This window comes from Marmota monax, unplaced genomic scaffold (genome assembly GCF_021218885.2).
Source record: "Marmota monax isolate L192 unplaced genomic scaffold, Marmota_monax_Labrador192_F-V1.1 WCK01_AAM20220418_F8-fsc00316, whole genome shotgun sequence".
Lineage (NCBI taxonomy): Eukaryota > Metazoa > Chordata > Mammalia > Rodentia > Sciuridae > Marmota > Marmota monax.
This window is the reverse complement of record NW_026693064.1, coordinates 1,458-62,405: the sequence shown is the minus strand read 5'-3', so window position 1 is coordinate 62,405 and position 60,948 is coordinate 1,458. Positions and strand designations below refer to the sequence as shown.

Sequence of the window (60,948 nt, the reverse complement as noted above, 5' to 3'; positions counted from 1 at the left end):
TGGACACGCTGGAACATTTCCCTACAAACAGGGCAGGGGCTCTGCTGTCCCCGACTGTCGGAAGTCACTGGCGACACCTCCGTTCGGCGGCGCTCAGGTTGGACAGGCTCCTCGGGGAAGAGGAAGGACTTGGTTGACTTGTGGGCGCCCCGCCCAGAGCGCGCGAGGGGCCTGCTCCTCCGCCCAGGGACCAGCCGCAGGGGCGCGGGGGCTCCGCGCCAAAGCCGAGCCCCGCTCGCGAAGCTCTTAGGCGGCGGCCTCCAAAACAGACCTGCACTTCGCCGCCGTCCGCCAGGCTGCCATTGCTCACGGTCCCATTGACGCCCCTGCAGCGAGAAAAATCCCGCCCGGAAGAAGACCTCCCAGTCAACCGCAGCCCCCGAACCTCAGCGGCCCCTATGGCCGCAGCCGGAAGTTCCCGGACCCACGTACGCCGTCGCTCCCGCCCTTCCGGGCGGGGCCGGAAGTGGCTTTCCCAGAGTTGCCGTCCAAGATCCGTAAAGCAAGATGGCAGCGCACACTCTGCGGACACTTACGGGCCTCCTGTTTCTGGCCTTTCTCTATTCACAAGGGACCTTGGGTTTCCATTACCCACTCTATTTTCCTTTAGAAAAGCACGCTCACGTCTGGCTTCCACTCAGTCTTGGCGGAGAACGAGCTGGAAGCCGGGAGGCGAGGCTGAACCCTACGAGGCACCATGCTGTACGGAACCGAAGGCCGAGGAATTCGCGCTCGGCCGGGCAGGCGAAGGAGAGTGGGAGGGAGGGCGTTGTTACCTGCTGGCGCATTTCCGCTTCCGCCAGGCCCCGTCGTTTTGGTTGGACCGGCTTGTTGCGGGGAGGGAGGGGGAAGGTTGTTTGCTGCCTGGGAGCTCTGCGCAAGGGAAGGTAAACTGAGGTAAGGCTGTGCCTTAAGGGAAGCTTTTGTGCCTGGATATGAAGATGGCTGGAGCATGGTCCTCGGGGTTGCAGAACGATGTAGGGTTGGAGACGGGAGGCTCGTGTTCCGCAGGGTTGGAGAGAGGAGAGGAGGTGGGGCCAGGCTGGGGGTAACAGGGTGAATTGCACAGCTGGAGGAGTGGGGTGGGGCGGGCGGAGGAGAGGGTGGGGGCTCGGAGGGAAGCCCCGAGGGCGCTGGTTGAGCTGGGGTGGGAGCTGGGACAGGGGTCAGAGTCGGACCTCAGTTCCTGGAGAGCTGAGGAAAGAAGTTGAAACTGGGGGTCCAAGCGGAATACAAGAGCGTGGAGAGACGAGAACGCAGTTGTAGGGAGGCTGGGAGGTAGACAGGGGCTGGTGGCCGAGGCCCTGATGCTGACATGGCCATACACTTGGCCTTGTTTCTCCTGCAGCTCCCCAGAGACGCCTCGAAGCCTTTGCTCCAGCCTAGCCTTCTCTCTCCAGCTGGCACTACAGCCTGGAGGCGCCTTCCTCCACCCTCCCGAATGGTGCTCCTCTTCGCTGGCCTCGGCCCAGGATCCAGGCCCCCTTTGCCCCCTGCCTTGGAGCTGTTGCTCCAGTTCCGTGTTGGTGGACTCCTGGTGGAGGGGAGAGAAGAACTTTTGCCCGGACGGGGTTTTAGTTCTAGGAATTTCAGCCTCTGAGTTTGAGGTTCTTCCTTTGCCCACTTTATCAGCCTTTTGAGAAGACAAACACTTCTCTTTGCCATCTAGAGCCCAGGAACCCTCAAACTGGGGCCCTGGTCCCAGCATGTCAGTCCTCTCTTGTGCATAGGGCTCTGCCCTCTCCAGGTCAGCATGGCTGAGTTCAGACAGGTTCCAGGGGGGCGGGAGACCCCACAGGGGGAGCTGCGGCCAGAGGTTGTAGAGGATGAAATTCCTGGGAGCCCAGTGGCGGAGGAGCCTGGAGGAGGAGGTGGAAGCAACAGCAATGAGTCCAAATTGTCCCCAAGAGAGGAGGAAGAACTGGATCCTAGAATACAGGTGAGAAGACTGAGTCTGGGGAGAGAAAGGACATCCAACCGGCAGTCCTCCTGAAGAACTGTCAGATGAACAAGAGCTTAGGTTTCTCTCCCCAGTATCCTGGGGCAGGAAAGAAAACAAGTTTGTCAACACAGCATTGTAATTTAGTGTGGCAAGTGCCAAGAGAGGTGTGTGTGATTGTGCACGCGCGTGCAGGGAAGGCCCTGAGTGCCAGGGTGTGTTGCTGAAAGCTTCCCTGCAGGAAGCCCAGGGTCAGGTTGGCCTTGGAAGCCAGAGGCACACTTTAGGTCAGCCAGAGTAGAACTGTTATGAGCGGAGGGGCCATTAGGGAGTGAGGGATCTTTCCTTCTTTCTACCTTTTTCAGCAGTGTCTCCCAGGAACATTCCCTTCTGTAGGCTGTGAGACCTTTCAAGTGTTAGGAAGGAGGCCCTGGGTTTGGGCCTAGAAAGTAATCTTCTGTGTTCAAGGCTTTCCATCAGCCATGGGCAGTCCATAATAACACGTTGCCGGCTCTCAGGTTGGGGGGTTTACCAGAGGAATGGAAGAGCAGTTTATTGCCTTGGGTGTTTACAGTCCAGCTGAGAGCAGACAGTGGGTGAGGAAGACTGGCCCCATGTGGAAGAGCTCCCTGGCCTCGGTTCTAGTGCTGGGTTGTAATGTTCAGGGCATTGGCTATGAAGGTCTTTCTGGAGAGTGCTTGGACAGGTGACAACCATGATGCTCCTTGTATTTGGGGCCTGATCTGCCATTTGGTCAGGTTGCATCGCCAAAGTTCTGGTATCAGAAAGTGACTCACCCTTCTCTAGTTGAGCAAGAGTGTCCCAGGCTTGAGTTCTTGGGTTTCTCTGTGAGCAGACCTTTATTGGATCACTGTAGTGAGTTGCTAAGAAATAGAATCTGGTCCTGGCATCCTATGGCCATTGTGGTTTGAGTTCCCAGGTTATGTGCGTGTGGGTGGCTCTTAGACTGTGCCTGTGTTTATGATGGAGCAGGGTGAGCCATTCATTTCTGCTGTGAGTGGGTAATTTATTTCTGTTGTGCCTCATGGACACTGCATTGAAAACAGCTTGAGTGTTCTTTCTAATTCTACTGATAATTTGTCCACTAAGGAAATAAGTTGTATTAACAGTGTTGGGCTATACTATGAGCTGTGGTTTTTAGGAAAATTGAGGCTCAGTTTCTTCATGTGTGAGGCAAGGGCTTGGTCTGGCTGACCTGCATGGCTCATGTTGGCTGTGCTTGGACACAGATGTACAGTCCTTTTCTTTTACAAATTCTTTTGTTTGTCTTTTGGTGAGAATTCGCAGTGGTGCTTTGGGACAGAGGTCTCTGTTCTTGAGGAGGGCCTCTGTCAGGCACTCTTCCTCCTGCTTCAGAGGGGTCTCTAGGAAGAGAATCCAGTGCTGTGGCTTCTCTGCTCTCCTGCTTCTGTGCATTTTCCAGTCTCTGCACAGGCAAAGGCACAGAATGAAGAGTCACACTTGCACCAGGCTGTCTGAAAAGGCGGCCGCAGCTTCTGAACATGCTATGTAAAAAATATTAATTAAAATTAAATAAAATAAAAAGTGATTCTTCCGACAGTGCTGTGCTGAAGGTGCAGACGCAGAGCACGTCCATGGTCACAGGCAGCTCTGCGAGGGTGGAGTGTCCTGAGGACACTGTGGAGCTTGCAGGCTCCATGAGGAGAAAAGGCCCCTGGCAGCCTCCCTCGTTTGAGGCCATGAGTGTGGCAGGCCATCATGCCAGCCTCAACAGGGGTTGGTGTCTTCTCACCCTGTGGGAGAAGCAGCCTGGTGTGAGGGACATCCTTCCTGGAACAGGAAGTGTCTTTTCAGCAGTGTCTCCCAGGAACATTCCCTTCTGTAGGCTGTGAGACATTTCAGCAGTGTCTCCCAGGAACATTCCCTTCTGTAGGCTGTGACCCTCCAGTGTTTGGGTCCCTCTTCTGGACATGGAGGAGTTTCGGGCCTGTGTCTTTCGAGGTCCATTTTAGTGTTGACAGTGACCAAGACCACGTCGCCTACTGATGTGTTTGGGTGCTTTAAATGGCTGTCCGTTTTTCTGGATTCTCATTGCATTGGATGGGGCTCCATCAGAACACACAAGGGAGCTTTCAAAATCACCTTTCCCTGACTTGCCAGTCATTTGGATTCTCACATGTGGGGTACAAAGTGACTCTAATGCACAGCCTGGGTGGAGTCCACTGCCACATGGATATCCCAGAGGGCCCGGTTTTTGCATTTTCCAAAGTTCCCAGAAATGGTTGTCCATGGGGTGAAGCCCTCAAGTGGACTGGGGCCCCTTGGCCACACATGCCTGCTGTCTGTGGGACCACACTGGAGGGTGGAAGGAGACTGGGTTGGCAGCTACCTGTGGTGTGCTTTCTCGCTCAGGAAAGGTCAGTGCTGCGTCCCTGTGTTGGGACTTCAGTGGAAAGTTCTCCAGCTTCCAGAGAGAGTGTTGCAGTGGGAGGAAGGGGAGAGGAGGGTGGTGCTGGGTGGGTCTGGGTCTCCCCTACGTTTTCCTCCATCTCCTCTGTGGTGGGCACATTCTTCTTTTGCCCCCCCCCCCCAAGACTCCTTGGAGTGACTTCGCAACGTGTGTCCTCATCTGGAAGTGTTGGTCTAGCTGGGGGAGCCGTGCCCGGGTTGTTTGAGTGTTTTTGACGGCTTGCACTAGGTGGGGCAGGAGCCTCTGTCCTGAGTGCCCATGTCTTTGACTCAGTGGCTTGGCATCCTGAGAGTGCAGCCAGTGTGCCCGGGAAGGTCACCCTCCCTGCTGGCTGCTGCTCACTGATGGATGAGGCACACTGACTCAGACTGTCCTCCCTGCGTTCCGTTCCGTTGGAGCTGAGAGCCAGGAGTGCTGGTGGAGCCAGCCAATGGCCTGTTGCCGATGGGCCAGGATAGTGCCTGGAGTGCTCGATGGCTTCCCGCTCAGCTTTGCTGTGTGTTTGCACCCCCTTTTCTCTCTCTGCAGGCCTCTCTGCTGCCTCTCCTGTCTGCTGGACCCCACAGGGCAGAGCTGAGCAAGTGGTGTGTTAGTTGTAGGAAGTGCCTTTGGGGTGCTGGTTCCTATGTAATGAAATGATGTCTACTTCTGCCACGGGCCGGTAGCAAGAGCCCTTGTCAGTTTTCCACCAGGGACAACTTAACACTGAGCCCTTCTCCTCATTGTCTGGGAGTTGGGGGTGGGGAGCACTCTGGGTCATGGAACCAGGTGGGGATCTGATCCTGGATCTTGCTTGGCTCAGGTGGGCACTGCAGGGTGAGCTTGGCCCGCCTCCCTCTTCTCTCCCTTGGAATAAAGGCTTACTGCATTCCTGAGGCCTGTTCTTTGCCTACCCAGTGGTGATCACAGCAGTCCTGTCTTTTCTGAGCCATTCGTGGAAGGACAGCCTCAGTCCCAGAGGATGGCCACAGTGTCAGGACAGTGAGATCAGACCCGACTCGGTCACCATCCCCCCTCATACAGGATGAGCTGGGGAGGAGCCTCACGCTGCAGCTGTCGAGGGAACTGGCCCCTCTCTCTGCGAGGCAGTCAGGAACCTGCTGGCCCACTGGGAAGGACCCTCTCCCACCCTCAGGGGCGTCGCCTTTCTAGGGCCCTTTGGGTGATTCCGTCAGCTCAGGGTGAGGTCCCTGTTAGGGAGGTGCTCTGTAATTAGAGCTGATGTTGCTCCCTAGGTGTCCTCTGCCTCCTCAGCCTGTCTGTTGGCTGCCCGTCCCGAGTGGCTTGTTCTGACACTGGGTTGTGGTTTACTTCCCCCTGTTAGACTTACACTATCAAATACAAGAGCCACATGCTACTGTCTGAAGTTGGGATGTGCCCTCAGGATCAAATGCAGTGGATTTTGAAAAGCATTTTTTAAAAAATGGTTCATATTTTAGGTTGATTGCATGTTGACATAACATTTTAGTATTTGGGGTTAAAAGCAGTGTGTCACCAATGGAGACATCCCCGTGGGGCATGTATTAATCTTATCCCCAAAGCTTGATTTCCTCTTTTTGTGTGTGTGTGTGTATGGGGGGGATGACCAGGGATTGACCTCAGGGCACTCAACCACTGAGCCACACTCCCAGCCCTATTTTGTATTTTATTTAGGGACAGGGACTCAGTGAGTTGCTTAGTGCCTTGCTTTTGCTGAGGTGGGGCTTTGAACTCCTGTCTCAGCCAGCCCCCTGAGCCTCAGGATTATAGGCATGCACCACAGCGCCCAGTGATTTCCTCCTCTTTAACTTGGGGGTTTACCAGGCCCACAGGTGGAGTTTCAAGGGTCGTGTTAGATGGTACCCAGTAGATGTCTGACAGGGACATGTTGGGACAGTCCCTCCTCCATGTCTTTCCCCTTCCCCGGCATCTGGCCTGCCTCTCCTGGCCCACTGGGTACTGTCTCTCTTCCCCTGCTCTAACCATGCTCTCTGTGCAGGAGGAACTGGAGCATCTAAACCAGGCCAGTGAGGAGATCAACCAGGTGGAGCTACAGCTGGATGTGAGTCTCTTTCTTCACACCCTTGGGCTGGTCTTCAGGGATGTCTCCATTGGTGTCTTGCCCAGATGGAGACAGTGAGAGGAATGGGTGTGTCTGAGGAACCAGAGGCCTGGGAGCCATGTGCATGCTCTTCCTCCGCCCTGTCCCTTTGCCAGGAGGCCAGGACCACCTATCGGAGGATCCTGCAGGAATCTGCAAGGAAGCTCAACACGCAGGGCTCCCACTTGGGGAGCTGTATTGAGAAGGCTCGGCCCTACTATGAAGCTCGGCGGCTGGCTAAGGAGGTAGGACTGCGTGAGCCTGGCCTGGACTCTGTGTCTGCACCCAGAGGGCAGAGCACTGGGGCAGACCTGGCTCTGCTTCAGATCAGCTCTGGGCCAAGAAGGCTCCTTCACCACTGTGGGCTAAGACCTAGAAAATAGGGGTAGGTGGGTGCATTTTGCTCTAGAAGCTGTTCAGCCTTGCTGCTGTTGATTTTATTTTATGTTTTGCATAGCTGGGATAGAACCAGGGCCTGGCTCATGCCCTCCCACTTAGCTGCCCCTCGACCGCCACCTGCTGCTAAGTACCTTCTGTGCATGAGGGCTCAGGCCCTAGGTGCATCTGATAGGGCCAACATCTTCCACTTCCTCTCTCTCCTCTTCCCTTTGGTTCTTGTCTTTTCTGTGTCTTTGCTTGACCATCCTTCTTACCCCCATCCATCTTTTTTCTTTGCACAGATAATGTGGATTCATCATTGGAAGACTGTAATAGAAACAAGAAAAATCCAAAATCTCTCCCAATTCTGTCATGCACTTTATACTCAGGATTTGTTTAATCCAGTGTGGGAAGGTGCTAGGCAAGGGGACAGCTGCCTTGAAAGAGTTCATGCCTTAGGAGTTGAGGAGGGGACCTGCCATGCCATGCAGGGCCACATGGGGGAGCACCAGGGTCATTGAGGCAGAGGTGATTGGGGAAGCCGAGCCCAGAGCCTCTGTTGTGGTTTTGTGGGAAGCAGCCGCTACAGCAGGGCAGGTGAGTCTGAGTGGGTTTCGGATTGGATGGTCTGCGTAATTCTGTCGAGCTCTGGGCTCTGAGGGTGGTCTCTCGTTGTCTGTAGCTGACCCTGTAGTGATGTAGGGCAGGGGAAGTATTGGCCTGAGTAAGAATTTGATAAAGGAGATGTCTGGTTGGGATCCGGGCCTTGGATTAGCTGGTTTACCTGTGAAGGATGTACACACACAGCAGCTAATCAGGTCCAGGCATTTTTATAGCCCTGGGAGGAGCAGTCCCCTCTTGTCCATCAAGACACCCCAATGCCAGATGATGGAGAAATATAGAAAATAAAAGGTATGAGTAATGCAGCACAGATAGCCACATATAACCACATGGGCTTTCTTTGTAGTCACTTTGGTGTATTTTCTGCCAAAGTAGGTTACACAATGTGTGCTGTTTTTGTCCTTTGTTTTACTTAGCTTTATGATATGGGCATGTGCTAGGCAATGCTCCACCACAGAGCCACATCCCCAGCCCCCGTGCCATCATCCTTTAAAGACGTAGGAATATTTTTTTGTTTTACTTGTTTAGTATGTTTTCTCTGAGAACTTGAGTTAACATTGTTTCCAGTTTTTTTGCTTGGTTAGTATAGGTTGAGTGTTCTTTTCCTGAGATGTTTAGGACCAGAGTGTTTCAGGTTTGTTCAGATTTTTGGAGTATTTGCATAGACATAATGAGATATCTTAGAGTTGGGGCCCAAGTCTAAACATGACAGTTATATTGTGACATAAACACCTGTGGACATTGCCTAAAGGTACTGGGGATTGAATCCAGGGCCTCACACATGCTAGGAAAGCTCTCTACCCCTGAGCTGCATCCCCAGCCATTTTTGTTTTTTATTTTGAGACAGGGTCTTGCTAAGTGCCCGGGCCGGCCTCCTGAGTAGCTGAGCTTAGGTATGTACCACCTCACCTGGTGTACCCAGGTGCTTTGGCAGTTCTGTGCCTGGACAGACAGGTGGTGTAACATCTTTCACTTGTGGCATTGTGCTGTTGCTTAGAAAGCTTCAGATTTGGGAACGTGGTGGGGTCTTGGACTTGAGTCAGGGATACTCAACCCACGTGATTGTGATGAATGTCTTGGGAAATTACGTCATTTGCTTCAGCTTGCTCCCAGGATGTGGAGTTGATCCTAGAGAGTGACTTTCTGTAAGACTCAATCCATGTTGCTAACTACCTTCCAACTGAAATGGTGTGGGTTTTCCCAGGGCAAAAGGCCAGCAGACTTTGAGTGATGGATTTCACAAGCCACCATCTATGGGCAGCGTCATTCCTTCTGGAGTTTTGGGTTTTTTTCCCCAGTACTAGGGATTGAGCCCAGGGTGCTTTAACCACTGAGCTTTCTCCTTGGGCCATTTCATTTTATGTCAGAGACAGGGTCTTGCTAAGTTGCCGAGGCTGGCCTAGAACCTGGGATCCTCCTGCCTAAGCTTTCGGTCTCTGGGATCACAGGTGTGTGCCACCATGCCTGGCTAGTAGCATTCATTTTAATATTCATTTCTATGTTTATTTCTTTCCTCATCCATTTCCTTATGATATGTTCCCCCATAGAATGCCACTTCAGTAGCATTTAACCTAACATTGCAAGTTGGTCTTTCTCCATCTTTCATCCTCAAGCCTGAGGTGGGTCCTCCTGTTGGGGGCTCCCTGTCCTGATGTCCATCTCCCCCCAGGCCCAGCAGGAGACACAGAAGGCAGCGCTGCGGTATGAGCGGGCTGTGAGCATGCACAATGCCGCCCGGGAGATGGTGTTTGTAGCCGAGCAGGGGGTCATGGCTGACAAGAACCGACTGGACCCCACGTGGCAGGAGATGCTCAACCATGCCACCTGCAAGGTGGGTGGATGTTGCCAGCAGGTCTCTGCACTTTCTAGTCCTTCCTTCACTGTCCCTTCATCCCCTTACCTCCTCATTTCTCCCTCTCTCCACCACTCCATCCTTCTCCGTTGACCTCTGGGGCTTCCTGTATGCCCTTCCCTCTGACTTAGAATGGCAGTGTATCAAGCTGTTGCCTCTGGGTGTGGGCTGACCCCAAGGTCTCACCCAGTGGGTGTCCTGGTCCAGCACTCACATCTCGTGAGGCTGAGCTCTGTGATACTTTTCTTCTGTTGCACAATGTGCAGTTTTGTTGCCATGTACCTTGATTTTTTCAGTGTGATTTATGTATCATTTCCAAGCTGCTGAAAGTAGACTGGGGACAGGAGGATCTCTGGCTGGGCTCCTTCTGACCTTAGGCTTATACAGGGCAAGCGCCAGCTCCTGGGAGTGGCAGTGTCGTGGTTCTTTAGCTGCTCCTTGCACAGAGGGCACAAGCTTTTGCTGTGGAGCTCACGCAGATGCAGGCACAGGGCACTGTGGGAGGGGCCATTGAAACTGCACCATGGGACATTAAGGGATGGTGGGCACCTTGGAGTCTGTGCTTGCCTGGAATATGGTATGATAGCCCTGCTGGACACCGTGGCCAAAGCTCTCCCCTACTCCTTGCTCACCTGTAGCTCTGGACTGCGTACACCTTGGGTGTGGAAGCCTGGAGAACCCCATACATAGCTGTGATTCCCCACAGGCTCCTCCTGTCCCTGACCCCTTGCCACAACTGTGGTGGCCGCGGGTGGACATTGTGCCCAGGACAGACATTTCTTCTGTGTTCCTGACTGAGATGGCTGTAGCGCCTTTCTTGGCGTTAGCAAAGCTGAGTGGCAAGTAGTGCAGGGACAACAGGCGGGACAGTGGGGGAGAGGTGGCTGCAGGGGCATGTGCTTGAAACCTGGTCCTTGAAGACCAGGAGATCAGGCAACAAGTGCAGAAAAGATGGAAAAGACGCTGTCCTTAGGCCAGTGGACCCACATTCCCCTGCGGACGGCTCTGCAGATCGGGGGCTTGCTGAGGCCTTCCCATGCAGGTTCCCTTGAGCTTGGGCATGTGCCAGGGACTGAAGCGTGTTTTCCAGCTCAGTAACGCATGTCCCTTCCTCACACCGGCCAGGTGAACGAGGCAGAGGAGGAGCGGCTTCGAGGCGAGCGGGAGCATCAGCGAGTGACGCGGCTGTGCCAGCAGGCTGAGGCCCGCGTGCAGGCTCTGCAGAAGACCCTCCGGCGAGCCATCGGCAAGAGCCGCCCCTACTTCGAGCTCAAGGCGCAGTTCAGCCAGATCCTGGAGGTAGCTGGAGCGCAGGGGGGTATGGGCAGGTGGGAGTGTGGGAGGAGGAGGGGCTGCACAGAAAGTGAGGGCAGGTCAAGGGATGCCACCTGCCGGGTGAAGCACAAGTGCTAGAGTGACCCTATAGGAGAAGGGTGGATGGGGCTTGTCCTGGCAGAGAAACTGGTTGAAGAAGGGAGGTCAGTAGGAAGAAGAATTGGTGAAAGCCCTGGGATGGGGAAGAGGACCAGAGGGCAGGGGGCCTCTGGTGGGGACTGAGAGCTGGGAGGACAGCCCCAGAAGGCAGAGTGGGCCTGGAGCAGGGCAGGACCCCCGGGATGGAAGGACCAACCAGAGGAGGCACACAGGGATGGTGCTGCAGGTCTGCTCTGTACCCAGCACTGCCAGGCCTCCAGGATAGGAGGCCATGGCCTAGATGCAGAGTGCCAAGTGGGGCCGAGTGATGTCCCATGCTTACCTGTCTTGCCCTCACCTGTCTTGCCCTCTGCAGGAGCACAAGGCTAAGGTGACAGAACTGGAGCAGCAGGTAGCACAGGCGAAGACCCGCTACTCAGTCGCTCTGCGCAACCTGGAGCAGATCAGCGAGCAAATTCACGCGCGGCGCCGGGGCCTGCCTGCCCACCCCCCAGGTCCACGGCGCTCCTCCCCTGTGGGGGCTGAGGCTGGGCCTGAAAGCCTGGATGACGGGGACAGTGGCATTGAGGGTGCTGAAGGTGGGGGGCTGGAGGAGGGCGGCGGCCTAGGGCCTGGACCTGGCGCGGACACAGACACACTGAGCCTGCTGAGCCTGCGCACCGTGGCCTCCGACCTGCAGAAGTGCGACTCGGTGGAGCACCTGAGGGGCCTCTCGGACCATGCCAGTCTAGACGGCCAAGAGCTGGGACCCCGGAGTGGGGGACGCCGGGGCAGTGACGGTGGGGCCCGAGGGGGCCGCCACCAGCGCAGTGTCAGCCTGTAGCACGCTAGCTGGGGCTTTGGGCTTGTCTCCCACTGTAGTCTCATCAGGGCCCTTGGGCTTCTTCCTGCCCCTCAGATCCCATCTTTCCCCTGGAGGCCAGCTGTGTCAGCCCTCTGCCTGCCCTGCCTCCTTGGCCTCCCCTGCCCCTTCAGGAGGCAGTCCTGCAGGGCCTCTTCAGAAGGCTGCTCTCTGTACTCATCTCCTTCCCCTTACCCCTCTGAGACCCTTGACTTCCCACCTTCTGACTTCTTTCCTTCCTGGTCTAGCTTTGCCCCTCAGGGAACTTGGTCTAGAACACCTGGGAAGCTCATCAGAGGAAATGAGTACCCTAACCAGAGGGGTGCAAGGGGCTGCTGCTCCCCACCCACCCCAAGGCGGCTCCCAGGGTGCCCTAGCTATGCTGCTGAGTCCTGCCGGCCATGTGCCCCGCCCTTCTGTCCTAGCCTGCCTGTGTATGATTGGTGACCTTTCACCTCTGGAGACACCACCACCCTCAGTGTGCCCTTTTGTGAACTGAGCTGCTGTTATATGTGCCCTGTAGCAGAACTTGCCAGATGGAAGGGAGCCTGACCCCATTATCAGCATAGGGAATGTCATTCTGGACTGGCTCTGTATATGTGGTGTTTCTCCAGCTGGGCTGTCCTCAACCTTGCCCAGGTGCTAGTGGGTCCCTGAGGGGTCCATGTGGGAGGCTGATGCGGTCCCCACCCCTTGCTCTTGCAGTGGAGCTGGGCCAGTGTTTTGAGTGGGTGCTGCTGAACTGCATCTCAGCACCCTCCTGTGGGTGGCGTTAGGGAATTGGTGCTCAATTGCTCTCCCTTGCTTTCCCTACTGCACGGTCCCTGGGGAGTGCTTAGGCTAGCCTGTCAAGCCTTGCCTGCCATGATGGGGGGAGTCCCCTGGCTGAGGGTCCCAGCCTTCCTCGGGGAGTTGCTCCAGGGGTGGTGCTCCCAGTGTGTGTAGGGAAGCCAAACAGATCTGGGTGCCTTGGGAGAGCTGGTCCTGCCGTGTCACCCCAAAAGGACAGGGAGCTCTTTCCCAGCCTGGGTGCTGCTGCAGCACTTGGAGGAGGGGTGGGCCTTTCTGCACAGGCCTCTCCTGCGCTCAGGTTGGAGGAGGAAGGTCACAATGAGAACCTTGGGGTTTGAGGTGGCCACTGGTGGGAAGGAGAATCAGGGGACATGGGTGTGCAACGATGAGAACCTCAAGGTTTGAGCTGGCCACGGATGGGGAGGGGGAGGGGAGACACGGGTGTGTGTGAGTGCATGTGTCAGTGTGAGTGTGGGAAAGGGACTGCCTTGGTTTTATTTAAATAAAATAGTTTATGTAACAGTAACGTTTACTGTTGGTGTTAGAGGGAGGAAGAGAAAGGGGCATGGAGGACCAGGTAGAGCAAGCTAGGCTGTGGCAGGAGAGGAGGGAGGCCACACAGGCGAGTGGGGATGACCTGAGGAGCCAGTGTCCTGAGGCCATGCTGTGGGGACCAGGACACCAGGGAGGGGCTTGGTCAGAGAAACCTGCAGGGTGGAGTAGGCACTGTGGGAACCAAGAGGTGAATGGGCCAGTGGGTGGGATCCTTTATCCAAAGGAAGCTGGTTCTCCTCTCCTGCAGCATTCAGAGCTGGCTCACAGTGGGGGTTATCTGTGTGTATCTGAAGTCACAGTTTAGGTGGGAGGGTGGGAAGCGCCTGAGAAACTTCTAGTGGCCTCCAGTTGGGGAGGAATGTGAACTGAGTAGCCCCAGAGGCCCAAGCAAAAGGCTGGTCTGGCTGCAGCCAGCTGGCTTGTGACGCTTCAGACCTGGATAGAGGCTGGCAGCCAAGGGAAGGAGACAGCTCTTGCCAGGGAGGGTGGCAAGTGGGGCCAGGAGCAGGCAGGTGAAGGCCAGGAGCTGGAGGGACACAGAAGAGCAGTGGGTGCATCAGGAGCCTCTGTACTGGGAAGTCACTGTGCTCCTTGACAGGGACTGCTGCTGGGTCTTGGAGACCACCTTTGCTGGCCTGGCAGGCAGGTGGGAAATGTTGCCTTTATCAATAGCAGTGCCTGGCTGTCTGGGTGAGCCAGCTTGGTTTCATTTATTTACTTATTTTGTAGTGCTAGTGATGGAACCCAGGGCCTTGCTCATTCTAGGCAAGTGCACTACCATTGGCTACACCCCAGCCCATGTGGGCTTTTTAAAAAATTGTGCATATTAGAGGCATATAACATCATGTCTTGATAAGCAGTGAAACAGTTACTAGAATGAAGTCTATTAGTATTTTCATCATTTTTTATAGTCGTCTAACCTCCTGTGGCAAGAACAGCTAAAGCCTCAACAAGTTTTAGTATATAATAGTGTGGTTATCAGTCACGCATGGGTTTTCTGAGATGGCACTAAGCTGTCTTGGAATGGGTCCTGTAAGGCTCCTTGGGGGAGGAGCACCAGAGTACTGTGCATGCCCTGCAGTTTCTCCCTGCAAGATCATTTGCCAGACCAAGTGAAGCCAGAATCAGACAGGCAGTCAGCATAGATTGGTAAATCATCCTGTCAGGTCGTATCAAGGAGGCCAATTTTGAGTGAGTCTGGGAAGTGGGAGACTGCCCACTGAGGGATTGAAATGTTAATTCCTTCAGAGCCCTTCCTCCACCCTTACGGAGAACCTGCCCCTGCTCCAAACTGTTGCCAAGGTAACCTGTCCCAGGAATTGCCCCTCCTTCCCGGTTTTTAATGTGTCCTGGGCTGCTCCATCCTGCCCTTCCCCCTTCAGCCCACCTGTGTCCTACCTTTGGCCCTCCCATCCAGCATTCCTGGGCCTAGTCACTTAAGCAGGAAGGAGAAAGATAAGGGGAAGAGGGCAGGAGAACAGAGGAAGCCTAGGACATATAAAAAGGGCAGAACACCTCGCTTCTGGGGATACTAGGATACTAGCTATAGCCCCCTTCTCCCTCTGAGAGGAAGAAGTCTAGGTTACCCCTGCTTCATATGCTTGCCTGGGCTGCTTCTCTAATGTTCAGACTTCGTCATGCGGGGAAGCAGGACTCAGGCAGGGTGGAGCAAGGCCAGGAGGTCAGAGCTGATAGTGGAAGAGGACAAGCCACAACCAGCAGTCTCCTCTAGTGCTGATAGGTGCTCATCGGGTGCATCTCATTACAGGCGCATGCCTCGTCCCCATTGCTGTGTCCTTCCACCGAGGGGCTGGCACTTCAGTCTCCCCTGGCCCAGCACAGACCTTGTACTTCACAGATCATGAGGGGCTTTTGCTCTTTGTGCCTCCCGAAGACCTACAGCACGTCTCTGGTACAGCAGTTGGGAGGGTAGGACCTCTTCACATCTCCAGTGGATGTCCCCTGGCTTCTACTCTGGTTTTTTGTCCCTATCCAATGGGACAGTGTAGGTCCGCAGAGTGTCCATCAAGGGGTGTTTTCAGCCAATTCTGTCAGCGGTTCTCAGTGGCCTTGTCCTCATAAAAAAGTTGCACCTCCCTCATCTGACAGGCCCACAAATTGCTCTGCTGTCTGTGGTGGATCCATCTCACTAGGGGAGGTGGCTTCTCCCATGTCACTGTCACATGCTGCTGGCAGGGGGCAGCAGCCACCTTAAGTTGGGAGGAGCTCAATGAATCTTTGATGCAGGGGATGAGGCTTGTAGTGTTTGTCCTGCAGACACGGAGGTCCTCCCTGTGCACAATACAGAGGGGCCTGTGAGACTCGTAGAGGCGGGGGATTGTGGGCACCAGTGTAGAGGCCCCATGTCCTCCCAGACCCTGTGCATGTCCAGGAGACCTTGGAGTCACTGGCCCTGTGAGAGAGAGCAGGCAGTGTCTTGGGGTACTTGGTCCTTTGAGACAGGATATTTGGGAGCTGCTGACTTGCAGTGTGCTCAGAGGTCACCTCCTGCTGGTCTTCCCTCCTGTCCTGCCTCTCCCTTTCCTGCTTCCTTTCCTAATCCCCCACTGCAGCTGCCCTGGTTGGAGGGGACAACAAAATGGCATATGCGGTTCATTAAGGAATATTTACCCAGATATTTCAGTGTGCAAAAACGCCATGGTGGGAATTGATGAGGGTCTAAATGGGGACAGCTGGATTTGGGAGCGGGCAGGTGTAGCCCCTAGCTAACTCAGGTGATGTGTGGTCACTCTCGTTCCAGACACTCTGACACTGTGATTTGCAAGCTCAGGCATCAAAATTACTGAGCATGCTGTCCAAGAAAGATTGTCCTTGACTGGCCTTTGCCACAATGAGCTGTTTGCATGAGTCACGTGGCTCTTCTGGCCTCGGTATTCCTGTCTGCCCAAGGTGGCTACACCTGGGGCCTTTCAGGATAACTAAGCATTAAATTATCCAGGTGGCAGGGTTGATAGGACTGGGGTCCCGCATGAGATTGCCGAGCAAGTCCGGGTTGGTGAGGGACTTGCGCTCCTGCAGGCAGCGCAGGTACAAGGGGTAATGGCTGTGCATTGCAGTTGAGGAACTGAGCCCTGGGCAGTGGCTTTTACCAGGCAGGTGGCTGGTGGTCAGCACAATGTGAGTAAAACAGTTGATGATTCCAGCTCGGTTGGGAGGTAGGGGTGCCAAGAAAGAGGAACTTCCAAGAACCAGGATCGGGTGGAAGAGCCAGGCCCGGAGTTCAGAGGGCCATACCTCCTTCCTCAGCCTCATGCTTTGTCCCACCTTCTTCCCAGGTCAGCCACGGTCCTTTCCACTCTTCCTTTAAAAAATAATTCACTTTACAAAATCAAACATCTATTTTTTAAAAAGGTAATAAGACTTAGTCTACCAGAAAACTACTACTCGGAAATGTTTCTCCTCCTCAAAGCAGGAACACCAAGAAAAATATTCAAATTTCACATCACCGATCAAAAGTGCTGACTTCTTAGATTGGAAAAACTTAAGCTCAGCAAAAACTAGCTTTGAACATGACTGAGCTTTTGTGTATTTGATGGTGCTGGGGATTGAACCCCGGGCCTCACATTCTACCACTGAGCCCACCCCCACCCCACCTAAGCCTGGAAGTCAGTAAGATACTAAGAATTCTGATTACGAAAGTGACACATAAGAAATCCAAAGAGAACAAAATGAACTAAATGAAAGAGGAAGACCCTGGAAGCCCCCTCCGTGGCCCTCCCCCATCAAGAGAAACCCACTGGGTTAGGTACGCATCCCCTCCAGACCTTCTGTTCTACATAGATGCAAAGCAGGTTGATCTGGCCTGTCTTTCACCTGGGTTTTGGCGCTTGGTGTCACACTTACTATATACTTGATGCTTTACCATGTTAACACATGTCAGCTGCATGGTAGTCTTATTAAATAACTTTTTAAAAAACATCAATATCCCTTTTTAAAAATCATTCACACAAGTATGTGCTTATAATTCTAAAAAATGGACAGAATCTTAAAACACATTTAAAAATAATTTCTATTTTTTCACCACATGGGATGATAGTTCACTCCTTTTTCATACAAAACAAATGCTCTGTCAAGCCTATCTAAAAGAAAAAAAAAAGTCTGTGCTACACGTACACATTGTGATCAGATATAATAGGATGCTCTTAGTCTAGGATTTCAATTGGATAACAATAGAAAATTGGACAAATAATATACCTAGTACCCCTAAAATCCATAAATTCAGATTTTAATCCATAAATTCAGATCAAAACACTGCCATTTTTTGCTACTTGTTTAGCAAATGCTAATGGCATTCAATGCTGAGTACTTCACACTATGTATTCAGTGGATTGTGTGAACACAACATGCCCACCGTGGAGTTACATTAAGACAAAAATGTTTTACTTGAAAGGTAGGAGTTGTGTAGCATATAGGATATTTGTCCACTGCTTCAGCACATTGATTACAAAGTGACAAGATGCCTCTATCCATGCGGATTTTGCAAAGCTGCTCTTGCAGGGGAGCTTGCTGCCCTGTGGTTCTCATCTGTCTGCAGTGAAGTGTGATTTGACCCATCTTGGGTTCTGCCGTTCTGAGAACTCACTAGATCTGCAGACCCCAACCTCTGATGATTTATAGTTGCTCCCAGATATCTGAATTATTTTGTCCAGTTCTTTCTTAATGTCCTCAAACTGAATCCCAAACATATAACTTCTTTAACCATAGGATTTTGAAAGGCAGTAAGAATAATGGATTCTTTCAGTTAGTGATGGTATTTTTTTTTCAGCCGTTTTAACCATTAATCAATTGAATGGGTTAAATGAATATTATTTATATATATTTTCCCTTCTCTTCTAACAAACATTTATGCCCTGGCCCCCAGTTTGCATGCTGTTCCCAAGGGTCTTCAATGGGTTTGCGACCAGCAGCTCTCCTCCACAGTGAAGCACTTTTACTCCATCACCTTCAGTGAAGCATAAAAATCCAGCTCTTGGCGTCTGCTCCTTGACTCACATCCCAGAAAGAGACCGTGCTTCATTCTCTGCCACGGCTGGATTTGTTGGAGGATTTGTTGAATTTGTAAAATCCCTATCAGAATTCACACCAACTCACTTCCAGTGTTGTGGCCCAGAACAGAGCAGTAGTTAGGGCCAGCTAGCTCTCTGGGGCCATGGACATGGTCTGGCCAGTTCTGAAACGACTTTAGCTAGTCTTGGCTACCCATGGTGGAGTTCCTCAGGCACCCGTGTCTGATTTATCTACAAGCTGTCCACTTCTCAAGAGTGCAGGAGTCTCCAATCCCCCATTTAAAGCAAAACAATTTCAACTTCCAGGTACTTTTGGACTTTATACTGACCATTTGGGACAGCAGGATTTGTAGGTTAATGTGGCACTATTTTAAAAAAGATTTTTTTTTTTTTAAATCCGTCGATAGATCTGCAATTTGGGGACACTGCCTGAGTCTCCACCTGCCGAGCGAGGGCTCATACTGCCGTGGATCTCCTGCTTTCTGATGACCATAGCACTTCACGGCAGCTCTCCTTCACTAGTACACACAGAACCGCTCCTGCCCGTGCGGATGCTGGAACAGAACCACTTCTGGGGGAAATTGTCACACGTTTGCAATCATTTCACTTCTCCTTCAGATTCTTCGAGCTTACTGGTGTCTGCAGGTATACCCACTTAGGTCTCTCAAAACTGGTCATTTTCTCTTGAAAACAGGTTTTTTTCCACCTATTCCCTCCACGAGAGGCGGTCCACCCCAAGGAGCGGGCGGAAGCGGCGGCGCCCGGGTGGAGAGCGTCGAGCCCGTCCCCGCGCGGGGATCAGAGTGTACGCAGCGGCCACACCTGCCCCAGACCCGTGGCCGAGGGGACATCCGCAGGGCAGCAGGAAGGGCGCGGCTCCTGTTTGCTCTTCACTTAGCGGTTCTGAGCTGACATGCAGAAGGGCTGAGGCTCTCGGCTCCCAACAGCAGGCTTCCCCACTTGGCAGGGCTTCCCATTTCGGCCAGTGAAGCAGGATTTCTTTTCTTATTCTGCGGGTGGGGAAGGGACCGCGGCTTGCGCTTGCTGCACGCTGACCCCAAGCTCTTGGACCGGGAGAGTGGAGGTTGGGATTCCCTGCGGCTGCGCAGTTCCGGGACTGCTACTGATCCGTCAGGAGGTGCGGTGGTTCAAGGGTCCCCTCCCACCTCCTCCTGACCCAGCACTGCTGCCTTGGCATCAGCCTCCCTCTCCTTTGGGATAGAGCGGTTACAATCCTTTTCCCCCCCGCGCCCCAGAGCGGAAGAGCGACCTTCCTTCAGCGGCCTCCTTCTCTTGATCCCTCGTCTACTTAGGGCAGGATTTAGGAGCCTCTGCTCACTAACCGTTCCTTCTCCCTCAGTAGTTGCATTTGGATCCAGCGGTAGGACTACTCTGGCTACCCAGTTGGAAGGGACTTGCTAGAAGCAGCATGAAGCCTGAGGATGGTCTTCCTGAGAAGAAGGGGAGCTATGTTTTCATAGCAACAACAAAACAATTCAAGGTTTAAAAAATAAATCAGAATAAGGGCAACTTGGTATTTAGTTGACCTGCCACCTTGGATTTACTTTTTATTTGTTTCTAAATTGGTTTTCTTAAAAATCTATTTTCAAGACACAGAATGTGACAGAGAAAAGGCAGACCCAGAAAGATGGACAAATTGATCTGGAAGCAAAACACAGAGGGAGAGGGGATGAGATAAAACGTTCTGCAGGTAGAAAAACCAAAGAATCGGAGAGAGCAGCCAAGTGCTGAGGCTTGCTGCGTGCTCAGGAGGCTGAGGAAGGAGGATTGGAAGTTCAAAACCAGTCTGGGTGACTTTAGTGAGACCCTTTCTCAAAATAAAATGAAAACTGCTGGGGGTGTAGCTCAGTGGTAGAGCAACCACGGCTTCAATCTCCAGTGCTGAGAAGGAAGACAGGGAGGAAAGAAGGAGGGAAGGAAGCTTCAAGATTATATGCCCTGGGCTGGAGGAAGGGGCTTCAGAGATGAGAAGAAGCCACCATACGTGACTTCTAGTAGCACCAGTGGTGCTCAGAGGTGCTGGACTCTAGTTGAGCCCAGGGAGATTTATTGCCCTCCCTTAACTTCACCTGCTTCAAGATTCCTAGTGGCGGGGCTGTTCCTGGAGCCTCCTGAATTCTTCAGCTGTCTGCAGACAAAGGTTTATGGCTGTGGTGTCTGGGAAATCACTGATAAGTCTTGTTTTGGATGTGACCCGCCTCTCTTGTCTCCAGGAGGGTTTGACATCCAATACTGTGACAAGAAAACAGACTCTGTGAGTAAACTCAGGAGAGGTGAAGGGAAAGGGGTTACCTCCCTGGCTTAGAAAAAAATTTCTACAGAATGAAGTGTTCTAAATAACATAGCATGCATGAGATGACTATTAATTAACTACTGAATTCTAAAAATATGCTTTAAGTTTGAATTTTCTTTTGATATCTGGGAGGTATAAATTCAGGCGAGTTATCTTGAATTAGTGCCATAAAGAAGAAGCAAACTAGGGAGGCGGGGCCGCTAAGGGAGGAGGAAGATGGCGGCGGGGGCGAGGTGAAGTGTTGGCAGTGGAAAGGGGTTCGGGCGCGGGGGGTGGGGGGACGCGGAGTGATGGCCCGCGACGGCAGCAGGGGAGGATAAAAAGCCATCACGCCGCGGGTGTGGGTGGGAGGGAGGGGTGGGCGCCCGAGCGCCGCAAGAGTATGACGGGGCTGTAGGAGCTGGTGTGGCGGTTGCTACGCGCTGCTCTGCCTGCACCGCACGCTCACCTCCTGGCTCCGCATTCGGTTAGGCACCTGGAACTGGATCTGGAGGCGCTGCTACCGTACCGCCTCCGCCACGGTCCTAGCGCCGCTCGGCTTTGCGCTCCATAAGCCCCCGGCAGTAGGCAGTAACCGCCGTCACCACCGGCACCGCGCGCGGGGGGCGGGTCCGGCCGCCGCCCACCCCTGGCTGCGCTGGCGCTTGGACGGCCGTTCCCTGGAGAAGCTACCTGTACATATGGGCCTGGTGATCACCGCGGAGGAGCAGGAGCCCAGCTTCTCGGACATCGCGAGCATCGTGGTGTGGTGTATGGCTGTGGGGATCTCCTACATTAGCGTCTATGACCACCAAGGTATTTTCAAAAGAAATAATTCCAGATTGATGGATGAAATTTTAAAACAACAGCAGGAACTTCTGGGCCTAGATTGTTCCAAATACTCACCGGGGTTTGCAAATAGTAATGACAAAGATGATCAAGTTTTAAATTGCCATTTGGCAGTGAAGGTGCTGTCCCCAGAAGATGGAAAAGCAGATATTGTGAGAGCTGCTCAGGACTTTTGCCAGTTAGTAGCCCAGCAGCAAAAGAGATCTACAGATTTGGATGTAGATACGTTAGACAGTTTACTTAGTTCAAACGGTTACCCTGATCCTGATTTAGTATTGAAGTTTTGTCCTGTGGACAGCACATTAGGCTTTCATCCCTGGCAAATAAGATTGACTGAGATTGTCTCTTTGCCTTCCCACCTAAACATCAGTTATGAGGACTTTTTCTCTGCCCTTCGTCAATATGCAGCCTGTGAACAGCGTCTGGGAAAGTAGTGATCCCTGGTTGCATAATTTGATTTCAGGCTTTTGGAGAAAAGGACCCAAGTGACTCTGATGTTTACAAAGCACCTATGAAACCCTGTGCACACCTAGTTCATATTCCTCATAATTTATCAACAAACACAAAAAAGTGTCTTACTTGAGAGTGAGTGTATGGCTGTATGTGTGTGTGTGTGTATGTGTGTGTGTATGGAATTAAACTTATAAATGGGGGAAGTATTGGATAATGAAATATATAGATCTACAACTTTGAGCATATAGCAATGTTATAGGAGCCAAGATTTCAGATATAAAGCTTTGGGCCCCTACCACTTCCCTGTTTTTGTGGGGAGTAGAGGGAGAGAGTGACTAGAACTGTTTGGGTTGTTTGGGGAGAAGGGAATAATTTTTGTTCAGTCTTTCCTAGTGACCAAACTTTAATTTTTAAAAATAATATATTATTAAATCAAGGTATTCTCAGTTTGAGGGAGTTGCAGGGGAGTGGAGTTCTGTGTTGCTCACTTGTTAAAAGCTTGCTCCTCTTCAGAGGAGAGAGAATATCTATCTTGAGATATCCGTCCACTTTCATTTCTTACTTCATTGTAGTTAAACAATGTGACTTGAGAATGTTGCTCTGGTGTCTGTGTTCTGTGTTGTGAAGAACATTTGAAAAGAACTCTTGCTACACTGAAATGCAGAATTTAAAAAATTTAAATGTTGAATTAGGCAGTCAAAAGGGAAAAAAGTTGAATAAGTTGTAATCTTAAAAGTAAACATGGAAAATTTCCTAGAAAAGTTTTGATTTCCTATTTTGTGTAATGAGTAGTATGCTGCATACTATCCAAAGTTGGTTTAAAAAATATTTCCAGTAACTATTTTTATTTAAAATGAGCATTTGAGAGAAATTATTAGGGCAGCTCTTTTCCTTAGTAGTAACCTATTCATCTTTAAAATAACACCTGGGATTTTTTTTTTCTTTTCCAGTAAATTCCAGTGGTGACTTTGCATAAAAAATTAAGTAGGATTGAGACCTGTGTGTGGGGAAGAATATTACCAAAGTCTACAAAAATAATTTAGATTAATTTTATATGTTCTCTTTTATGACAGAGAACTCATTGGTTCTGTTTTTTTAAATGAATAAATGATTTCTTGAAAGGTGTTTAATATTTTCCCCTCACTGCTGATCCTTGGACAGAAACCATACTTTATATTTGATGGTCTGTTTTCAGAAAACTCTCTTACAACAAGTGTACAGTAGTTATCTAAAATTGTACTTTTAAAATGGAGTAGTGTAAATACTAGGTCTCAGAAGTCTGAAAAACAGCAAAGAAGACTGAATTTGGAAAGCATGGTCTGGAATTGCTTGTCAGATTCTAAAGTAATGAAGAATAAATGTTTCAACTTTGGATTATAAAACCCCATTTATGATTTTAAAAATACACTTGAAATAAAAATGATTAAACTAAAAAAAAAAAAAAAAGAAGAAGCAAACTAGTCAGGGAAATTTCATAAATATGAAAGTAGGAACCAGAATATTCTTCAAGCATCCTCTCATTATGAGCACAGATTTGGACTTAAGATGAACATTTGTTTCACACTCCTTGTTTATTTTTTTAAAATTATTTAATCCAAGACTCAATATTCTCTTGAAGAAAACTTCTCTTCATTGTATGTTCTTTGAGTCATCTCTGTCTCCATTCTTTGGTTATTTGGTTAATCTTTCCATTTAGTAACTGTGAGGTTTTCATTCAGTGCTATTGCCCCCACGAGGTTGTTTTTGTCATTCTTCTCTATCTTGGAAGGCTCAACATTTATATTAACATTTTTAGCTATTTAACACACAAGATGGACAGAACTCATACTGTTTGTGATTTCTATCAGTTTTATTTATAAGATACTCTTAAAGCTTAGGTCTCATATTTTCCCTCAAGAGATAATTTATGCCAATATAAGTCACAAAAACACATGAAAAATATCACACATAATTATTTTAAATTTCTAAATTTTTTTTTTTCAAAAGCACTATAAACTACGGATGGCTCCAATTACATCCTAGGTCATTTGGATTAATAAAATAATTTAATGGGTGTCAGTATTTGTGAAATTATTTTGGAGGTAAGGGGAATAACATTTTGGAGATCTCTCATCATCCTCACCCCATGAGCAGACATAGCTTAGTAAGTGGCAAGATTAAATTGAGTTTACATTGGAATGGCTCAGAAACATATTCTCCTTCTCTTATATCCTGCAGTAATGGAAAATATTAAGCTAATTTTTCAAATTTGGTGCTTATTACACCTAAATATTTTTTTCCTTCCTAGGATATCCCCAAAGAAAATGGAGAATTACCTCACACTAATGAATCGAAGAATGATGGTAAAATATTTGAACAGTATCTATTGCAAGCTGATTATTGATTTAAAATTATGGAGCTTTTACTGTACTCTCTATTTTGCTTTTATTTTTGTAGAAGAAATAAATGAAACTGAGGAACCCAAACTTGAAACATTACCTGGAAACTGTGATGTGGATATTAAAAAGAAATATGTGATTGAAACCACTCCTGTGGAGGAAATCAATATAAAGAACTATCACAATATTTTTTCTTCCTCAGTTGGCTCAAAGGTAAGATTTTAAAAAAATTATTTTTCTTATTGTTTTTGCATATCATCTCTCATATACACATAATGATACCAAACAACCTAGAAATAAATATAAGGCCATAGAGTCCTAATAACAAGGATAGCAACAGTTTTAACTATACCATTAACAATTATAGAATGTGGTGGGACTAATCGTCAGGATGGCCTTAGGCCTGAGCCTAAGCAACTCCATTTTAACTTCATTTTAAAAGACCTGCAGTTTCACCAGGCACATCCACAGATCCCTCCAGAATGGCCTCAAACAATTTACTTCCCCTCACCGTGATAAAAGAGAGTGAAGCCTCTGGCAGGCTGTCCTCGCCTGATAAGAGGGAAAGGCCGGAAGATCAGGGTGGAGACCACCAGACCAGATGTTTCTGATCCCAGGATAAATAATGTCACTGAGAAATCCAGTGGTAGCTCATAAGGATTAAAAAGGGGGGTCAAAAGCCCCCAAATTTATTATAAATGATAGAGCAAATGAACAGGGATTCAGCCAGCTGAAACAAGGATGCACTGGAGCTGGAGAGCCTTCTGAGGACCTGACATCCCATCACTTGTCATCATTCCTGAGCCTTTGTGTGATCCTCACCACTCTCAAACTCTACTGCCTCTTCTGGACCTTGGTGAGAGCCACAGATCCTCCCTACAACCCCTTCCTCAACCAGTCTTCTGCTCCACACCAGGAAAGCCTGCCTTGGTTCTCAACCTGATCACCGAGGTCTGAGTGAGTGTGCATCTGCTGGAAGCAAATCACATGTTAACTTGTAAAAAACCTTATTTAAAATGATTTCTAACTTTAATAACTGATAAGAAGTGATATGTGATAATGTGCAATGTACAAAAAATAGGCACTAGTGATTCCAAAATTAATATTAAAATATATAGGCAAAAAATGGACTGAGAATACTGGTGCATGCCTGTAATTCTAGCATCTTAGGAGGCTAAGGCAGAAGGATCATGAGTATAAAGCCAACCTCAGCAACTTAGTGAGGGGCTAAGCAATCCTTGAGGCTCTATTTCTAATTAAAATATAAAATGATTGGGGATGTGGCTCCGTGGATGAATACCCTGAGTTCAATCCCTGGTGCCAAAACAAACAAAAAAAAGTGGTGGAGGGGCAAAGGAAGGAGAACGAAGACAAAAATCACAAAATAAAAATTAAGAAGATACAGATGAGAGACAACAAAGCAAGTGCAAAGAAAACTAATAAAACAGTAAAAGATCATATGAATTGGAAAGATAAAAACTATAAAAACCACAAAAATACAAGAAAAGTATATAATTTCTTCATTCTGATGTAACTAAAATGTAGACACTTGTTTCCACAACTTCTAGTTGTATAATACACCAGTTTGGGGAGGTTTCTGTGGAGCAACTATATTTATGCTGTTTTTTTCTCAATTCTAGCCCAAACAGGCCAGAATTTTTTTTGGAGACATTAATGTGAAATCCTTTCATCCTTGCCTACCAGGGAGTGTTATGGAACCCTTTCTAGAACAAGAGGTGAATCACAAACTATATATATATTATATATAAATAATATATATAACCATAGAAGTGTAGTCATAATAGAAACTGTCAACAAAATTGTCACACAAGCAGCCTATGGGCCAGTTTGCACTGAAGACTCCCAATTCTAGAGTTTGACTGTCAGTGAGTTCAGGGATATGCAAGATTCTAGGCCCCTGTGGGGCTTGCTCCATCTCTAAGCATTGTAGAGGTGGACTGATTTCAGGATCCATGTTTGGTTTGTGAAAATCTAGACAACAAGTTCTCCATGAAACTCTTCCCAGCTCTCCCTGAATCTTCTACCTCACAAAACCACCCACAACATAACTCTGTTCCTGTCCCTAATCTCAAAACACCAATTTAAAAACAGAATTATCCCCACTGTCCATCATTTTACAGACTTGCCAAGCAGCAGACCACATTCCTTGTTGACCAGAGTTTTCAGCACATCCCTGTCAATCTATGCTCTGATCCTGGGCAAGTAGGGTGGAAATCCACAATTCCAGTATAGAGAGGTGGTCACTATGTCTTAGAGGTATAAAACATGAAGATGATTCTCTTACAGAGAGTCACAACAATGGAATCTTTCTAAATGGGGTGCCCCCTCAGTGCTATACTTGAATTACATAGGAAGTGACTAATATTGTTTCAGGGGAAGAAGTAAGGTTTATTCCTTCAAATGCCTCTGAGCACAGTAAGGTGGTCAGACATGAAAGATCAGCTCAACTCTGTGGAGAGTCTAGCAGCAACTTTTCTACTAGAACCAACCTATCAGATTTCCTACAGCAACATTTAAATGAAATTCACCTCAGCTTCTAAACCTTGTATAGACCATGTGACTATGAATGACTACAGCATCCCAGAGGTTCCAACAGAGCTTTGTCTCAGTTTCTCTTTTAGACATAGTCTGATTCTTGTTGTGGGTGCCTCCTGAACTAGTGAAATCATATCATAGTGGGGTATTATAAATAAAAGAAAGTAAAGACTGGGTTTTCTGATCTCCTGTGAAGAAAGCAGAGGAAAAGGACACTGAGTGGAAAAGATTCCTGGGCAAGCACTTTGATATTTCTGGGGAAAATCTGTAGTACACGTATCCTCCCTTGACATCTCAGGAATAAACAAACTTCCTCCTTTGTGGAAACTGTTTATTGGAATTTAGATGAACATGATTTTCTTGAAATTGCAGAGAGTCTTGGCTCACATGTGGGGAGCTTCCCCTCATTGAACCAGCCAGTTTTCACCTAACATTGCTGCAATCTATTTCTTATTTTATTATTCTATTATTATTATTATTATTATTTATTTTTAAAATATAATATTTATGTACTTCATTGGCCCTGCATTTGCACTCCAGTTTTTTTTTCCTACAGCCCTCTATCTCATTGCAAAGACATACACTAGTTGATTTGACTCAAATTCAGGGCATAGTCACTAAGCATACTATGATTTTAAACCACCATTTTTCTTCCATGGTATACCTTTTTGTAGTTTTTTCTTAAATGGAGACTCTATTTATTGTGTGCTCTCATATTAAGGTAAAATAAAGAAACTTTTTTTCTTACAACTTCATCATATTATAAAGCTAGTTTTCCATTCAATAAAAGTTTCCAAAAGAAATATAGATCTCTTTTCTTAAAGATATTTATATATATATATATATATATATATATATATATATATATATATATATATATATTCCCTGTGGTCCTTCTATTCTGGTTTATAAGCTCAGTAGCCAAAGGAAGGTAAAATTTTCCCTATTTGCAGAGAATATATGAGCTTATGGTATAAAATGTGTCAGTTTTCAATGTGTAATTCTCTATTTATTAAATCTAATTTATTTCAACCTGGGAAATTGGGTCTCACCTTAGTGATTAGCAAATCTTTAGGCAACTCATTATTTATATTCTTTTTGCCAGGATATGTCTCTGAGTCCTCCTCAGAAATACACTGGTCTTTTATCTGGTGATGCATATCAAGGAGCGGAATGGGGTATAACTAGACATATAGAAGGTAAGACCATGTACTCTAAAATAACATTGGGTATGATCTTCATTTAAAACATGGACACTAATAGATTCAATTAGTTGAATAAATGAACCTAATAAGTATGTAGTAAGAAAAAAAGTGAAATGGTAATACGTAGTATATCTTATTAAGTTTCAGCAACAGAGTAAATATAAAGTGTCTCTAGTGGAGTTGAATTCCATTTCAAGACATGTGTAGATCAGAGGAAAGTTTGGAAATAAAGAAGGGGTGGGGAGAAGAGAGAATGAAGAATAAGAATGTTAAAGATGACAGACAACAAAAAAAGAAAAGAAAAAGAAGTGCACATTGTGAAAGGAGGAAAATTCAGATTAAACATTAGAAAGTAGAAGAGCAGAGCATTAGAAAAATTTGTGAGTTTTTAGCACCAAAACTGTTTTGAGAGATATAGTAAAATTTTCCAACAGCTGTTTTCTTAATCAATATTGGAAAGTAATGAAGGAATGAATGCCAGATCATTAAGAGCTACATTTGGTTTGCCATAAGTAAAGGTATACCATAATTACTTCCTAGGAAAGTAATTATGGTAAAGAATAACATAATCTGGAAATAAAAAGGGTAGGATATATCATGAAATGATCAGCAAAGTATAACCTGATAAGATGTTCATTGGAAAGATTATGAATGCTAATATGCCTACAATTTGGGAACAAAATAGGAGGATTTTAAAGAGGCAAGTTAAGTTAGAGGAATTGGTAGAAGATGAATTATACCCAAGAATGCTCAAATTCTAGCAAATCATATGTTGGGGACCATATTCAAAATGCACATTCTCACTCAACAGCTCTTTGCTTACATTTCTAAAACATTTAAAGATGGTTCCAATGCTCTTTACCCACACACCAAATTCTGAGTTGCAAGGGAATGATGTACACTTTAGGAAGTCTAAAATGAAGAGCCATTGCATGTTAGTTCAGATATAACAAGATACAGTGAAAGCATAAATGTAGTTATAATTCCCAGCATGTCTCTGGGCAAAGGAAAAGGAAAAAAAGAGGAAGGTATAACAATTATATTTCCATCCAAGTATGGTGACACACCTATAATACCAATGAATCCAGAAGATGATGCAGGAGGATTGCAAGTTGAAGGCCAGCTTCAGGAAATTAGTGAAGCCATAGCAATTTAGCAAGAACTTGTCTCAAAAATAAATAAATAAATAAATAGTGCTAAGGATGAGGCTTAGTCATATAGCACTGCTGGGTTAAATCTCTCGATATTTATATTTTAACATACAGTTGCTGTATGGGGAAGAAATAGTAGTAAGAATAATCCAAACCACGAATGTAAAAGGAAATGACTCAAGACCAAACTCTAGAAAATTCTTTTTGAAAATCTAAAGGGAAGGGGAAATAAGCTAGGTAACTTTGACTGTAATGAAAAGGAAACTGAGAGGATGCATTTCAGCTGCCCCAGCTTTTTAAATTTTGTTCATTTTATTAAACTTCTTTCTACATAGGATATCGAAACTTTTCTATTGTCTGTATTTTTGGAAACATTCCCTCCATTCTTGCCTGCATGAACTTCACACTACACTGTTGCCTTCTCATTAATTTAATTTCACATTACCAGTCATTAACGCTAAGGTTAAAGCTTCCATTATCCCTTGAAATCATCTATATTCATGCACAGGCCCTTCATGTCTACCTGCCCACAGCATTGAGATTGGTCTAGTTAGATATATGACCATCGGCCTTCTTTAGAATGTGGATGTCCAACCATCCTAAATTTCTTGGGAATCTACTATGATAAAAATTCTGCCCAACTGTGTTTCTTTATCCCTTCCCCTGCCTGTGCTGTCCTCTGTCATTACTCCTCACCCATCCCCATTAGGTCATACAAATACTGACCCATTTAAACCTTCTATATTCTTACCATTTCCTGCCTCTGGTTGATAATCTCACTCCTTAAGTCTCTCTTCAACCCAACCTCCAGAAAAGCCACCTTTTTCTCCTAAACCCAACCTCCAGAAAAGCCACCTTTTTCTCCCACTACCTCTTACCAAGAACTTATTAGTTATGAGTTCAAATAGATAAGACTGTTGACACCAAAGTGATATAAAAAACATCCCCAACAATCTAGGAACAAATGGATTAGATTTATATAGGTAATTTCACAGGTCAATTTGTATGTCCTAAGTAGAATAGTTGTTGGATTACTAAGGTAGCCCCAAGGCAGGGGAAAACACTTTGTACCAGGAAGAATATCCATAGTCCTAAAGGACTGAACAAATAGATTAACTTCTAAAAGAAGAAAATCCAATTTGTCAGAATAGTGGAAAAAAAAACATTTTAGATATAAAGGTATTCATTGACAAAGGTGTGAAAAGTATCAGTCATTAAGAAAACAATATTGATGAAGAGTGGTTGTTGAAAAGTTATTATTATGAGGAGAAAATAGCAAACTGTGAATTTTGATATTTTGCTGTTTTTTTAAGTATTTCTGGGAACTTTTAATTTATCTGGAGTTGATAATTCTTTGAGTTATTTTTATGCATTAAACCTGTTGACATCTAGTTTTTCCCGGATGAGTTTTGAAGTTTTGGTTTAGTAAAAGCATTCCAAAAAGTGGTAAATATTTGTTGGATACAGTTTGTTTCCCCTAAATACAGCTTCTTGGGAGGCTGAGTTGGGTGAATGGCATGATTCAGGACACCCTGAACACTTTAGAGTGACCCTATCTCCAAGTACAATAGGTTTGGCTATACCACCCATTGATAGAGTGATTGCCAAGGTGGTAAAACACCCTGAATAAAACTACAAGATATGAACACACACACACACACACACACACACACACAAAAGTAGTTTAAAAAATAAATGATCATCTAAAATAAAACTTATTATTAATTTTTAATTTGATAGACTGTCAGACTTTCTAGGAGTCCTTAGTAACTTAAGTAAACCTGTCCATTTTTCAGAAGATATACTATTAGATGTAACATCAGAGGAAGAGGAAGAAAGCCTTTTTGTCACTGAAAATAATCAGCCACAGGTATGTAAACATGTGAATTTGAATTCTTGGTTTCATCCTGTTTTTCTTACATTCAGAATGTAAATTAGGTCAAATGAAATTACCTTTTGGAAAACTCTTTGGAAATTTAAACATCATAAATTAATATTTAGGTCTAGTACAATCTAATTGGTCATGAATCTGAAAATAACATTGGAAGTCATGGCAACCTATAAATAAATTTTATCCTAGTAATTGAGTCAACTTTTTCTGAATATTGTTTGTGTTTTTATTATATAACCTTATTACATGATGAAAACATTAACTATGAGACTTATGAATAACTAGTTGAAATTATGAACATATGTAACTGTGATTGCCACTGATATAATTAATATTAAAGAACAGTTATTCCCAATAGCTCAAAATTTTAATTTCACATTACCAGTCATTAATGCTAAGGTTAAAGCTTCCATTATCCCTTGAAATCATTGTCTATGTTTAGGCAGACAATAGGCCTTTTGATCAAATAGAAACCTTCTAGAAAGGGACCTTTATGTACAAACAGTAATTTTCCAGTTCATTTTCTTTTCATGTAGGATATTAATAAATATCACTAAGAATTTTATCCTAACACTTTAGTGGATGTTACAAAAAAAGAGTTCTTGGGTTGGGGATGTGGCTCAAGCGGTAGCGTGCTCACCTGGCATGCTTGCGGCCCGGGTTCGATCCTTAGCACCACATACAAACAAAAATGTTGTGTCTGCAAAAACTAAAAAAAATAAATATTAACAAAGAAAAATAAAAAAGAGTCCTTGGATGCATCAGGGAATTATGAAATTTTGGAGACGTCTTATTACCTTGTTTTCTCATGTAGTCTGTTAATAGGCTGAAGTTTTGCATGCATTTAGATGGATTTCTCTTTCACTTTTATGTGTGGGTCCTTTTGTTGTATAGCTTTCTCTGTGTAATGTACCTGGGCAATGGTTAGGTCTTAGTGTCAAATCCCCACTGAACTTGACCAACATGCAAGTTCATGGTCCACTTCTTTTTTCCACTTACTAATTGTTTTGGTGAAATTCTCCTGAGTCCACTAGAGATTTTCTTATCTTTCACTCATCAAGTTTTCCCTGGCACAGCTGTAGACTTTTTCTTCTATGAATTATTTTCTTATTCTGAAAGCCAATACTTCTGGGTTTTATCTGGTAACAGGCTCTCTGTACTGACTCTCTACTGAGTCCCACAGCCCCTCTTTTTCATCATGCATTCACCCATACCAGTCAATCTGATTCCATATATATGGAAACAGTCAGTAAACACTGTATGTATCCATGCTGCCACCATTTTCCATTGGAAGACTTTTTAGTTTTTCTTCAATGAAAAGTATTGCATACTTTAGCCAAAGTGGGTATACTATGTCAAAGTAAAATATCAACATATTTTCATTCTTACTTTCTCATTTTATTGAACTAGATTTCAACTCAGGAAATATTTTTCTGAAAGTTAGGTTTTGGAAAATTCAAAGACCAATATGAAGGAAGTACAACAGTGTTTCATTTCTACTCTATGTGACATAATTCAGACTATCTTATCACACCAAGTATCATACTTTAACACTAAGAAGCATGCCAACCCAGTGTTGCAAATGTTTAGAGCTGTATAATATCAAAGACATTTCTAAAAAGAGTTCTAAATAAGTTTTCTACTGTGTTCCTATGTTTGGTGGGGAATAAAATGTTGAGTATTTATACTGAGGTCAGTTGCTTAGGGATATATGCACATCTTTTAGTATGTTGTCAGTGAATACATTTACTATGTTTTCATCCTGGTTTTACCCCATGAGTATCCAGATGAAAAAAAAAGCTGAATCTGTAAAGCATACTTTGTGTTCCTCTATGGAACATTTCACTTTTCAAAATGTATTTGTATTATATTTAATTCCCATAATTATAAAATTAGAAATTTAGGTGACTTCTAAAGAGAGTGGTGATGATATTTCTATGCAACTAATTTTTGACATAATCTTAACAGAGGGTCTCTGAGCATCATCTAACTGTGGGAGTTTCTCATATATCTGGCAAGGCCTATCAAAGAGAAAAGAGAGTAGATGGATATGGAGAAGGTAAGAACTATGTAGTATACAAAAATATTTGGATGGAATTCTGATCTAAAATATGCATATCTATTCAAGTAACATATCTATTAAGTAGGAAGTAAGGAAAAAGAAATGTAATCTAGGTATCTTATCAGGTTTAAGCCACAGTATAAATTAGGAGCTGAATTAGCAGTTGCATTTATATACACATATTTATCACAGAAAATGTAGAAATAGGAAAAGCAGAGGAAAAAAATGGGGATAAAGACTGAGAAAGGTAGAAAATTCAGGAAGACAGTGAAGGAAAAAATAAGCAGATATACTCAGTGGAGAAATAGAAATTTATGTCACATATGAGAAGAAAAAAAAGAGCAGGGATTTAAAACCATGGGAAGAATTTGTGAATTTTCTTTCCCAAAGTTGAATGATTGGTAGGGGAAAATTTTCCCAATCTTCCTAACTTAGACTCAATTGGAAAGGAATTGAGTCTTGAAGGAGCAATCAGAAAATTTGACTGGTTTACCACAAATACAATTAAATGACATGCAACACACTGCTACTGCCTAGGATTAAAAAAATATATATAGGGCAGAAACAGCAAATGGGGAAGTAGAAAATGTAAGAATGGTTATGGATTGATCCCTATATTCACAGATTTCTAAAACTTATTTTGGAAAGTTATGGCTTCTTGTAAACTTTCATTTAGGGGAATATTATAAGGAGGAATCCAGAGCTAGCTACATTCAAGTTAAGATAGAGGAATTGGAAGCCTAGTAACTTCACACTGGAGCTCTCAATTTAATGTATTGTCTGTTGGGGATAATGTTCAAAGACTCATTCTGACTCTGAAGGTCTTTGCTTCTACATTTCTATTACATTCTAAGGTGATTCCATTAATCCAGGTCTGAAGAAGACCTAGTTTTCAGTGAGGGAAAGGATTTCCCTTAAGGAAAACTAAATAAAAAAACATTGGATGACATATATTATTATAAATCCAGAAAAAAGTGCAACCATAAATCTTGCTTTCATTTTGAGTATGTCCCTTGGTAAATTGGAAGGACTCAAGTCACAAAGGCGTAGAAATTATATTTCTAAGACATATTTGCTATATTGGTAGTCAAGAAAATATGGGAATAATCTACAAAGAATGTAAAATGAAAATAATTATGACCAGAGCTCTAGATGTTGCTTTTGAAAGGCAAAAGGCAGTGGAAACTGAGGACAGAACCAAATAAGGTAGCTAGGTAATTTTGGAGGGAATCAAAAGGACACTAAGAGAATGCAGTTCAGCTGCTTTCATAGTATCTTCATCAAACCCAAAGTGAAACTATTACTAATGCAGAGATAATTGGAGGCAGTAGGAACAGAGGGAACTATAGCAACCTGAAGATATAAATTTCTTCCATGCAAAGTTACCAGTCACTGAGATGTATGCAGCTTTCATGTGAGTTATTTGAATAAGAAACAGCATTTCAGATGCAGATGCAGCTAGATGTTTCTTTATTTTTTTAATTCTTGATTAGAAAATATACATTGGCCCTAGGCATTCCAGAAATGCACTCTCATTTCTGAGCTACATACTCATCCCCATACTATTAATTTTCTGATAATGCTTATGAAAGTATTTGAAAAGCTGAAAAGATATGTAAACCAGATTTATTTTGAAAACAGAAGTCTTTACTGACTTTACACCTTGAAAAACAAGACTGCTATTCTTAGTAGATATAGCATTACTTTAAAATATAAAGTTTATTGATGTGTGATAATTTTGTGAGCTTTCAGATCACTTTTTCCTTTGTATTTCCATATCTTAAATCTTTGTTTATCATACATTGTTTCTAAGATGTAGAAACTGTATTTCTTCACAAGAGTGGATCAAGAAACTTGACATTAGATAAACCGAAAGATACAGGAACAGAAGTTTCAGCATGGTCTCACATTAGTATGAAAAAAAAAAAAAATATATATATATATATATATAAATTAGCTGCTATTATAGAAGTGTGTATCTGAACAAATTACATAAGGTAAATTTCTTGATGAGAAATGATGTTATTCTAGCCTGGAATCATATCCTTTCTTTGGGCTTACTAAATTGTAGGTCAAATGAAGGGACATGAAATATGGTTATAATAAAATGAATTAAAAAATTCTGATAGGGTTCACTCAAGATATTTGCTATGACACTATTAATTCAGTTTTGACATTGAAACTCTCATGTTCCTCCTTTATTTGTCTCACTGGAAATCACTGTGCTCTCCACAATTCTGCATCTGGACTGGGGTATATGGACCCTGGTATTTATTATTCATGTTCATCAGAAACATAATCTGACTTTGGAAATTAAACTGCATGTTTTGTTATACTTACATTCCTTATTTGTCTTCATCTCTGTCATATGACTGTCCTAACAATGAAAAAAAGAAACATAGAACACCCAAAGCCAAACTAAATTTTATCAAGTAAAATTTACCAGAATCAGCTCCATAGTAATTCAACAGGAATATTATGGTGGTTCTGTCACATTCAAATTTTGTTGCTTGCTTTTCAGTATCTCGGGACTCGAGTGATTCCTGGAAGGTAAATCATCTTCTATGTTTGTGTTTAATTATTTTATTTATGTTAAATTATGTTATTTTATATTGCATTGTTTGTTAAATTAAAATATTATATATGTATCTAATAATAAGTAATATATTGTATATGATAATATATAATAACATGATATATCATTTACGTTAAATATATTATTTATGTTAAATTATTCACTGAAAACTGGATTCAGTGCACATTATTTACTAATTATTTTGTCTGCAAGCAGACTGAGAATGCCATGAAATGCAAAGATTTTCTTCCAATTAAAGCAAGGAGGGAAGCCTGGACAAAACAATCAGGTAATTTTTGCAGTACAATTTTCTGCAGAGAACTATAATAAACATCTAAGATGCTAGTGGACTTTACACTCTTTTCTTTTTTAATAAAATATTTTGAGGGAATTTGGCCTAATTACATCAGTGCCTATGTTTGTATCAACCTATTAAAATTTTTCAGAAAAAGCATAAAAATATTGTTAAAAAGAACTAAGTCAGCTGTTTCTACAATCAAACTTTCCAACATTATATCTGTTTGTAGGATTATGAGGTGGTTTTTCTTTCTCTCCCATGTTTTAAAAAGCTTGTGGTAGAGCTGGACTATCGTCTCAGATGATTGTGAGACCAAGGAAAGAGATTTTTCTTGAAGTCAGTAGGTCAAGGCCAGTATGGGAAACACAGGAAAAGCACATCTAGAAGACAGTATAAACTATCATGACACTGAGTAAATCTACTAATTCCATGGACATTTGTTGGGCTATATGCAAACTGTATTCCATGCTCCTCACCCAACATGTGGTCATATCTAAAGGAAGTATCCACACAATAGAGTATCACAAATTTTAATTTATTCATTTCCTATAAAATAAACACTGTTTATGGGAGAACACGATTTCCTACAATTTAGACTAAGAGATATAAATCCAAAAATACTTTTTTTTTCTTACATTTGTGGGGACTGAATCCAAATATTATAAGCAGTTACTTTTCCACTGAGTTTGACCCACTGACTTCATGGAATTACTGGTCAGCTTGATATATCTAGGTTCAAAGAAAATTGCCCACCAAGGATGTAAATGAATTCCCTCAACTTAGGAAGATATTGCCATGGGAGAAACTACATGGCAAATGAGAGCAACATTTATATTTCTTCTGTTCTATTATACATCTCAATGGATATCTCAAGTAACAGTCACAACCAGAATCTCATATCCAAGGAGCCCAGATCCTTACACTGTTCATTTAATTAGAATCATCCTACACGTGTATTTCTGGAAACATTCCCTCAATTCAGGCCTGCTTGAACTTCACACTGCTCTGTGGCCTTCTCATTATTCAACTGCTTTTATGTGCATGCCACTCACATTTCCCTGCCCACAGCATTAAGTGTGGTCTAACTACACTGCATATATGACCATCAACCCTCTTTACATTGAGACTATCAAAGCCTCTTAAATTGCTAGAAACCATTCAGAATACTAATTCTTCCTACCTTTGCATCATTAGCATTTCCCTACTGGCACTGTTCTCTGGATGTTCTCCTCGCCAATCCCCATGGTTACTAAATATTGTCCCCTTTAACATTTGCTTCTATATCATGCTAGAGCCTTCTATTTTCTCTCCATTTCCCTCCCTCTGTCTCAAAACTTCCCTCCTATGTCAGTGTTCATATCTATCCTTAGAAAGGACACCAAACTGACACCTGTTATCTCCTCCAGCTTTACCACAAACTCAGTTATGCGTGGAAATAAATAAACTGTTGAGACAATATGATGTGAAAGCAGCCCCTTCAAGTGTAGGAGCCAAGGGACTAGAAATGGAAAGGAAAAATTTTCAGGTCAAGAGGTTATTCTCCAGTGCCAAAGCTGATTCACTGTCTGAGGTAATCCTAGGAAGAGCAAAATCAATTTGTGTCTGGAATAATAAGGACAGTCAGAGAACATTCACCAAACAGTGTGAGTCGTAATAGAAAAAAAAAAAAGATAAAAGTCAAGAAAGGAAAATAACAGAAAGGAACACTGCATTCTTTTGCTAAAGTTGTAATGGGATCGATCACTTGGGACAACAAATTTGATGTCCAATGGTTGTTGAAACCTTATTATTTGTGTGAAGAGATACTAGGCAGTATGATGTTTCTTGTTTCTTGGCAATTTAAATTTTTTTCATGACATTTTCTTTTACTTTGAGTAGATGAACTTTTGTCTAAGTATATGCATTGAACCCCTAGTGTCTCCCCAAGTGGTGTTATGAAGTACTGGTTCAATAGAATTACTCCTCAATGATCTCAATATATACTGGGCACAAAGGGACACATGTGTAATTGCAAATATTTGGAGACTGATTCAGGCCAAGGGAAGTTTTTCAGCCAGTCAGGGCACTTTGTAGAAAACCTGTCTTCAAATAAAAAGGCCTGGAATAAGGACTTAAAGTAAGTGCTACAATTACTGCCAAAGATACACAAGTTCCTGGGTACTGTCCTCAGATCCATATACAAATAACAATTTAAAAAGTTTTAAAAAAATAATTATTCACCAAAAAGTAAGCTTAAATATAAATAAAATTTAGAAGATACAAATGTTATTACTTTTTATTTGCACAGATTGTTACACATTATAACTGTTTAATAAATCTATGCTTTTTTTTAGAAAAGTCACATTCTGACATATCATTGTGTAAAACCCATGAGACACCTGATGGAACTGGACATAACCAGAAGCTGGTATGTAAATATGTCAAGTTAAAATTCTGGTTTATTCATCTTTTTCTGCTTTGGAAGATAAATTACTTCAAGTGAAATTACTTTAAAGTATACTCATTTGGGTATAAATATAAAATTTAATTTTAAGTCTAAAAGTATTTAAATGACCATGAATGAAAATAGCTTTAGAAATCATGGCAGCTTAAAGGTAAACTTTAGCATAGCAAATCAGCAATATTTAAAAATATTGTTTGCTTTTATCTGTGTAGCATTTTTAAATGATGCGGAATAAATTCCAGACTTAGGAATAACCAGTTGAAAGTATGAAGTGGTCATTGTACACATTCAAGTTAAGACATCATCATTTCCAATGGCTTAAAATTTTAGTTTTACATTGTCTCTCATTCATGCAGAGGTTAAAACTTTCATTTTCTCTTGACTCCAGTGTCTGTGTTGAGGCAGATAATGAGCCCAAATCAGACACAATACTGCCAGTTAATAGAATCAAAATCAAAAGGATGAGTTCTTTGCTATTAGGATACAAATGATAACTTCCTAGTTCAATTCCCTTGATGCAAGAAATCAATAGAATCAATAAATATTTTTAACCCTACTATGTTAGTGGATATTAGAAAAGGAACATGGATGCAGTTATTGGGAAATTATGAAAATTTTGAAAGTGTCATCTTGTCTCCTTGTGTGTGTTAGTAGGCTAAAATTTTGCATGCATTTGGGTGGACCTTTTGTCCACTTTTACATATGTCCTTCTACTATGCAGATTTATCTTTGGAATATGTCTTATGCTGGTTCATATCTCAACATCAAGTCTGCAACTGAGCATATCCTATGTACTAGTTTCACTCACCAGCATCTCTTTAAGGGAAGAGAACAGCCTGTGGCAACACTCTAAGCTTAAAAGAAAACATGTATCAACTATTAATAAAATAAATATAATTAATTATCTCTAAAACACTACAAACTGAAAACAAGGAGTATAAATAACAATGTACACTTGACTAAAAATACATGCATCGATGATAACAACATCTCTAGCAAATCAAAACTACTCTAAATGTACATGCTGAACTCCTCTGTTCATTGCACTTTGGCCACACCCATAAAAGCTGAGAGAACTTTTTCAAGTTGCACAGCAAAACTTACTCTCAGTACTTGTTTTGTACTTTGATATGTAGGTCTATCAAATGTAGAAACTGCCTGACACTTCCTGTGGTCCATGGAGGCTGGAGACAAGCCTGTAATTCAAAGATATCTTTTGGATTTCTGCAGTCAGAGACCTTGGAGGGTGCAATACTCCAAGTCTGTAAGGGTTTTCATTGCACGCTCTGGGAGCATGGCAGATATGGCATGCTTGCAGAATCTGTGACTTCTTCTGGTGAATGTTAGAAATTACCACTGGAACCAATTCTACCCTAGTTTTCCTGGACTTTTCTGTCAATTGAATTCTCAAACAGCCCTTCTCTCACACTATCATTATTCTCAAAGTACCCTTTGAAAGAGGCAGTACCCCTGTGGACCTGTGCTCTAGAAACTCTTCAGCAGGCATACACACATTTTTTGTTCAGAGTTTTCATCACATTCCTGCTAGTCCATTCCCAAGGCCCATACAGTGTTAACATCCAACATTCTTGGAGGTAAGCTGTCTACTGCATCTTACAGGTATAAACATGCAGTGGTTCCTGATCTCTCATACAGAGAGTCCATACAATAAGGCCCTTCTGAAATTGTTTTGACCTCAGGATTCTATTGAAATTGCTAAGGATACTCTCCAAATATTTTGTGCTCAACAATGAGGCAACAATTCCAAATGCTCTCAGCAGAGTTGGTTGACTGTACCTGATATATCTGCTCATGTTTTGGTTCTGCATGCAGCCAGTTTTCAAGCAGACACATCCCTGGCACTTTTTTTTTTACAGAGCTGCAACCTCCCCACCACTATTTGAATTGACCTCATGCACTTTAGATAGACCAGAGGGCTATGCTCTATCTGCACAGAGCATTCAGCAGATGTATGTCTCATTTCCTCACCTAAATCTTCCAGGATTTTTGTTGTGGGTGCCTTCAACTCACTGCTTTAAAAGATAAAGTTCAGTCTTAGAAAGTCTAAAAAAAGAAAGACCTTTTTGTTCTGTTATCTCTACAAGAAAGCCTAGATAAATGAACCTGAGTGAAGAGGCACCTGCACACATAATCCAATTCTCTTTAGAAGATTGTGCAGTGAATCCAACTCTACTTGACACATTAGGCAGAATCTAATACTGTTCTTTTCTGAAAATGTTGTATTGGAATTGGGAAAATCTGTATAACTTTGCAATTTTTTTTCTATAAACTGTTATCCTTTAATAAAATGAGGGAGATTTTGATGTTATATGAGGGAGTTGGTTGATTGTACCTGATGTATCTGCTCAAATATATCTGTATTTGGTTCTGCATGCAGCCAGTTTTCAACCAGACACATCCCTGGCACTTTTTTTTCACACAGCTGCAACTCCCCCCACCATTTGAATTGACCATATATTTTGACCTCATGTTCTTTAGGTAGACCACAGGGCTATGCTCTACCTGCACAGAGCACTCAGAAGATCTATGTCTCAGTTCCTCTCCTAAATCTACTGGGATTTTTGTTGTGGGGTGCCTCCAACTCACTGCTTTAAAGACAATTTTCAGTTTTAGAAAGTCTACAAAAAGAAAGACTTTTTGTTCTGTTATCTCTACAAGAAAGCCTAGATAAATGAATCTGAGTGAGGACGCACCTGTACAATAAATCCAATTCTCCTCAGAAGATTGTGCAGTGAATCCAACTTTACTTGACACATTAGGCAGAATCTAATACTGTCCTTTGCTGAAAATGTTGAATTTGAGTTGGGGATAATCTATATAACATTGAAATTTTTTTCTATAAAGTGTTATCCTTTAATAAAATGAGGGAGATTTTGATGTTATAATTTTTATATTTTGGAAATTATAGGGCCATTCTGTATATTATACGGAGATTCATTTGGATATAATGATATATTATGAAAAACTAGTTTGCTCAAATTCAGTGTCCAGTGTCTCCACATGTTCTTTTTTTTTTTTTTCAATAAAATTTTATTTGTGAACACTGGAATTTGAATTTCATATACTTTTATCATGCTACAAAATATTTTTTCAACCTTTTAAAAAACCATTTGTTATTCTCTTTTCCAACCTTTTTTTAAAGCCATTCTCAGTTCACAGGCTATACAAAAATGGATGGTGGGTGAACAAGCCCACAGACCAGTTTTTGCTGACCCCAGGGCTAGTTAAGGGATTTTTCCCACTTATTCTTCCACATGCAGATTGTGAACTATATTACCAAACAGACCACAGCAGTATCACTACCTCTATTTCAATCATTATTTATTTGTATCCATTCACGCTATTCAAGCATTCTCTTGGCACCTATTCAAATTTGGGTACTGTGCAAGTTCCTTCTTTGGGTCACTGAAGGACAATTAAGACGTGGCTCTTCTCTCCAGACATTATGCTTCTCCTAGTATCAGAAAAGACACCCCAAAGTGCAGTTATATTTCAGAGGTGTTCTATGAGATACTTGTATTAAGTTCTTAGGCAATAGTAACAAATTACCATATACTGGGTGGCTTCACAGTCTTAGAGATCAGAAGTCTGAAATCAAAACATCAGCAAGGTCGGAACCTTCTGGAGGCTCTCAGGGAGACCCTGTTCACGACTCTCCTAGTTTCTGTGGCTCCAGCAATTCTTGAGTTCCTTGGTTTGTAGATACACTGCTCACCTCTGCCTTCATCCTTCCATGGCTAGCTTCTGCTTTGTGTGTGTTTCCCGTTCTTTTCTCTTCTAAGAACTTGTCATTGGATTTGGGGCCAATATTAATCCAAGATGATGTCATCTCTAAGTTCTTATTTTCATTTGCAAATACCCTTTTTCCAAATGGAGTAATATTTATAGATTCCAGAGAGATGTATTGGAGGGGCGGTGTTACTATTCAACCCATTACAATATTCTTAGAAGATGCCTAGAAAGATGCCAATATTATCCAAAAAGTTTCATGAAGGAGGTAACATACACTGATCCTTGAAAGAGAGTTGGTATTGGTCAGATATAAAAGGAAGAGAAAGAGGAAACCAGGTTCAGATTCCAGACAGATCAGAATTATGGACGTATGTGGAGTGATCTGTGAACAGCAAGGAGGTGAGCGTGGCTGCAGAACTGGGTGTGAAGTGGGAGAGTATCAGGCAGGAGGCCAGATAAGTCAGCAGGAATTTGGTCAGGAAGGGCTGTGTGTGCCATCATCTGGTGGATGAATCCAGAAGGTTTTGTGGGAACTGCAGTGATGTTCTTCCATGGTTACCCATTTTAACTGTATTACATACCTCAGATACTCTTCATTACACTACTGCCACATTAGATTAGACAACCTTCAAGCAGCTTCTCCCAACCAAGAGATTCAGATTGCATGATTTAGGTTTTATGACCCTTAAACTAAAAAACATGTTAGTTTTCTACCACCACTGAGATCATGGCCTTTAATTTCCTCCTGGGAAGTCCCTCTTCTATTCACTCTTCTCCCAGTGTTAAGGGCCACTCTTCCTTCCACACCCCATGCTTCATGATGCTGCCCTTGCACTCCTGAAACCGAGAATCAAGCAAGCGTGCATTTCCTTCTATCACTATGTCCATGAAGAATAAATCAAGAAGAGAAGGCAAGTTAATGACAAGATCCTGGGCTTATATACATAGCAGTTTTAAAAGCGATTAAAATGATGTACATAGACAATACTAGAGACCCAATTGTCTATACCCTAACAGAAGGAAAAATTATGCAATGTATATATGCATTCCATAAAACTATACATGGGGAAAACTTCACCAGCCTAAAAACAAAACATCAGTAAACCAAACCACACTTAGAAAAATGAAAGCTGATTTTTATTTTATCATCAACAGCCATCCTTTAAACATGAACATGCATACGTAATATCTACGCACACATCACAGTTTTTAACGTTAGTTAATAAAGGTTAAACACACAACATACATCCTTTAAGAAAAGTCAAAATGCAAACTTAAAACTTTAAACAAAAGTCTTAACTAATTTAAAAAAAGTTTTGTGTTGGGTACCATTTTTACAACACAGTTAATTTAAACATTTTCATTTTGGCTGCACATGAAAAAAGCGGCAGTAGAAAATAAAGTCATTGAAGTTTTTTAAATAGCAGTGTAGGCAGTTTTGCCATGCAGGAGAAGCAATATTAAATATTAGTTTTCAAAAAAAAATCCACATTTAAAAATATTTAGTTCAAGTCACAGAATTTTTCTCAGTAGAGAACCCAATGCAATGCATAATTAGCTGCCTTAGATGGCCTGTTTGAAAGGACAACGTCCCCTCAGAGTATAACTTTACTGATTTTGGCACAGAAAAGAAGTCTTAAGAACAAGAACATGATTAAAAAAGAGGGAAGAGGAACCGAGGAAAGAAATAAAAGCAAGAATAAATGAGATAGTAATTGCAATCACTAAAAAACTGCATTCTCAGTCATTGCAGAATACTGTCTTCTGTCTACAGCAGGTGCTTACTCCAGAACAGTTATTGCAGCATGGATTTAATTTGCTTGGAGGTAGTCTCATCATTCAAATGTTTTGTTGTGTACCTGAGAGCATTTAGAAGACCTTCTACACTATTAGGAGGTTGGTCCTTAAGAACTTTGATACAGCCTTTCATATCAATTTTGGAAGTTTTGGCAAATGCTCCCACTGGATGTACATGGTCATAGAGTATTATGACACCCACCATTACCCGCAAGCAGAATGACACTGTCTCTTCATTTGTAAATCTGCTTCTATACTCCGGAGTTTCCAGCATGACTCTACATACACTAGCCATGGTGCTTAAACAGTCTGTGGTATTTTCTATTGGTAAATTTTTATTCTCTGATACAAATTTTGTTGTAGCATCACTTAAGGTTTTCAGCATGGGGGTTGCCTCAGCATAAAACAAAGACATTCGATTTGCCAATTCATTATTTACTTCATTTTCTCCTTCTGCTGGAACATTATTAATCCTCATCCAACTCAATGTTCTTCTATAGTAGCTGAAATCATTCTGTATGGCAGGATTTGTCATCTTGAGTTCATCAAACCGGAGGGTGAAGTGAAGAATTTCTGCAAACTGTTTAGCAAGAGCCTGCTCTCGCTCTAGATGCTGGGTGGGAGAATATGGGGTACTGGTCAAGGCTCCCAGAAGGCCTCTTAATGCTGCTTCTAACCTCTGAGAAAATTCATAAAATTTCTTTAATTTTCCTACAAGTGGAACAACTGCACCCCATGCCTTCTCTTGCAACTTCTCATCTGCTGGATGTTGGATTGCCTCTCGTATTTCATGGCCTGCTCCTCTGTATGACTGCAAGTCCTCCAAGATGCCTTCTGCATCTTTTAATACTACATTCACCTGATTATAAATTTCCTTCTCAGATTCTGTAGGCTGGGCATCTTCAGCCAGTGCTGGTGATTCTGTTGTTGTCCTTCTTTCCTCCCTCGAGCCTCCAGGCTCTCAGCCCCGCTCTTCCGCCCTCCTCGAGCCGCGGCGGCGGCTCCTCAACGGCGCTAGGGGGAGCCCCGGGCCCAGAGCGGGGAGCGGCGGCGGCCGGACCGGGAGCCCCTCCGCACCTGCCCCTGTGGCGGCGCGGCGAGGAACTAGGCGGCGGCGGCGGCGGCGGCGGCGGCGGCGGCGGCGGCGGCTCCTCCACATGTTCTTTATACATCCTTCTGTTGATGGGGTACGTGGCTATTTCTGTGATATTTTCATTGAGACTAGCATCAAACATTGAAGTTCGTGTGTTAAGCAAGTATGCTAGTTGGGTTGCAGGGCAAGAAGTGGAAAAAGTGGGTTATATGGTGGTCATATTCCTACTATTCTTAGGAATACCCATACTGCTTTCCATAGTGGAAGTCCTAAGTTTAGTCTCACAGTGTATGATTGTACTTTATTCTCCACATCCTCACCAGCACTTATAATTGCTATTCTGAATGGGTGAGCTGAAATATCAATGGAGTTTTGGATGTTTTCACCCTGAATGTTTTGAACACAGAAAATTTTTTTTAACTTTGTAAGCAATTTGTATATCTTTTTCAGAGATGTATTGCTTTTTGCTATTTCTTAACTGGTTAGGAGAGTCTTCTCACCAACCAGAGAGCATATTCCTGTCTTTTACCCAACTAATTTCCCCTAGCACTGTTGCTGTCTATTTTTTTCTATGATTGCATTTGTTCTTTCCAATCCAATATAGTGTGTTTTATCTAGTCATAGGCTGTCTGTAGTAGCTCTCCAGTGTTTTTCTACACCAGGTTTTTTTTTTTTTTTTCATATGTAGCAACACACTGGTTCATCTGACTGACTTTCTTCTCTGGAAATAGTCCGTAATGCTCTATGAATCTGTACTGCCTCCTTTCTCCACTGGAATACCTGTTAGTTTTATTTTATTTTATTTTTTTTTGATGAAAGAGTTTCATATTCTATCCAAATTGCATGTGCTGTTACATTCAAGCAGAATATAGACACGTTTTTCTTTCTATCTTCTACTTTTTCTAAATGCAATTTTAACTCCATAAATATTTTACTGAAATATATGAAATTTTCAAAGGTTCTGATGACTCAAAGGAAGCAAGTGCAACAGTGTTTTATTCCTACACGAGTTGACAGAATATAAACTCTCTTATCAGTTCAAGCTTCATAATTTAACACCAAAAAATTGCATCCACTGTTAAAAATGTTGAATTCTGTATTACATCAAATGCATTTGTATAGACAGTTTTAAATATCTTTCTCCTGTTGCATAGTTTGGTGGGGAATGTGAAGTTGGCTAATAAAACACTTAGGATACTTTTTTGGGGAATATGCATGTCACTGACTATATTTCCAGGGAAAACATTTCCTATATCCTCCATATAGGTTTTACCCCATCAGCAGCCAGATGAAGAGAAGAGCTCAGCTTAACCTGGAATGCGTAGGATGGCATCTCTTTTAGAAAGTGTGGTTGCTACAATATACTTGTATAATTTTTAATTCCCATGACTTTACACTTAGAAATATTGTGATAACTAAAGAGTGATGATGAAATCTTTGTAGAACTCATTATTAACATTAATTTTACAGAGTATTTCTGACAAACAGCCAGAGGTTTGTGCTTCTGGTGATTCTGGTGTGTCCCATCAAAGAGAAAAGTACAGAGAAAATGCACATATACAAGGTAAAAAAAATACATATATAAATATATATGAATTACAAAATATTTTGGAGAGAATATTGCCTTCATTCATGAGCATTAGTATACTCTTATTGTTTGAATAATGTTTTTCTTAAATAACTAGAAAGAAAAAACTAAGGTACTATGTGTCTATCTTATTACATTTCAGGCTCAGATTAAATTAGGGATATTACTTAAAGAAGTGAATTATGAATTGCATTTTATACATGCTTTGATCACAGGAAAGTGGAAAATTGAAAATAAATAGAGAAAGAAGGAAGGAAAATTGAGACATGTAGTTAGTAAGGGACTCAATGAAAAAAAAAAACGGAGCAGTAGTTCTCAGTGAAGGAAAGGAAATTCAAATTACCTATCAGAAGGAAAATAAAAACAGGGTTTTCAAAATGGGGAAGAAATGCAAGTTTCCTGTTCAAATGTTGATTAATGCATAAGTAAAATTATTTCAATCTTTCCTAGTATGGTTTGAAAAAAATTTGAGGAGTGAAGAACTAATCACTCAGACCTAAGCTCTTTTAGCAAAAATGATTATGTATGTACACATTTTAATGAATGCAACATGTTGCTACTACCTACAACATCAAAAAAATATATAAGGCAGAAACAGAAATGGGGAAATATAAAGAAATATGAATGGTTATAGAGTGATGTCCCAACCACAGATATCTAAAATTCCCATTGGAAATATTATGGCTCCATTTAGACTTTCGTTTAGAGGGACTTCATAGGGAGGAACTGAGAGATGAATTCATGTTAAAGTATGAGAAGTGGAAGAAGACCAAGTTCACACTGGGAATCTCAAACTGCTGTGCATTGACTGTTGGGGACCATGTTCAGAAGCTCATTCTGAGGCAGCAGATCTTTCCTTTTATTTGCTAAGGTCATTCCAAAGAGCCTCATCCACAGACAACATTGTTCATAGCTTGGGAACTGATGTCTTTGGGAAATGTAAATGAACCCTATTTGTTCCTATACTTCAGGAGACAGCAGATGAAGTGTAAGCATACATCTTGCTTTCCTGTGAGGATATATCTTGGAAAGGGAGAAGGTCTAAAAAGAAAAAGACATACAAATTATACTTCCATGATACATTTCCTATATAGCGAGAAAAGAAGGAGTGGGAATAATCAATCCAAAGAATGTAAAATTCACAGTTTCAAACACAAGCCTCTAGAAGTTTCTTTGGAAATTTTAAAAAGAAGGAAAAAATGAAGTAGAATTTCTAAAAATGTAGTAGAAACCAAAGAGTTTTCTAGGTAATTTTGGAGGGAACCATTTTGAAACTGAGAGAAGGCAGCCCAGCTTCTTTCAGTTTATCTGCCTTCAGACCAAAGGTGAGACTATTCCTGGTCCAGAGATAATTGGAACCAGTATGGACTGGAAGAATTGGGGCAATGTGCAGCTACCAACTTCTCCCCTTCATACCTACCAGGTACCATGATATATGTGGCATCCATGTGGTTCATTCAGATGAGAAACCTAGCTTTATTTTTTTAGTTGTAAATGGACATAATATCTTTAGTTTTATTTATTCATTTTTAAGTGATGCAGAGGATTAAACTCAGGGCCTTAGGCATGCAAGCCAAATGCTCTACCACTGAACTACAACCCTAGTCACAAACTAAATTTTCTATTATTATTATTACTACTATAGCAGTGCTTTGAAATGAAACCCTGTCTCTTGTCCTGCCAGTAATGTACTTTATTACTGAGATAAATTCTTATCTCCAGATAGCTAATTTTCTCTTCAGCCAGACATTTTATGAGAATATTTGAATAACTTTGAAGATATGCCATGCCAGTCTCATTTTTTCCACCTAAAGTTTTTAGGGAGTTTGGTCCTTGAACACCAAGATATTTATCAGGTGTGTGTGTGTGTGTGTGTGTGTGTGTACGTGTGTTTGTTTGTGTGTGTGTGTGTGTGTATGTCAATGATATTGAAGTTAGGGAGTTTATTGATATATTATCATTCTGCAAGCTTTCAGATTATGTTTTATTACTATATCTCACTTTATCATGGAACATGCAGCTACAAACTTCTCACCCACATACCTACCAGGCACAACAATGTATGTGGAATCCATGTGAGATATTCAGAAGAGAATCAGTATTGTTGATGCATTTGTTGTTGTAAAAGTAGCTAGTTGTTCCTTTATCTATTTATTGTTCCCTCAACATAAAAAACTTGTCCTTGGGCATTCCAGGAATATACTTGCATTACTAAACGCCATGTTCATCCTTAGACTACTAATTTTCTGATAATGCAGCATGGCCATGAATACTTGAAAAACTGACAAGATCTACTAAACCAGATTCATTTTGTAAACAAAAGTCATTATTAAGTTTATACCTTGTAACGCAAGACAGTTATTCCTAATATATATATATATATATATATATATATATATATATATATATACTTATATATATCACTAACTTTGAAATAGAAAGGTTTACTGATATATGATATTCTGTGAGCTTTCAGATAGCTTTTTCCTTTAGAATGTCATATCTAAATTCTTTATGTTTACCATATATTGTTTCATAGGCTTAGGACTTTTATCTTTTCATGAGAGTAGGTCAAGAAACTTGATATTGGTTACACCAGAGGATAGAGGAAAAAAAATTCAGCAGGGTTCCACACAGATATTTTAAAAAAGAAGCATGCATACATACATGAATTGGCTGCTTTTCTAAAAGTAGATATCTGAACAAATTACTTCATATAAAATCTTTGATGGATACGATGTTTATTTAGCCTGAATTCCTATCATATATTTGGACTTACTAAATGTAAGATAAATGGATGCACAAGATATATAGTTATAATAAAATAGATTAAATAATTCTAATAGCATTAACTCAAGGTTACACAATTAATTCAGCCTTTTTACACAATATATCCAGCTATTATTCTATTATTTCACCTTTGACATTGAAACTGTAATTATTCTCCTTTACTCATCTCACTGTAGATCACTGTGTTCTCCACAATTCTGCATCTGGATTTGGGTATATGTACCCTTGGCTATATATTTTATGTTCACCAGAAACATGATCTCACATATGGTAAATTAGTGGATTTCCTCAGTGTCATGATAGAGTTGATACTGCATGTTTTGTTATATTATATTCCTGATATGTCTTCATCTCTGTCATATGACTGTCCTAAAAATGAAAAAAGAAAGAAACATAGAACACCTAAAGCCAAAGTAAATTTTATCAAGTAATTTTACCAGAATCAGCTCCATAGTAATTCAGCAGGAACATTATGTTGGTTTTGTCACATTCAAATTTTGTTCCTTGCTTTTCAGTATCTTGGGACTCAAGTGATTCCTGGAAGGTAAATCATCTTCTATGTTTGTGCTAAATTATTTTATTTATGTTAAATTGTGTTATTTTATATTGTATTGCTTATGTTAAATTAAAATATTATATATGTATCTAATAATAAGTAATATATTGTATATGATAATATATATTAACATAATATATCATTTATGTTAAAATATTATATTATTTATGTTAAATTATTCACTGAAAACTGGATTCAGTACACAGTATTTACTAATTATTTTGTCTGCAAGCAGATTGAGAATGCCATGAAATGCAAAGATTTTATACATCCTTCTGTCGATGGGGGGGGGTACATGGCTATTTCTGTGATATTTTCATTGAGACTAGCACCAAACATTGAAGTTCTTGTGTTAAGCAAGTATGCTGATTTTATAAAGTTAGAATGCAGGGCAACAAGTTGGAAAGGTGGGTCATATGGTGGTCATATTCCTAGTATCCTGAGGAATCTCCGTACTGCTTTCCATAGTGGAAGTCCTAAGTTTAGTCTCACAGTGTATGATGATGATGATGATGATGATGATGATGATGATGATGATGATTCTCCACATCCTCACCAGCACTTATAATTTGAGTACTTGATAAGTGCTGTTCTGAATGGGTGAGCTGAAATATCAATGGAGTTTTAAATATTTTACCCTCAATATTTTGAAGATAGAAAATTTTTCATAATTTGCTATGCAATTTGTATATCTTGTTCATAGATGTGTCTGTCTATTGCTTTTCTCTATTTTCTAATTAGGTTGGTGAAATTCTCTTTAGCCCACAGAGGGGAGATTCCTCGTTTTTACTCAGCTAATTTCCCCTGGCACTGCTACAGTCTATTTCCTCTATGATTGCATATTATATTTCATCTAGTCACAGGCTATCTGTAGTGGCTCTCCAGTGTTTTCCTTCAGTGTGTGGTTTTAATATGTAGCAAAACATTGGTTAACCTTGCTGACTTCATCTCTGGAAATAGTTAGTTATACTCTAAGATCCTGTGCTGCCACCTTTCTCTACTGGAACACTTGTTAGTTCTTTCTTTGAGGGGAATTGTTGCATATTCTATCCAAATTGCATGTGCTGTTACATGCAAGTAAAATGTAGACATGCATTTCTTACTTCCTTCTACATTTTCTAAATGTAATTTTAACTCCATACATATTTTATTGAAATACATGAAATTTTGGAAGTTTCTGATGACTCAAATGAAGCAAGTATACAGTAGTGTTTCATTTCTACACAAGGTGACAGAATTTGAACTGTCTTATCACATCAAGTACCATAATTTAACACTAAAAATAGGCCATATGGTGCTAAAAATGTTGCATTCTGATTTACATCAAGTGCATTTATATAAACAGTTTTAAATATATTTTCTCTTCTTGCATGCATAGATTTGGTGGGTAATGCAATGATTGCTATTTACTTAAATACTTAGTTGTTTTAGATATAGACATGCCATTGACAGTGTTGTCAGAGAAAAACATTTCCCATGTCCTCATTAGGGTTTTACCTCATCAGCAGCCAGATGAAGAGAAGAGCTCAGCTTAACCTGTAATGCGTAGGATAGAGTCTTTTATGGAAATATTTGTTGCTCCAAATGTACTTGTATAAGTTTTAATTCCCATGATTTTACATTTAGAAATATGGTGATGTCCAAATATGATGATGAAATCTTTATAAAATTCATTATTAACATTAATTTTTCCAGAGTGTCTCTGATAAACAGCCAAAGGATTATGCTTCTAGTATATCTGGTATGTCCCATCAAAGTGCAAAGAAGAGAGAAAATGAATATATAAAAAGTAAGTGTATATATATATATATATATATATATATATATATATATATATAATAAAAAATACTTTGGAGAGAATATTGCCTTCATTCATGAGCAGTAGTCTATTCTTATTGTTTTAATGATGTTCCTTTTAAATAGCTAGAAAGAAAAAAGGAAGGCAATATGTGGCATATACTATTTTATTTCATTCACAGAATAAATTAGGGGTATTGCTAAAAAACTGAATTATGAATTGCATTTTTCTACATGTTATGATGCACAAGAGAATCAAAAAATAGAGAAGGAGGAAAGGAAAACTGATAAGTATAGTTAGTACAATGAGTCAATGAAGAAAAAAGCAGCAGTTGTACTCAGTGGAGGAAAGGAAATTCAAATCACCTATGAGAAGGAAAATAAAAACAGGGTTTTCAAAATGGGGAAGAAATGTAAGTTTCCATTTCAAATATCAATTAATACATAAGTAAAATTATTTCAATCTTTCTTAGTATGTTTTGAAAAAAAATTAAGAGTGAAGAACTAATCACTCAGGCCTAAGCTCTTTTAGCAAAAATTATTATGTATGTACAGATTTTAATGAATGCAACATGTTGCTACTACCTATAACAACAAAATTATATAGGGCAGAAACAAAAATGGGAATATAAAGAAATATGAATGGTTATAGAGTGATGTCCAAACCACAGATATCTAAAATTCCCATTGGAAATATTATGGCTCCATTTAGACTTTCATTTAGAGGGACTTTGTAGGGAGGAACTGAGAGATAAATTCATGTTAAAGTATGAGAAGTGGAAGAAGACCAAGTTCACACTGGGAATCTCAAACTGCTATGCATTGACTGTTGGGGACCATGTTCAGAAGCTCATTCTGAGGCAGTAGATATTTCCTTCCACATTTCCATTATGAAAAACATTATATTTTTAAACTATGATAAACATTATTTGCTAAGGTCATTTCAATGAGCCTCATCCACAGACAACATTGTTCATAGCTAGGAAACTGATGTCCTTTGGGAAATGTAAATGAACCCTATTTGTTCCTATACTTCAGGAGACAAGCAGATGAAGTGTAAGCATACATCTTGCTTTCCTGTGAGGATATATCTTGGAAAGAGGGAAGGTCTCAAAAGACAAAGACATACAAATTATACTTCCATGATACATTTCCTATATAGGGAGGCAAGAAGGAGTGGGAATAATTGAACCAAAGAATGTACAATTTACGGTTTCAAACAAAAGCCTCTAGAAGTTGCTTTGAAAATGTTTAAAGGAAGGGAAAAATGAAGAAGGAACCAACGAGTTTTCTATGTAATTTTGGAGGGAATCATGTTGAAACTGAGAGAAGGCAGCCCAACTTCTTTCAGTTTATCTGCCTTCAGACCAAAGGTGAGACTATTCCTGGTCCAGAGATAATTGGAACCAGTATGGACTGGAAGAATTGGGGCAACTTGCAGCTACCAACTTCTCCCCTTCATACCTACCAGGTACCATGATATAGGTGCCATTCATGTGATTCATTCAGCTGAGAAGCCTAGTGTTTTTGATGCTGCTAAATTTTTTATTATTAATATTATTACTGTATTGGTGCTTTGAAATAAAATCCTGTCCCTTGACCTGCCATTAATATACTTTATTATTGAGATAAATTCTCATCTCCAGATAGCTAATTTTCTGTTCATCCAGACATTGTATGAGAATACTTGAATAACTATCAAGATATGCCATGCCAGTTTCATTTTTTCTTCTAAAATCTTTAGTGAGTTTTCCCTTGAACACCAAGATGGTGGTTATTCTTTGTATATCAATAACATTGAAGTAAGGGAGTTTATTTATATATGATCACTCTGCAAGCTTTCAGATTATGGTGGTGGTTTGTTTGTTTGTTTGTTTTGTTTTGTTTATTGTGGATCACTTCATTATGCAGCCTGTAGCTACAAACTTCTCATCTTCGTAAGTATCAGGCACCACAATGTGTGTGGAATCCTTATGAGATAGACAGATGAGTTCATACTGTTTTTGATGTATTTATTGTAAAGACAGCTAGTTGTTTACTTATTGGTTATGTTCCCTCAAAATGAAAACTTGGCCCTGGGCATTCTAGGAATGCACTCGCATTACTGAGCTCCATACTCATCCCTAGACTACTAATTTTCTGATAATGCAGCATGGCCATGAATACTTGAAAAGCTGACAAAAATCTACTAAACCAGATTCATTTTGTAAACAAAGTCTTTATTGAGTTTATACCTTGAAAACAAAGATTGTTATTCCTTGAATATATGACATTAACTTTGAAATAGAAATGTTTACTGATTTATGGTATTCTGTGAGCTTTCAGATCATTTTTCCTTTGGAATACCATATCTTAATTCTTTTTTAAAATATTTTTTAGTTGTAGTTTAAAATATTGTATTTTTTAGTTGTAGTTGATATACAATAAAAATACCTTTATTTTTATTTATTTACTTTTCTGTGGTGCTGAGGATTGAATCCAGCCCCCTGCACCACTGAGCCACAACCCCAGTCCCCATATCTTAATTCTTTATGTTTTTCATACATTGTTTCTTAGATGTGGGACCTGTATCTTCTCATGAGAGTGGGGTCAAGAAACTTGATATTGGTTAAACCAAAGGATAAAAGAAAAGAAATTTCATCAGTGTCCCACACGTGTATGATTAAAGAAACAAACAAACAAAAAACCCCAAAACAAACAAAATAGCTCCTTCATATATTAGCTGCTATTCTAAAAGCATGTATCTAAACAAATTACTTCACGTGAATTTCTTTGAAAAGAAATAGTGTTTATTTAGCCTGGAATAAAACGTAAGGATGGAAGAATGGACAAAAACTATCAGATATGGGGCTGGAATTATGGCTCAATGGTAGAGTGCTCGCCTAGCATGCATGAGGCACTGGGTTTGATCCTCAGAACCACATAAAAATAAAATAAAGATATAGTTTCCACCTAAAACTAAAAAATAAATATTAAAAAATATATATCAGGTAGTTTTTACAGTACAATTTTCTGCAAAGAGCTATGATAAACATCTACAATGCTAGCACACTTTCCACTCATTTTGTTTTAAATACAATATTTTGATAAAATTTGGCCCAATAGACCAGTGTCTATGTTTGCATAGATGTGTTGAAATTTTTTATAAAAAGCGTAAAAAAAGATTTTCAAAAGTAATCAGTAACTCAGATGTTTCTACGTGAAGTTCTCAAACTGGAGACATTAACCCTGTTTGTGGGATTATGAGGTGGTTTTTCTTTCCCCACAATGTTGTAAAAAGCTTATTGGAGAGCTAGGCTGTAGTTTCAGGTAATTGTGAGACTGAAAAAACAGATATTGCTTGAACTCAGTAGGTCAAGGCTATTCTGTGAAACACAAGAAAAACACATCTAAAAAAAATATTGACTCTATTATAACACTCAGTAAATCACCAGATCCATCAAACATTTGTTCTGTTTATGAACATTCCATGTTCTCCACCACTCATGGGTCAAATACTAAGTAAGAAATTACTCAATGTATAATCATACATTCTTCATTTTAATCCCTTTCCTATAAAATGAATACTGTTTATGGGATAAAATACTTTCTTGGAATTTAGACTAAGAGAAATAAATCCCCAAATACTTTTGTTTGGTCACATTTTATTGGTGTGTTTTGTTACTGGCTTTCCCTACATTGTTAGGGACCTTAATCCAAATCTTTTTACATGTTAAGCAGTTTATTTTCCACTGAGTTTCACCCACTGACTTCACGGATTCACTGGTGGGCTTGGTAAATCCAGGCTCAAGGAAATTGCCCACCAAGGACCTAAATGAGTTCCCTCAACATAGGAAGATGTTGCCATAGAAGAAACCACATGGTAAATGAAAGCAAAATTCACAGTTTCTGTGTTTTATTACACATCTCATTTGAAACCTTGAGTAACAGTCAGGAGCAGAATCTCCCTACCCAAGAGCCCAGCTTTTAATTTGTTCACTTCATTGAACTTTGTTATACATGGGCCACTGAAATTCTTCCATTTTCTGTATATCTGGAAACAGTCCCTCCATTACAGCATTCAGGCCTGCAATGCTCTCTCTTTATTCATCTCTATTTATTCACATGCCCCTCACATTCACCAACCCACAGCATTGAGAATGGTCTTGCTATTCTGAATATATGATCATTGGCCCTCTTTAGATTGAGGATGTCAAGCAATCTTAATTTTTTAGAAATAACTCATGATACAAATTCTTTCTACCTCTGTATCTTTAGCCCTTTTCATGTCTGAACTCTCCTCTGGAAATTATCCTCACCAATCCCTTTATGTTCAGACAAATACTGTCCCACTTAACACTTGTCTCTATATCACGCTATAGATTTTTATGCTCTTACCATTTCCTGTGTCTTGATGATGTCCTCACTACTTAGGTCTCTGTTTTTTTCCAGAAAAGACACAAACCCTGGTTATCTCTTCTAGCTCTTCTAGCTCTTACCACATACTCAATCATGGATGGAAATATATAAAACTTTTGACACTAACATGATGTACAAGCAGCCCCAGTAATTCAGCACCACATAAAAATAAAATAAAGATATTGTTTCCACCTAAAACTAAAAAATATCAAAAGCAACTATCAGGTAATTTTTACAGTACAATTTTCTGCAAAGAACTTTGATAAACATCAAAGGAATAATTTTCAGGTCTAAGTAGTTGTAATACAGTACAAAAGCTGGTCAAGTATCTGAGGTAGCCCCAGGAAAAGCAAAACCAGTTTGTGTCAGGAATAACAGGCATAATAAAAAGTTATATGTATATATAAAACTTTCTGTGAATATGTATCTCAAGAAAGAAAAGGAAAAGAAATATGAGTTCTCTTGATGAAGGTATAAATTGGAATTCTTATGATGAAGTGTAAATGTGATCAATCATTTGGGCTGCCAAAATGATGTATAGCAATTGTTTATAACTTACCCTTTGGATGAAGAAAAAGAAAACATTGTGATATTTCTTGTTTCCATGGTAATTTTTTTTTTTGCAATTTTACCTTGAGTGGATGAACATGTGAATTATATGCATTCAACTTGGTGACACCCCATTTCTCTCCAAGTGGTATTCTGAAGTATTGAATCAGTAAAATTACTTTTTAAAGATCTCAATATATACTGGTACAGAGGGGGAATATCTGCAAATGTGATATTTTATAAGTTGAGGCAGCCCAATGGCATGCTTTCTGCCAGACAGAGAATCTTACAGAAAACCTGTCTGCAAATTAAAAAAAAAAAAAAAAAGGTTGGGATTTGAAATAAGTGCTACAGTTTTTGCCAACAATACACAAATCCCTGAATATAATATTCAGACCACACACAAACATAAATTTAAAGGTTTCAAAAAATAAATATTCACCTAAGAGTAAGCTTAAATTAAAATTATAGTTGGAAAACTTAACATATACTGTTGTTACAATTATTCCTTTTATTTGTATAGATTTTCACAATTCTAATTGTTTAAATAGTTAAGTAAATCTATTCATTAATCAACAGAGTCACATTTTGGCATGTCATCAGCAGAAGAACAGGAAAGTCTCAAGGACACTGAAAATAACCCACAACTGGTATGTGAATATGTCAATTTAAATTCCTGGTTTATTCCCCCCACCCACTTTTTTTGCGCTCAGAATGTAAATTATGCCAAATGAAATGACCTCATAGAATACTCTTTTGTAATCCAAACATGGTTTAATATTTAAGTCTAAAGCAAATAACTTGTGATCAACATGAAAATAGCTTAGGAAACATAGTGGACTAAGGGTAAGTTTTGTAAGAGCAATTGAACAATTTTTTGAATATTGAGTGCTTTTATCTCTGTAACCTCATTTAATGATGAAGAATAATTTTGAAACTTATAAATAGCCAGTTGAAATTATGAACATATATAACTTAGTAGCCACTGAAAACTCTTGCTCACTGTCATTTTTCTCAAAGCACCCATTTGAAAGAGGCAGTGCCCCTGTGGATCTCTGTTCTACAAACTGCCCAACAGGCACAACCCATCTCTTTCTTATAAAAGTTTTCAGCCCATTTCTGACAATCACTACTCTGAGTCCATATGATCAAGTTGAACATCTACCATCCTGTGAGGATAGCTGGGGTAGCTTCTTGTAGCTACAAGACATGTAGTGGTTTCTGATCTTTTCACACAGAGTCCCTACAATTGGACCCTTCTAAAAGGGTTTTGTAGTGAGGAATCTATTGGAATTCACTAGGTGAGTGACTCTGACCACTGTGTGGTGGAAATGGGGGCAACTACTCCCAATGCCTCTCAGCAGAGTAGGTTGAATGTCTTGAATGTCTGCTCATGTGTGTGATTTTGCATGCAGTCAATTTTCTACCAGACTCACATATGCCATGTGCTGTCATGACAGTTTTCTATCAGACACATCTGTATCATAAGCTGCAAATACTGCATTTCAATGAAAGTGCCATGAGATACTTTAGATTAGGTAGACCACAAGACCATGCTCTAGCTGCCCAGAGGTCTCAGCAAATCTATATCTGAGTTCTCTCATACACCCACCTTGATTGTTGTTGTGGGTTCCTCCAACTCACTGTTTTTATGCAATAGTTCAGTCTTAGAAAAGTTAAAAAAAGAAAGGCTTTGTTTTCTGATATCCTAGTAAGCATGCTTAGATAAAAGAGAGAAGAGGCTCCTATCATTTTTCTCAAAGTACCTGTTTGAAAGAGGCAGTCACTACTGTGCATGCACTCAAATTCTGCCTTGAAGTTTCTGCAGTGCACCCATTTTTTTTTTTTTTTACAAACTCATTAGAATCCAAGTCTCTCAATGGGTAAGAAAGTTATATTTAAATTTAGAGTAATCTAAATTATGTTTCTATTGTTTTTGTATAAAATATCATGTGTATAAAATAAGGGAGATTTTGATGATATAATATTTATAATTTAGAAATTTTTAGAGCACTTTTTTATATATTATGTGGGTTTCATTTTGACATAATAGTGTACTATGAAAAACTATTATGCTCAAATTCTGTGCCAAGTATCTCCACACGAACTTTTTCAATTCTTCTTTTTATGAACATCTGAATCATTTCCCAAACTTTCTAATTATGATTTCCACTGTAATATTGAAGTTCATATGTCATGTGTGTATACTAATTTTAGTACACAGGGATAAATAGCAAGGGGTGAAAAACCTGGGTCATATGGTGATTATATTCCTAGTATTCTGAGGACTTTCCATATTCCGTTCCAGAGTGGAAGTCCTAATTTTCAGTCTCACAGTGTATGATTGTTTTTCCCCACATCCTCCTCAGCACTTATTATTTGAATACTTGATAATTGCCATTCTGATAGGGGTGAGCTGAACTGTCAATGGAGTTGTGAATGATATTTTCGTGAATGCTAGAGATGTTGAAATTATTTTCATATGTGTTTAGGCAATTTGTTTCTTTTTTATTTTGAGGCCTGTTTATTTATTGCTTTCCTCCATTTACTAATTGAATTGCTGAGATTCTCTTAAACCCACCAGAGGGGAGATTCTTCTCTTTTGCCCAGCTATGTTTCCCCTGGCACTGTTGCATCTTATTTCATTTATGAATGCATTCTGCTTTTAAAAGCCAATATTTCTGGAGTTTATCTAGTCACTGGCTCTCTGCAGTGGCTTTCCACAGCCCATTTTTTGTTATGCAGTCACACACATTTTACTCCCAACTATGAAAATAATCAGTGAGTAAGCACTGTATGATTCTGTTCTGCCATGTTTCTCCACTAGAACACCTTTTATTCTTTCTTCGATGGAAAATGTTGCATACTCTACCCAAATTGTGTGTGCTGTTATGTCCAAGTAAAATATAGGCACATTTATTTCCACATTTTCTCCTTTGTTAAAATAATGAGATTTGACTCAGTAAATATTTTGCTGAAAGATATTAAATTTTGGAAGTGTCTGACAACTGAAATGAACCAAGTGAACAATGTTTCCTTACTAATTCTGGTGATAGAATTGAAACTCTCTTATGACATCAAGTATCAATTTATCACTAAAAATTTGGCCATCCATTATTTAAATGCTTAAAGCTATATAACATGAAGTACATTTCTCAAAAGAGTTTTAAATAAGTATTCTACTGCATTTGTGGATTTGCTATGGAATGGAAATTTGACTAATTAAGCTGATGCTAGTTGATTTGGATGTAGGGACCTCAGATTTTGTTTCCAGGAAACACATTCCTTATGTCCTCCATCTGAGTTTTAACCCATCAACAGAGAGATGAAGAGAAAAATTTAGTTTCATTTGGAGTGCATGGGAGAGTGTCTCTTATGGAAATTTTTGTTTCTCAAAATGTACTGGTCTAAATTCTAATTCCCATGATTTCACAACTAGAAATATGGTGATGTCTAAAAGAAATGATAAAACCTGTATTCAACTCATTTTTGATATAAATTTTATCAGAATGAAACTGAGCAGCATCCACAGGTGTGTACTTCTGGTATATCTGATGAGTCCTATCAAAGAGGAAAGAAGATAGTAAATGGACCAGTACAAGGTAAGAACCTTATAGGATACAAAATACATTGATGAGAAAATTGCATTAAAACATGAGCAATAGTATATTCTAATTGTTCACACAGTTCAACTGTTAAATATCTAATAAGAAAAAAAGTTAATAAGTGACATATCTTATTAGGTTTCAGCCCACAGGTATTGCAAAGAAACTGAAATGTGAGTTGCATTTTTGATACATGCTTCAATCACAGAAAATTCATAAATAACAAAAAGGAGCAAAGAAGAGGGAATAAAAATTGAGAAAGGAAGTGATTATAGAGGGAGTCAATGAAGGAAAAGGAAGAAGGTATAGTCAGTGAAGGAAAGGAAATTCAGGTCTCCTATGAGAAGAAAAAAGAGCAGAGCTTTCAAAAATATGGCAAAAAACATGAGTTCCAAAGTTAAATGAGGCATAAAGTAAAATTTCCCCATACTTCATAAATTAGGAAATACTGAAGAAAAATTTGCACTTTATGTGGTTTTGTCCCTAAGTATAGGATCCAATATCCCACACTATTATTATTCTCAAAGGACCCCTTTGAAAGAGGCAGTGCATCTGTTGACCTGTACTCTACAAACTGTTCAACAGGCACTATACACCTTTTCCTTATCGAAGTTTTCAGCACATTCCTGTTAGTCACTTTCTGAAGCCCATACACTCTGTGTTAACATTCAACATCCTTTGAGCATCAAATCAGACCTGATGGACTACATAGAAAAAGGAATAAATTCCAGGTCAAGTGGTTATCACCCAGTACAAAAGCAGGTCAACATATGAGGTAGCACCAGGGGGGCAATACCAGTTTATTTGAGGAATAACAGGCACTATGAGGAGTGCTTCCAAAACCAGAGCGAATCCTGATAGAAGAAATGCAAAAAAAAGGAAAAGAAAGAAGCAAGG

At 41.2% G+C, this 60,948-nt stretch overlaps 2 protein-coding genes and 1 pseudogene across 2 annotated transcripts; 2 read left to right on the top strand and 1 right to left on the bottom strand.

The window, feature by feature from the left end:
* The first annotated feature begins 798 nt into the window (after positions 1-798).
* Sh3bp5l (SH3 binding domain protein 5 like) lies at positions 799-12,915 on the top strand. The gene is made up of 7 exons (XM_046453900.2): positions 799-897; positions 1,349-1,939; positions 6,370-6,432; positions 6,588-6,716; positions 9,140-9,301; positions 10,448-10,621; positions 11,112-12,915. Exons 2-7 carry the CDS (start codon positions 1,754-1,756, stop codon positions 11,577-11,579), a joined length of 1,182 nt encoding a protein of 393 aa, XP_046309856.1. The 5' UTR covers positions 799-897; positions 1,349-1,753; the 3' UTR covers positions 11,580-12,915.
* Positions 12,916-20,667: 7,752 nt separating this feature from the next.
* Positions 20,668-22,691, top strand: LOC124098946 (dehydrodolichyl diphosphate synthase complex subunit NUS1-like; annotated as a pseudogene).
* A 20,302-nt stretch (positions 22,692-42,993) lies between these two features.
* On the bottom strand, positions 42,994-44,636 carry LOC124098947 (CYFIP-related Rac1 interactor B; the record flags this gene model as incomplete). The annotated part of the gene is made up of 1 exon (XM_046453897.2): positions 42,994-44,636. A coding segment is annotated over one exon (963 nt), but the record flags the coding sequence as incomplete, so codon positions are not given.
* Between the last annotated feature and the right edge of the window lie 16,312 nt (positions 44,637-60,948).

Coding starts and splice junctions, on each gene's coding strand:
- Sh3bp5l (XM_046453900.2), top strand. CDS start 1,754: ATGGCTGAGTTCAGACAGGTTCCAGGGGGGCGGGAGACCCCACAGGGG. Junction 1,940..6,369: donor AACTGGATCCTAGAATACAG/GTGAGAAGACTG, acceptor CTCTCTGTGCAG/GAGGAACTGGAGCATCTAAA. Junction 9,302..10,447: donor TCAACCATGCCACCTGCAAG/GTGGGTGGATGT, acceptor CACACCGGCCAG/GTGAACGAGGCAGAGGAGGA.